Genomic DNA, 63,306 nt, shown 5'->3' with positions numbered 1-63,306 from the left:
TTTTTGCAGGGTCAGAAAAAGTGACCAGTTGTTCTTTATGGCGGAGATCTTTACGATGTGGTTGGAGCTGTTGGGAGACCACCAATTGTCCTTTCACATGTTACTGGAGGTACAGAAACTCTGAAGTATACTGGATAAAGATTATCCTGTGTTGACATAGTTACTCAATATAATATTTACATGTAGTGATACTGTATAGTGATGTTTTAAAGCTGTCCATTACTTTATGCAGGAAGCCTGATGGCAGGTCAAATTTGAGGTAGGTAAAGAAATATATAGCCATTGCATAACATAAGCAATAACTTTTACAGGTTGTAGTATACATTTACAATCACATATATGATCAGTTCACATTGAAGCATGTCAGATCTCTCTGTCCACCTGTCATGGGTTTCTGCAGTGTCACCCTCTCTCACCCTCTCTCTCTCTCTCTCTCTCACCCTCTCTCTCTCTCTCTCTCTCTCTCTCTCTCTCACCCTCTCTCTCTCTCTGTCTCTCTCTCTCTCTCTCTCTCTCTCTCTCTCATGAGGTTCAAAGGAGTGTTAGTGTTTATTTGTACCAGGAAAAATTCTATACCTTTTCTGTGGGTGGCTCTAGGTGCCTGCTTTTCATTGAATGTCTGGTTATTTCCATCACAGCCTTAGCGCCAGTAAAGCCGGCGGAGACACGAATAAATTAGATCAGGTTGCAAGGCCTCAGATCTCACCATCATTTTGTATTTCATGAGGCCACATCATTTTTTTCTATGTACATCCCACTCCCCCCCAAAAAAATCTGACACCCAAGCAAGGCAGCCTGCTGGAGATGAATTCCACAGTGATGAGGCTAGCCACTGCAAAAGCTCTCTCTCCCCTCTGTCCCCCCCCCCCCCCTAACATTTCTTCTAGTTAGCTCCTATAATTGGAGTCTAGTCACAGAGCTAAACATCCCACGTTGCCATGTTTCTACGTATAGCAGTATGTAACACCCCTTGTGACATCCCTTTTGAACTACGGTCATATTCATCACATTATTGCCCCGTTGGAACAACTATAGAGTACATCACTCCACACACTATACTAGAGTACAGAAATAGGAAAGACTATAGGTAATTAAGTATGAATAATACATTATGGAAATGTTAACCATAAATGCGCATTTTATGTGTGAAAGGTCAATTGGTGGGGTGGAGTGGTAGTGGAGGTGTGTGTGTGTGTGTGGGGGGGGGGGATCTGACTAAGTGGGTAAGCTTGAAGTGGTGTTTACTGGTTTGATATGCTTTAAAAATAGTATATTTTAATTGTCCAAGCAGACTACGCTGAAGACAGGATCAAATATCAACAGATGCCTGGCAAACATTCTTTGAAGAAGCAAATAGGTTTTCCAGGTGATGTGGTGTCTATTACTGCTGCGTAAGAAATGGTGGTTTATTTCTGTATTGCTGTATGTGCATCTATATGTATACATACAAATGTGTTTTAAGCATGTTTCCTTCATCTCAAATGATGAATGTTACCTTGCTTGCCTGCCTTTTGCTTGTTTTTGCTTTGTTTTTTACAAAAAAATAAACATTGGTTGTTGTGCCAGAGACTACAGCTTGGGCAACACAACTTGATGGATGGACTGACTGACAGGTTTTAAGAAGTGACATTAACATTGCTACAAAGTCTGCCACCCATTGGGCAGAATAAATTGTCAGAGATGCATTTTTTAATAAGTGCATTATAAATAAGAAACAGAAATACCTTATTTACATACGTATTCAGACCCATTGATATTTGACTCGAAATTGAGCTCAGGTGCATCCTGTTTCCATTGATCACCCTTGAGATGTTTCTACAACTTGATTGGAGTCCACCTGTGGTAAATTCAATTGATTGGACATGATTTCGAAAGGCACACACGTGTCTATATAAGGTCTGGGGATCTGGGGAAAGGTACCAAAAAATGTCTGCAGCATTGAAGGTCCCCAAGAACACAGTGGTCTCCATCATTCTTAAATAGAAGAAGTTTGAAATCACCAAGACTCTCCCTAGAACTGGCCGCCCAGCCAAACAGGGGAGAAGGGCCTTGGTCAGGTTGGTGACTAAGAACCCAATGGTCACTCGGACAGAGCTCCAGAGAACAAGATTCTCTGGTCTGATGAAACCAAGATTGAACTCTTTGGCCTGAATGCCAAGCGTCACGTCTGGAGGAAACCTGGCACCATGCCTGCGGTGAAGCATGGTGGTGGCAGCATCATGCTGTGGGGATGTTTTTCAGTGGCAGGGTCAGGATAGAGAGAAAGATGAACGGAGCAAAGTACAGAGAGATCCTTGATGAACACCTGTTCCAGAGCGCTCAGGACTTCAGACTGGGGCGAAGGTTCAACTTCCAACAGGACAACAACCCTAAGCACATAGCCAAGACAATGCAAGAGTCTCTGATTATCCTTGAGTGGCCCAGCCAGAGCCCGGACTTGAACCCGATGCAACATCTCTGGAGAGACCTGAAAATAACTGTGCAGCGACACTCCCCATCCAACCTGACAGAGCTCGAAAAGATCTGCAGACAAGAATGAGAGAAACTCCCCAAATTCAGGTGTGCCAAGCTTGTAGCTTCATATCCAAGAAGAGGGTCTAAATACTTATGGAAATGTGATATTTCAGATTGTTATTTTTAATACATTTTCAAAAATGTCTAAAAATCTGTTCTTGCTTTGTAATTATGGGATATTGTGTGTAGATTGCTTAGGAAAAACTATGTAATCCATTTTAGAATAAGGCTGTAATGTAAAAAAAGTGTGGGAAAAGTCAAGGGGTCTGAATACTTTTGGAATGCACTGTATATTATAGAGAGTTATGGTGTGTATAAACAGTGTAACAAAAATGCAATGTACAGTATTATAATGAGCTATGTGAAGAATACAGTATATGAATGCACAGTGTGAAAAACAGTGAAACAATAATTATGCAACTATCATAATCTCTCAGAGACATGTACATAATCTCAAAACGATTTTGACACTGGTGTAAACCTGGACAAAAATAGACCATCATTCAAAGAATGTAAGTTTAACAATCGGGAAATAAGCATCCTGGTAACATCAGTCAGTCATCAGTTAATGATGTTGATTAGGCTACAACACTATTGCTAACATGATTTATCTTTAGCCGACAATGGAGAAAGCAATGGATTTTAAACCTCATTGCCACACCCCTTCTAGTGAGATTAAGCTACTCACTTTTAAATACAGCGATTAATTAGAATCTAAGTGCATTATAACGTAGTAGATAACTCGCATTTACATCCGTCGTGAAAGAGAGGTGAGAGAGAGAGAAAGAGTGCGAGAGAGAGAGAGCAATCGAGCGCAAGAGATGAAAACCAGGATGTATTTTTTTATGTTGTGTATTTCCATAAAATAAATCCAATTAAACAGATAAAGTACATGCTGATATGCATAAGGCATGCTGGGTAATAATATTGTGCTTAATACCCAAAGTGAATTACATTATCATCTGTAGGCCTACCCGGGTGCAATTAAAACTTTTTGCCCCTTTTATTTTATTTTTTTACAGGCCACAGTGCCCTGCCCACCCACAATCCAAAACCTCCGACAACCAGTTTATGGGAGGGACCAGCCTTTCAACATTTAACCACTGCGCAGCAAGAGGCCAAGACGCGCTATGAGTAAGAGGGCTTTTTAAACCTGGAATTACTTGAGGCTACATTGAGCTACGTATGGGGAACAATATTTTCTCTTGAAATAAACATCCAAATGGCAATAGTTAGGACCTAATAGTGTTCCCACTGGACTTGTATGATGGATCTCGGCGACTCTTTTGGTTGCATACCTTTTGGATACTCTAAGGAAGACCTTCCCACTTCAACACACCTGCTGTAATTGTAGTATAGATAGGCCTACCATTTTCCTCATATGCGTACCATGATTGTGTTTCTCCTGAAAACTTTGAAGAAGGTGTTTCACATCTGAAAGTTGGTGTGTGAATGGAATCAAACTCATAAACTAACAAGGGACACAGAGTGGACAGGTCAAGCGGATATCCGAAACCAGGGGACTCTGTTGGATAACTTTGGACCCGTTGGTCTCTTGCTCTCCGTGAAGAAATACATGTGGAATTGGATTACATAACAAGAGAATGTATGGAATAAATCAGCGCTGTATTTACATGTAAGAATATTAACATTTCGAAACGTCCTTATCGAAAATCATTTGATTGTTGGTGATGTTTTATTCATTGTGATTTCATTTCGCAGATCTTTTCATTTCTTCGTGCTGTGGTGCCATGCTCAGGTAAACCCTCTTTCAAAGTCCCGTGCAGATAGTTTAGACAAATTATTATTAATAAGCATTTGATGATAAATATAAAAATGTCTTGATTTGCTTGTTATTTTTAAGTGGGCCGCTTGCCTCTGAATACATTAATTATAGGCCTAATGCAACACAATATGTTGTCCTACAAGAGTTGATATCATGATTGTTTTTTTACCAAATAATTTACAAACCCAGATTTTGTATTTTTTGTATTATGTTATTCAGTCAAGCAGTGGTCTCTTGTTTTAGAAAACATTTCAATTAGAGGTTAGAAGAAAATCCTACAAGTGATTATTTTTTCCCTTTGCATAAAAAGGGGGAGAATCACCCGTCTCCTAATTTTAACCAGTATGTGAGGGAGCAGGGCGCAGTGACGGACCAGTTTAGCCGGCGACAGGTCAGGGTTTACCAACTATACAGCCGGACCAGCGGGAAGCACGTCCAGATACAGGGCAAGAGGGTCACTGCCACTGCTGAGGACGGCAACAATTACGGTAAATTGTTCTCTTCTCATGAGGGCCATGACACTGTTTTCAACCAGTCGGACGCATGCATGCAAGGCTTATTAATCGTTTTTGATGAGGACTGCATTTGCAATGTTCTGTCTGTCTATGAAGAGCTCTGTAGCCTAGGCTAAGCCTACTTTCCCACCTAATTCTGCCTCCACCCTCTGAATAGGTCTGTATGGTAATTTAGCCTACCTACAGTATATCTAAATCTCGTCTGGCGAATCGGGCCAAGTCTTTTGTCCATGTCCAATACACATTCCTGTTGTTAGCCCTAATTAACCAGAGGGAGTAAATCAATGGACCAATAGGACAAATTAAATTGGTATTTGTGTATTCCACCCTGATTACTTTTGTCTTCAAACATGCATAACAACACTTAATTAATCATAGCAATGGCTTGTTAATGTCTCAACCCGAAACCCATAATATCTCACATCATAGGCTGTTAAGATCACCTCTCTTCAGTATATGCCAGTTGTTTTTAGGCCAATTAGGTTAGCTTATTGCAAGCTTCCTACGGTTTTGTATTTTCTTTCCACTTCCATATAAGAATTGTAATATGATATAAGGAGTGTACAAAATATAGTTAATTGACATACTGGATTTATCACACCATTGTTGTATTTTCATATGGATATGTGTGTGGTAGCACGTCTCTTTGTAGAAACTGACACCTTTGGCAGTCGGGTTCGGATCAAAGGTGCAGAGAGTGGACGTTACCTCTGTATGAACGGGAAGGGGAAACTAGTTGGAAAGGTATCATGTCAAATCCACATCACTTTCAAAGTTGAACAAATTCTAGCTTGCTTGTTTCAAAGTTATATGGTCATTGTTATGTAACTGTGATTGTAAATTCTTTAAGTCAAATTTTCTTTCAACAAATAGAAACATAGTTTGAAATAGTGAAACTGCAATAAAAGGGATGTATTTACTAACCAGTGTTTCTCCCTGTCATATGGCAGACATATTTGGCCGACCCCACCGATCACCGACCCTATGCAGGCTAATGAATAGCATTACAAACAAGTGTCATTATAGTGTGTTATAATGACACTTGTTTGTAATGCTATTCATTAGCCTGCATAGGGTCGGTGATGGGGAGACAACCAACATGTATTTCCAACTGTAGCAGATCTACAGTTGCAAGGCATGGGATAAACTCTCCTCATTCCCTTTGGTGGTTGGTCGGAAGTCAACCCTCCACTTCCTGCATGGGAATGGAAATATGTATTCAGTGTTGTCTGCTTGCCATGAGAAGTAAAGGGTTTCATCGCTCCATCTTTTTGGGGTGTTGAAAGATTAGCTTCTGGTTTCATCTAGTGAATAAATAAGTACAGATGAAGGCTGTATTTTTCTGGTGGTAACGGTCCTTTGGACAAATCCAACAATATAGTTATTGTGGTTTAGATGTGTATTTAACATTCACTGTTCATAGTTTATTGTTTTGAAATGGAGGCGGCTGTACTGATATGGTATCGTCATTGTAGTTGTTATGAAACAGTCTGAAAATGTGGATACAATGGATGTGCGCTTGTCTTGTACACATTGTTTGCATTCGTCTGATGGTGATAAAACTCATGTAAACATAACTGTAAACTAGTCGGTTCCGGTGTTTCAGGAGAACATTGAAGTATTCCATTTGGATTGGAGCTTGAGAATCAATAGATAGTAATGTAGTTCAGAGGGACATACTTTAATTGGCCTATCCAGATGTTGTTTTGATCTATATGCCTTCTAGTAGTGGCACTCTGACTTGATGTCTTTCATCTCTCTCATCCTCTCAACAGCTTAATGGAAGAAGCAGGGATTGTATCTTCACAGAGATTGTTCTGGAGAACAATTACACTGCCTTCCAGAATGCCAAGTATGAGGGCTGGTATGTGGCTTTCACTAGGAAAGGTAGACCCATCAAAGCCTCAAAGACGAGGGAGAACCAGAGAGAGGTCCATTTCATCAAGAGGCTACACAAGGGCCCACTACCTTTCCCCAACATGGATAGAATCAAACACTTTGAGTTCATCAGTTTTCCCCCCACCCGTCGCGCAAAACGGAACAGGAAATCACAGGCTGCTGCCTAGTACAGAACAAATTGGACTCATATTATTGAGTAAAAATATGGAACTTTATATTTTTAATACGCGAAGATACTTAAAATGCTCAAAAGTCTAAAGGATTATTGTTGTAAAATGATCCCATGTAAATAATGTAAGAGAGTAAATGAGATTGATGTATATATTTAATATGACTGTGTTTGTGTTTTTTTTTTTTTTTTTATCTTTTGGAGTGGTGATGCGACAGAGAGGAAATAGGTACATTAATAAACATGTTCAACTTGGTTAGCACAACTTAAGCGTGACAAATGCAACATCTTAATGATCTTTAGATCATGTCTCTCAAATGACTACTTTCTTGGTACGTGTGCTGAAATAGATTTCTGAGTTCACAAAAACTCTTCAGAAATGTACAGGAACTAGTAATGTTCTTATTTTGCAGATCAATGTGCACAACAGGTGCATCCATTTTTATCCAGTATAAAAATCAATAGTCAAGTGGCATACCATTCTAACAAACGGCTATGCAAAGACAATATTAATTTCTCAGGCTCAAATCTTCAATTTATTTACTGATATGTAGCCTAGCTACTTTACTTTTGGTCATGAATATGAATTCATTGCTTACTATCAAAGTGAGACATGCACTTATACTTACTCAATTCCATGATATTAATTATGTTGCCTTAACCCTATATTTCAAAAGAGCAACAACACCAATCAAACCCATAACACCATTCATGTTCTGTGTAGGATGAATTTGTTATGCAAAAACAAATAACAAAGCATCAAATTATTCCAAATTATTAATCACATGGATTTACGGTACTGTTATGACAGATCAAAAATGATATTGCACTAACCCCTTTACCAAGGAATAGGCCAGTAATATTGAGATTATCGCTTGTAATAAAGTTGGCAAGGAAGTACGACATGGGTATTAACATTAATTTTCCTTAATAGCAAGACATGTGGTCATGTTTATGTAATATAAATGAGATCTATTTTCAACCTGATGACAGATCATTTTTTAGGAAAACCATTTGTCAATGTAGGCCTAATGAAAGCCACTATCTGAATGGCCCCACTGGAGAGTTGCTGATCCATCCACCCCCCACATCTGTCTTTTATTTCAATCACCGCCAAAAGTCAGATAAGAGCACATGATTAAACACGGACCACATTGATATACCCTGCTAATGCTATTATAGGGACAGAATACATTTGATCCCCATCCTTTGGTAATAGTTCTCAAATAAAATAGCCTGTTGGCACATGCAAATGTAGCTCAATTGAACAAGTATCCTAATTACAGTGTCCCTCGTAATTAGTGGTCTATAATGTCAGTTTTGTTATTTTGGGGGGGTAACCTGCAAATACTGAGATGTTTAAATTGGAGTAACGGTTCACTCTAGTGGTTATCATTGTATACTGCAACGGTAATTGTCCCATTGGGTTTATCGAGAGTCATTTTCTGATTGATTCAGGTGCTTTTGGTAGGATAAGCCAAAGCTTCCGGTATATAATAACTCTATATCAGCCCAGTGGGGCAATTGCCGTTTTCAATTACCGTTATAATGGGGTCAATTACCGCTTCGCCGCTTCCTCTCTGCACATGCCCCAATAAAGCCATTTTGGATAAACTGACCCTGGACCTGCAGTCAGACCTAAAGGAAAAGCTACCACTGTGTGTCAAACGGAAATGGAATTTAAAGAGTGCCTCAATTTTCCCCGGAGCAGAACATTTTACAGCACCATGGATCAGGTGGTATGTCAGCTGATCTGAACAGGAAGAGATCCAAGTTCAGTGAGCGGTGGCAGTCATAGCGTTATTTCTCAATAAGTATTATAGTTCTCACCCCAAGACACATCATACTATTTGAGAAAAACGTAACTGCTACTCAATAGCAAATCCATTCATAATGTTTGCCCCTGACGACGAGGATGGAGATTTTCTGTCACCTACTGGAGGGTGAGTAAATTTCCTTTCTTTTTTTGGACAGATTGCTAGCAAGAATTAGAAGAAATTGCCATGCCAATCGTTTCTCGTTTCAGCTTGTTTCATTGTTATTGATACAATGTCTTGTTTTGAGGTTTGTTGACTGATTTCCTGTCAATGTTAATATGGCCAAAAATTCTCTAGCTAACTAACCAACAACTATAATGATCTATTAGAGCGACAACAAGTGGTCATTGTCCAAATATATTTATGTTTTCAATAAACATTGGAGACAAAATACAGGTTACATGTTGTCAACCATCTAAGCCAACCTCTGTTTTCCTCGTGGTTGCGCGCTGGTATTTTTTTTTGCTCAAAAACCAACCCTTCTATTTACTTGAGCAAGTCGGGTGCATAGATGCTGTAAAGAAGTCAATGGAACGCAGACATTTACCAGATTGGCGCACATTCAACAAATCTGGTCAAACAAAGTGGATATTCGTCAAATCCGTAATGATTGACGTATTGTAAGAGGCCCATAATGTTGTTACTTAAGCAAGCATTATTCTCTGATTTTCACCTCAAATTAGTGTTTAATACACATATAAACAATGGTCTAAATGTAGGTTAATTTTATTGGGGGGCAATGAGGAGTCTCGGGATCTTTCCCCCATGCGTTTTCATGTCAATTCCATTGTTTTGGTCGAGTTCGATTGACCCTCTTTACCGCATCTATGCCTTGCAAAATAATTATCGATGGGAAGGGTGACTTGACCTCGTCTGACTCCTCGCGCATCCTCAGTCAGAGCCTTGTGTGAGAGTCTTTGTCCTCCACCTCTTACCCAGAGACGCAGTACTGCACGGAATTTGCAGGTACAGTATGAGGTGCCTCATGCAACTGATTCAGTTGCAGGTCACTCTAGTTGCTAGATCCTACGCTTTGGGTCGTTTGTGATTTCCCCCTTTTGGCTGCGAGCCCAGTTTTTAGTTGCTGGATTAATCGGCCTGCTATGTCTGCTCTGAAGTAGATGACTAAAAATCACTTGTACAATGCAGGCTAACTGCCAACTACGGCCTATGTGTTTTGCTCTCTAATATTTCCTGGCTAGTAGGGCAATAGTTCCCTCAGCTAATATGATTTGGCGGAATGAATCTTGTCTGGGCCAGAAGCAGTGAAGGAGGGGGGGAGGCGAGCATTGTGGCTCCTAATTCCTCTCACATGCTGCTAGTTAGGGCCAGTAGGGCGAGGGCTGCCTGCTCCTTCAGCTCAGCACACTCTGGACTGCAGACTGAGCCGGAACTCCACAGCTCTTCCAGTGATATGGTGTCAGATCTGCCATGGATGTGTGACCGCTTTGGGGAGCAAGACATTGAGGAAAGGAGTGGAGGGCATCACTGAGGGTGGGAACACTGAAACACAGTGTGTTGGGTGGCCCGTGCCTGCCTTACACATGTAGGCGAAAGGGGCTACCCTTCACCACCAGTCGTAAGCAACAGACAGGCTTCGAGGTGTCCACCATGTCTTCTCCTCTAAGGGATAATGACTACCTGTGGAGGGAGATCCAAGGGTCAGTATTGCCCTGCTCTGGAGGGAAGAGTTAAAGTAAAACCTGATGTTTTGTCTTGATGATGACCGCATAAGCCTAATTTGCCACTGGTGGTCTGTCTGTAGCAGTTGAGGAAGGTTATGGGGTGTCTTATTATTTGAATTTGGTTGCCTGGTTCTAATAGCGACTGGGAAAATGTTCTTGTGGTCATTCTATTTACGCTTCAGTTATGGCAACGTGACATTGTTAGAGATGTTTCAATTTCGTGATATAGGCTATTCTAGTGTGTAGTCGTAGTAAGAGCTGCTGTGATAAAATGACCTACACTAATGGTATTGTGTTTTCGTCATCTTGCATTCAACAACCTGTTAAATGTGGGAATTGGCTACTTGGCTTAACGTTAACAAGTCATTGTGGTGTTAACTACGGAATGCTGACTTGTTGGAGGCAGTTAGACTGAGGGTATCTGAATCCCAATACGTCAGAGGAAAGGGCTCATAAGAGCAGCTTTTCTCTATTGTTTGGGCATGGGTCTTGATATACAGTGTGCGGTTGCTGTGTCAACTGGGCATGGGTCTTGATATACAGTGTGCGGTTGCTGTGTCAACTGGGCATGGGTCTTGATATACAGTGTGCGGTTGCTGTGTCAACTGGGCATGGGTCTTTTGTTCTCTGCTGAATATACATTTTGTGTTCGGTGAAATCAGAAACAGTGAGCCAGGAAATGATTAACCATGAAACAGGACAGCTGCTCAATTAACACTAGACCTTTTAGCTTTTCATTCAATGAGATGTTTTTGTCTTGATGTCTTTTGCTAAAATATTTGTGAACTTAGGAGGGGGGTTTAGTAGACCTAGCTCATTACACCAATAGGCCGATCGCAGATAATAGGCTTACAGAAATAACCTAAATATCACTTCCTCTGTGTTATTTCAGCGCAAAGCTGGCATCACTTTTTGGACTGGACCAAGCAGCAAGTCATGGGAATGAATCTTTTCAATATACAGCCCCTAAACAGCCCAGGAAGACCTCAAATCCAGGTAAAAAAAACAGAGCTTAACCGACGCAAGGGAATGTGACCAAAGTTTGGCTAATGCTCAGGTGAACCTGAGATGTGTTTACCACATGTTTGTTTTATTTCCAGGTCCTCCTGCCCAGAAACCTGCGTTCCCTCCGTGTGCTCCTGCAGTACTATTGGCTACAGCTATCCATGCTTTCAAATAGTGAGTATCGTTAAACTGTACAAATGACTAGAAATACCCCCCGTGGATCCTGTGACATCATTAGACCCATTCATTGGTTTTGACTTAATCCACAACTGACGGTGCGTCTTTCTGTTTAGTCTTAACGGGCAGTATCATAAACAAGGAAAGCTGGGAGCTGCAGTCCTGGGTAACCAAACAACAAAAGAGGTGAGACCAGAGTTGTGCTTTTATTGGAAACAGTCCATTTTCCTAAGATTTCTATCGCTTTGAAAATGCTTATCATCATACAAGTTTGCTACCATTGATCTACAAGTTCCCTGTCTGTTTTCTCGTAGTACAAACTCTTGCTTTACATCAGTCAGCAGAAACAAGTGACTGCGGCCAAGATTCATGTGGGCTTCGTCTTTACGGTGAGTTTAAAACAAACAAAAAACATTGTCAGAGGAAGCTGAGCAAGTGAAAAATGCCAAGTAAGCTTCTCTAAAAGAATCTCGCTCTCTCCCGTTGTCTCCTGCAGGTTCAGCCCAACAACTACTGCACTTTTTATGATGACCAGCGCCAGAACTGGTCCCTGATGTTTGACACAGAGAAGGCTGCTGTTGACTTTTGTAAAGAGGTGATGGACAGCTGAGCTTAGGTCATGTTTAATTGCTTTGTGCAGAATTTATTTTAATGTAGACTGGTATAAAAGTGATTTAATTTGGCTGCTTCTTTAATTTAGGTGTGTTTGGCAAAAGTGAACAGCGCCCCCTCCTTAGATATGGTGGTGGTGCAGGACCTGACACTAGGGGAGGGGCAGGGAGTTGAGACTGGAGACTCCTTGGAGGTGACATACACAGGCTGGCTCCTACAGAACCATGCCGTCGGACAGGTAAGATATGGCTGTGTGTGTTGTGCCGTTAGAGATTAGTGCTTCGCACATTGCTGTGTGTCCTCTTTGCCCTGGGAGAGCTAGTGGTACAGTAGTGTTCTTGTAATGTTCAACTATTGTTTCAGGTGTTTGACTCCAACCTGAACAAAGACAAGCTGCTCCGACTGAAACTTGGCGCTGGAAAAGTGATTAAGGTGATTAATTGATGTACAATTGGTGAATAATGTGGGTCGTATAGGCACAGCTAACACTTCTGTTCTAAATAAGAATAGTAGGGGCATTCCATACCAGACATGCATGGGGAATGCACAGCTTCCTCTGTCCTCTCTGATTGCTAGGGCTGGGAGGAGGGCATGGTGGGTATGAGGAAGTCAGGCCGGCGTCTCATGGTGATCCCCCCCAGTCTGGGCTATGGCTCCCAGGGAGTAGCCAACCGCATCCCAGCAGACAGCACACTCATCTTTGAGGCAGAGCTACGACGGGTAGGACCTCCAGCATCTCGCAAATGGGACTGTCCAGTAACTCTAAGCCAAAATGTAATATTTAATGAATGTCTTTGTATCATCATGCCCTTCTGTTGTGTCCCCAGGTGAAGTTGGCAAAAGACAGTGGGTCTGACCGTGCCAGTGCTGGGTCTCGGGACTCTGCTGCCTCTTCACCTGTCCCCTGTGTGGAGAAACTGGGTCCCTACCTGCCGGCAGGGACCACTCTGCTCCGTGCTACAAGCCCCGGGAGACCAGGGTAAAAGCATAGGCTCATCTAAACACAATCACAACCAGCTCTTTTCTGTCTTTGTTCCTCTTTCGATTGTTTTCCCCATCTCTTTTTCAGGGAACCACCACTTCGGGCAAAGTCGAATTCCATCAGTGAACAGTTGACAGTGAGTGCTTTCTCTCTCTCATCTGAGTCACAATAGACTTTTATATAAAACAGGCACAGCTAGGGCTCTGGCGATCATAATATTTTGTCAGATGGTTATTGTCATGCAAAAGACTGCCGGTCTCACGGTAATTGACTGTAAATTAACAAACACATTTAGCATCTCCAGTTAGATCCAAAAATCTCAAATTTGGACTCATCAGACCTAAGGACAGATTTCCACCGGTCTAATGTCCATTGCTTGTGTTTCTTAGGCCAAGCAAGTTTATTAGTGGTTTCTTTGCAGCAATTTTACCATGAAGGCCTGATTCACACAGTCTCTCTGAACAGTTGATGTTGAGATGTGCCTATTACTTGAACTCTGACGCATTTATTTGGGCTGAAATTTCTGAGGCTGGTAACTCTAATGAACTTCTGCAGCAGAGGTAACTCTGGGTCTTCCTTTCCTGTGGCAGTCCACATGTGAGCCAGTTTCATCATAGCGCTTGATGGTTTTTGTGACTGCACTTTCCGGATTGACTTAACTTCATGTCTTAAAGTAATGATGGACTGTCGTTTCTCTTTACTTATTAGAGCTGTTCTCGCCATAATATGGCCTTGGTCTTTTACTAAATAGGGCTTTTACTAAATAGGGCTATCTTCTGTATACCAGCCCTACCTTGTCACAACACAACTGATTGGATCAAACACATTAAGAAGGAAAGAAATTCCACAAATGAACTTCTGACAAGGCACACCTGTTAATTGAAATGCATTCCAGGTGAATTCCTCATGAAGCTGGTTGAGAGAATGCCAAGTGTGTGCAAAGCTGCCATCAAGGCAAAGGGTGGCTACTTTGAAGAATCTCAAATAATATAAAATATATTTAAATTGTTTAACACAATTTTTTTGGTTACTACATGATTCCATGTGTAATTTCATAGTTTTGATGTCTTCACTATTATTCTACAATGTAGAAAATAGTACAAATACTTTTGACTGGTACTGTGTTTGAGTATGTATATAGAGATTTGTTTTTAAAATGGATATCTCCTAGATTTAGGATTGACACTTTAAAACCTTGTGTTATAATTTTTATTTTATTTTAAGTATACTATAAATAATTATACCTAAAGGGGTCCCTCAATTAATTATCATATTACTAGGCTATTCAAAATCAAATACAAATGCACTCATTGGAGGATAACTGTAAGCCACCCTGCACAATCGGTGAACCAACAGCATTGCCTAGGGCCATACATTCTCTCCCATAATCATGGATAGACATTTTGGAGAGTAGCATAAGGTAACCACTCCATCCAGTATGCATAATGATACAGTACACCGATTATGATTTTTCAACGCCGATACCGATTAATCAGACTTTTTTTATTTTATTTTTGTAATAATGACAATTACAACAATACTGAATGAACACTTATTTTTATTTAATATAAAACATCAATAAAAATCTATTTAGCCTCAAATAAATAATGAAACATGTTCAATTTGGTTTAAATAATGCAAACACAATGTGTTGGAGAAGTAAAAGTGCAATATGTGCCATGTAAAAAAGCTAATGTTTGAGTTCCTTGCTCAGAACATATGAAAGTTGGTTGTTCCTTTTAACATGAGTCTTCAATATTCCAAGGTATTTTGTATTTCATATACCTTTGACTATTGGATGTTCTTATAGGCACTATAACACCTTATACCACCCACCACTGCGACTTATATGCTCTAGTCGGTCGGCTGGCCCTCACTACATATTCGTCGCCAGACCCATTGGCTCCAGGTCATCTACAAGTCCATGCTAGGTAAAGCTCCGCCTTATCTCAGCTCACTGGTCACGATGGCAACACCCATCCGTAGCACGCGCTCCAGCAGGTGTATCTCACTGATCATCCCTAAAGCCAACACCTCATTTGGCCGCCTTTCGTTCCAGTACTCTGCTGCCTGTGACTGGAACGAATTGCAAAAATCGCTGAAGTTGGAGACTTTTATCTCCCTCACCAACTTCAAACATCAGCTATCTGAGCAGCTAACCGATCGCTGCAGCTGTACATAGTCTATTGGTAAATAGCCCACCCTTTTTCACCTACCTCATCCCCATACTGTTTTTATTTATTTACTTTTCTGCTCTTTTGCACACCAATATCTCTACCTGTACATGACCATCTGATCATTCATCACTCCAGTGTTAATCTGCAAAATTGTAATTATTTGCCTACCTCCTCATGCCTTTTGCACACATTGTATATAGACTCCCCCTTTGGTTTCTACTGTGTTATTGACTTGTTAATTGTTTACTCCATGTGTAACTCTATGTTGTCTGCTCACACTGCTATGCTTTATCTTGGCCAGGTCGCAGTTGCAAATGAGAACTTGTTCTCAACTAGCCTACCTGGTTAAATAAAGGTGAAATAAATAAAAAAAATTAAAAAAAATACTGCCAGTGTAATAGTATAGCTTCCGTCCCTCTCCTCGCTCCTACCTGGGCTCGAACCAGGAACACATCGACAACAGCCACACTCGAAGCAGCGTTGCCCATCGCTCCACAAAAGCCGCGGCCCTTGCAGAGCAAGTTAACCCACTGTTCCTAGACCGTCATTGAAAATAAGAATGTGTTCTTAACTGACATGCCTAGTTAAATAATGGTATATAACTTGAAATCGGCCCTAATTAATCGACCATTCCGATTAATCGGTCGACCTCTAGTCCACACTCCAAAGACGATTACTTGAATTTGTTTAATTTTGGTGTATAGGCTACCAATTACAGTATGTACCAAAGACATTTAAATCAGTTTTGTTTCATGTTTTTCTGCCATGCATAATATGTGGTAGTCTATGTATTATAACGGCAAAATCATTATTTTAATTCAGTTTTTTGGGGGGGGCTTGGACTCCTATGCATAAACTCTAATATTTATATGGGTGTTTTGAATGAATTATCACCTTAGCAAGCGCTGTCTGTTTCCTTGTTAGACTTTGAAACAATATCCACAACAAACATGTTTTACACTGTTTCAACCTGCTGTTGAACTTCTTTCTTCAAACTGATCAATCACAGTGAGGTTTAAAATCATAATACTTTTTTGATAGGTTTTTGATGTGATTTTTTGATTGTATTTTCAATGACGTCAGAGTGGTTAGAGGAACAATAGAGCCCTGAGTACCAGGTCATTAGGACCTGATGGAGGGACAATAGAGCCCTGAGTACCAGGCCATTGGTGACCTGTTGGCGGGAAAATAGAGCCCTGAGTACCAGGTCATTAGTGACCTGTTGGAGGGACAATAGAGCCAAGAGATTGCTGTGACTCAACGGTCACGTGTAATTTTACTGTGGTCTTTACTCACGACAGCTGGTGTGGCAGTAATACTGTCACCGCAACAGCCCTAGGCACAGCTGACCTGATAAAGTATAACCTATTCCTTCATCTTCCCGTTGCTCCAGAATCCAGACGCCACCAAAGCCAAGCTGATATCTCGCATGGCCAAGATGGGTCAGCCTATGTTGCCCTTCATGGCAGGGCCCTCCTCCCAGCCAGACTCCAGCGACTCAGAAATGGAGGTGAGATGAAGGGTGTATTTTCATATAGCTGCACCTACAGTATAGTAGCTGAGATAAGTATTCGAGAGAATCGCTGTCTTCCTCCAGGACCCCAGAGTGAAGGAGCGTCCTGCTGCTCCTTCTCCTGTACAGATCTCCACTGCCCCCCAAGCTCCAGTGCAAGGTGAGCTCTCCCACAACCTCTTCTGGAGCCATCACTCTCCATGTTTAGCTGACCAATAGATTGGTCTTAAAAAACGGTGATATTGACCTATGTCTTGAATTGTTAGACTGAGATCTGCTGTAAAACTTCCTTTTCAGGGTGTCTGTTTGTTGATGCCCTGGAGGCTGCCTTTGGATGACATTTCTCAGTTTGTACATTCATTTTTTTTTCTTAAGTGCTTTCTCACCCTCACGGGGCATCGCCCTCTGCCTTGATGCCTGTTGCTATGACAGCTGCTGCTCCGCAGCCTGTGATGTCAGGCTCCGCCCATGCCTTTCAGGTGAGAATGACCCATGTCATCTTCATCGTTCAACTGTCACAAATGTAACTAATTTCCATGCTATTTTGTATTGACTTTAAGGCTCACCGCCCTTTCTAATGAAGCTCTCCTCATTCTCTGTTGTCATTAAATCAGTCTGTTATGTTCTTTCATAGCCTTACGCCTACCCACAGTCCTCTATGTCTCCCTCTCAACTTCAACCAATGGGCCAGATGTACCCCACCCAGGCAGTACCATACATGGGAGGCACTGGCGAGGTCACTTCCTTCCTTATGGCTGAAGCTCGGCAGCATAACTCTGAGATCCGATTGGCTGTTGGCAAAGTGGCAGATAAAGTGGACCAGTTGGCTTCAAAGGTCAGCAGTAATATGAAGGGTATTTCTCTGGTGTTATCAGACATCAGTTTTTCACTTCTCATCGATCCTCATGTTTTGACAGGTTGACGACCTTCAGAGGCAAGGAGGCCACTCATTGGCTGTGCCCAGTGTCACTATGGAAACCGCCATGATTATGCACAACATCCAAAGAATCATTCAGGTATAGTCCGGGGGTGGGGGGGATTTTAAGCTTTCGGAATTATTTTTATTTATTTATATATATATATTATTTATTGATCATTAAATGTGTAACTGTCTTTATAGGAAAATGAATCTTTAAAGAAGGACGTGTACGAGAAGAGCTCACGTATAGAGGAGCAGAACCGCAAGATCGGGGAGCTCATCAACCAGAACCAGAGGTAAGACCGACATTGATCTGCTGTAGGAGGCAGACATTAATCTGCTGAATTTCCCTGTTGTCGTCCAGGTACATGGAGCAGAGTAACCTGCTGATGGAGCAGAGGAATGACACCCTAAAGTCCTCAAGTGAACACAACCAGGCCCGGACGCTGCAGGCTGAGCAGGACAAGGTAGATCACCAACCCTACGTCTGTATATACTGTTATCACCCTGCAAGGATCAACAAACGTTCCCTTATACTCTCCCAGCCAGTGGCAGTATGAGGTGTGATTATTTAAACCCATAGCGATGGCTCTAGGAATTCTTCTCATGACAAAAGGGTTTATTACAGTATCTAACATGTCTGTGGGGATTTCAGTGGCCTTTACTTTGGTGTGTCTGGGGACTAACAGAATCTCACCTCCATCCACTGCTCCTGGCTGTTTGTCCTGCGGTGTTAGTCTCAGGACCTTTTAGTAGTGACCGTTCACTCTTTCCAGCATGCTCTGCCTCTGCCTCAGGACCTGGGCTTGGGCCAGGTGAGCCTGTTTGCTCACTCGCTACCTCCCTCCACTCGTCATCCCCCTTTTCGCTAACTTTTCATTTATTTCATTTTTATTCAACCCTTCCCTCATTATCAGTCATCTTAATCTTCTTCCCACAGGGTCATGCTGTTAGAGTCCATGTTAACTCTGTCTCTCACTCATCATCATGTCTGGCCAATCACCACCACTGTCAATTCACTCTATGGCTGTGTCCCAAAAATGTCACCTTTCGTTCATGACCACTGTGAAAAAATGGCTAGAAACGGACAGTTCCCACCATGTTGCTTTGGTTCCAGTCAGATTAGTGATCATAAAGGAAAGAAGATGAGGAAAATAAGCAAATTTGAGGTTATTGGGACACCAGCCTGTCACTGGGCTGTGTATTGTATAGACAGACAACACTTGTGACGATCAGTGCTTGTCTCTATCCCTCAGGTACGTCTGACAGAGGAGCTGGCCACGTGCACATCACGGGTGTCCCAGCTGCAGCAGGAGGCCACGTCTCACCAGCAGAGGGCTGCAGAGCTGCAGAACAAACTGACCTCTGCCCTGCAGGACGGCGACACACACTGCACACGCATCTCCTCCTTAGAGACCCAACTGGAAGGTATACACTACTGTTACACAATGTGTTTTATTTAGAGAGGTTAGACAGGTGTCAGCAAGAGTGTGTTCATCTTGATGTAGGAAGTGAGGTTAGACAGGTGTCAGCAAGAGTGTGTTCATCTTGGTGTAGGAAGTGTCACTGAAGGTGTGTGTGTGTGTGTGTAGAGCTGAAGGAGACTGCAGAGAGAGGCCAGGCTCAGTACCGCACAGAGAAGCAGAAATGCAAAGGGATGGCTCTCCGGGTGAACAACATGGAGGAGGAGCTGCAGGACCTGAAGGCTGACAAAGATGGTATGGAACGAGTGAGTACGGCACACAGTAAATGTTCTTGTTGGTTTATCTTTTAGATTTGGGCACCAATGCTTACGTCAGTGTGAGTGGGCCTCCTCTCAGACGTGCATGGTAGAAATTGCCCAGAGGCAAAGATCTAGGATCAGCGTACAGATCTCAGTTCAGCTCTCTTCACTCCTAAACCTTGACCAGAGTTGAAGGGCCTAAAACTGACGTTAGATCGGTGTCTAAGGGTATCATCATCCTTCTTCTCAGATGGTGTCGGACAGGAAGAGGAAGTGGCAGGCAGAGAGGCAGCGGTGTGATGAGGAGATGGAGGAGCTGAGGAGGAGCAGCCAGCAGGACATGGAAAGTCTGAGGACACAGCTCCGCAAGGCCAGGACCAGCACTGGCCAGGCATCCTCAGAACAGGTATTGTACAGTGTTTCCCCTATATTAATCAGCAGCGGCGGGCTACACTATTAAATCGTGGCCGCCACTCCCAAAAATATGATGTACATTTTTATGTGTATGTATATATATATATATATATATATATATATTTATTTATTATTATTTTTGGGGGGATGGTAAAACATTTTCAGTTTAAAGTTAAACAACTAAAACCAGATATAAAGTACGTAGAAAAGATAATGGATCTATATATTTTAAGATCATCTTTGAGAACTAACAGCCACCAGAGTAAAAACTAGACCTTAACTAGGTTTCTATCTAATTTGCGACAGATTTTCATGTGAATATTCTAAAATCTGCATTTTCCCACGTTTTCCCATGTTTCCATCAAAATGACTTTTTGCGGATAAAAGGCTGTGTGACGACGTAGTGCACATAAAACGTTAAATTCCCATGTACCGAATTAAAAATACAAGTTAAATGGGTTTCCATCACATTTTCAACTCTACCGATGAGTTTGTCACAAAAACTGTTGCGTTATATTGCTGGTCTTGGCATGTGCCCTCTAGCCTAACCAACAGCTCACAGATACATTGCGGGTAGGCTACCTACATTATGAGATTATTATGGATATGAGCAATAGTATTTGTCAAACGGAAGCTAAGCATCGATCGTCATGTCACCAGAATAACACCCTCAATATTTAATGGAAGGGAGCATCAAGCTCATCACCGTGCACGTTCACCACACTGAAGTTCATCAGAACTTATTTCATCTGTAGCCTAATAAACTGCAGGCTTTCCCGGGTCGTAGTGGGAGGACCACACAATATATCATGTGACTTCCAAGTTTATGATGGTTATGATATCAATATTTGCGCATTAAGGAGTTTCCACCGCCATTTCTAGCACAATACATTTTACAGATACAAAAAGATCCCGCCATGTAGAACGAACAAATTGTCAGCATTTCTAAAATTGTACCGACGTTTCATGTTCCAATCACCCCGGTCATTCTTTTTTTTCATGCCTCAGGTAATTTATCTACATGAAATGGTTGGATGGAAATGCTCTTACACACGGAGAATCTACAATTCCAAGAATGTCATGGCACGGGGCCCCTATTGATTTCATTCTAATGTTTGAGTCACTTAGATAGCCATGGCTTGTGCCGTGTTCTTATACTAACTGTGTAGAATTGCAGAACATTTGCTTGAAAGTAATTGTTCAGTTTTTCCAGATTCCTATGAAATATGACCCATAATTACTTACAATAGGAGCGAAAAAGTTAACAGAATATGAACTTTTTAAAGAGATTTGCACTGGTCAATTATTTTAAAACTGCACATTTTCTCTCAGCATTTTCCTCATTGCAGGAAATTAGCTTTTTAACTGGCATTTTTAAAATTTTATTTTCAGCTCCATCACAACACTCCCACCCCCCCTACACTAACTTGGCCACCGCTGCTGAAAAAAATCCTAGGGTAAACACTGGTGTATATGTATCGTCTATCGGGAGGGAGTGATAAATATTTACACAGCTAAATCTCCTTTTGGATACGTTTTTAGTCTATGAAGAGTCATTTTGTGTGTGTGCCTGACTGCGTGTGCGTGTCTATTTTTTCGGGTGTGTATTCCAGCTAGCCCAACTGCAAGCAGAGCTGGAGGAGGACTGGAAGAGGAAGTGTGAGCAGGCGTTGGCCTCGGCCAAGGAGCAGCAGGGGCGTGAGATGGCCGAACTGGCAGAGCAAAGAGACATACTGGAGCAGAGACTGACCCAGCTACAGGAAAAGGTCAACAGCCTAACCCATATTCTACCGTACACAACTTTCTCTCTCACGACGCCACTTTGGACTCCTGAGCTCATACATCGTTTTATGTGTGGCTAAGGGGGATTTGTTACTGTTCTACAACAATGGGAACGACATAAGTACAAGGCTGTGAAATGACTTATTCTGTAGCTTAATCTGTGAGAGTAGTGGTGCGGAACCCTAACGGGCTCTCTTTCATTCGAACAGTTTTCAGCTCTGAAGCAGTCCAGGGGCTCAGAGGAGCAGTGCTTGTTGCAGCAGCAGGGACAGGATGAAGAGCAGCAGGTCCTACAAGAAAAGGTATTGATCTGGTTATGTGTTAGCTGCTAATGCTATTTCTAACTCTCTCCATAATGTTATGAAGTCTTCTTTCTCTCGCTCTCTCAGTATTCAGGCCTGGAGGAGCAGTGGTCAGCTGTGAGACAGAAGCTGGAGGGGCGAGTGGCTGAGCTGGAAAGGAGGCTGGCAGAGCAAGGGGGCCAAGCGGACAGTGCAGGACAGGACACTGCAGGGGAGGTGAGGGTGACACAGAGCCATGTTTTCTTTCAGACAGCTGTGTCTTTCTTACCTGGAAAATTGGGCAGTAGATATTTGGTTTAAACCAAAACTTGGAACATACAGTTCAGGGCTGTAGTTCTATTTTATAAAAATGTATGTCAGTCTGAACTTAAAGGTCAATAAAAGAAATACATTTCAATAAATGATCATCTCGAAGTGTTCTGGCTACATGATGAACACAGGCTAGTATTCTTTTTCAGAACGGGAGTTTGACATTGCCCAATTTATTTTCAAATCCTTGGGGAGAAGTGTATAATGTGACAAGGTGAAAGCTGTACTTTGTTATGCATTGAAAAATGTGTGTTTTGTTCACACATACTTCGTGTTTTATATGCCCATACGGGCTGCGCACCAATTGGTGTACGACACAAAAATCAATCAATCAATCAATCAAACTGTATTTCATGTTTTGACCCTGGCCATGTTTTCCTGGCAGGTGAAGCGTGTAATGAATGGAGTGTTTCACTCTCTGAGGGGGGAGTTTGACCTACACGAGACTTACACAGGCAGCACTGTGCTCGGCGTAATCGTCAACACCATAAAGGTACAGCATCTCTTCAGGACAATGACCAAAACGGTTGTCTCAATAACGTGTTATTCACAATGAAGATGGACTGAAAAGGATGTGGGTGAATTAATGTTGGTCTTTGTCCCTTTACAGAGTGTTACCTTGCAACTGCTCAATGGTACCGAGAGACGTTCATCCCATCTGAGGGAAGAAGAAGAGGAGGTTGACAGTGATGTGAGGCATAGAGAGGAGAGACCAGCTCAGGATGCTCATGTGAATGGGAAGGAAGAAGCGGAGGAGCAGAGGACCGAGCCTGAGCAGCTTAGTGAGTCCTCTGTGCAGAGGGAGGGAGACCCCAGAGATGTGCAGGAGAGGGCTCACCTTGAGGCAGTACCAGAGACGAAGAAACCGACTCGAGTGGAGCCAGAGGCAGACATCGACACGGATCCAGAGCACCAACCACTCTCAACCCAGCCACAACCACCATCTCCCCAACCACAGGGAGAGATCACCACAGAGGCTTCTGAACCCACTGGCATAAACCTTGAGGAGAATCTGCCCTCTGAGATAGGACAGAAAACTCAGTCCGAAGGTGGCATAAGTAGCCCGGAGGTGAAGAAAGTGAGTAGGACTATTGAGGGTCCCCTGGGTGAACTGAAAAGAACTAGCTCCAAAGCCACAGGTCCTCAAACACAGCTTCCACCTCCACCAAGCCCCCTGTATGATAGTCCTGGGAAAGTAACAAGGTGAGTTCTATAGAGAGACCAGTGAACTAAAATTAAACTTCGATAAGGCTCCGTTATACCCAACCATGTTCATAATTAGTCCCTTACTAATATGCATGCATTCCTGCATCTATCTATCCCCCCCCCTTCTATGTCCATTCTCACTCGTGTGTTTTACTATTCTCTCAGTCTGACTGAGGGAGTAGGAGAGGAAAATGGGAAGGAGACATTTTTCCTGAGCACAGCCCCAACCAAACCCCCACCCACGGAGGAGGAGGAGGATGATGAGCTGGTGAGGAAGGATCTCTAGGGCCACACCAGTTCTCTCAGATGTCTACACACTGCTTCTGTTCCCCCTGTTTGTCAGTGGAGCCTGTGTTTATCTGTTTTGTGGCTTACTCTGTGAATAGAACAGCAGGTAACACAAAGATGGTTTCGGGATCGAATTCAGTGGCATTCTTAACTGTTAAGTCTATGACAGGAACTTGTTCTGAATTACTTCATTTATTTCTGAACAGTGTTTTGTGGTCAGCAGATAATTACTGAACACAACTCACATTTGATATGTTTTCTCAGAGCTTGAAGGGGCAACCTCCCCCAGCCCCTCTGTTTGGCGATGAAGAGGATGAAGATGATGATCTTGACTGGCTGGGATGAGCAACAACTGAAGTGATGAAAGTCTTGTGAGTCTTAAAGTCCAGATGGAGGGACAGGCCCTCTAGAGATATCATTTCCACTGTCCTAAAAGGGACTACATGGAAGGGACGCGGTGAACTCGTCTCTGTACATGGAAGGGACGTGGTGAACTCTGTCTCTGTCTCAGATAAGGCAACTCAAGTGAGTGAGAAGGATGTGCTGTCTGACTGCTCTGAACACTGTGGTTAGAGACCTGTGCTGTTGATCTTTTGGTCGGACCTGACTGCTGCTGCCTGGAAACCACCTTTAATCAATTAAGTATTGACTAAAGGTAGTTTCCACCAGAACCCCCCCCCCCCCCCCCCTCCCCAGAAATCAATCGATCTGTTAGTCCTGTAATTTGTTGACTTCATTAGGCCTTAAATTAACATAATTTTGGTCTCTAGCTGATGATTTAGCTTGTTTTGTCTGTTTTCAAGGGTTTCAAGGCGGTCATGTATTATGTGCTAAATGATAAGAGGGCTTGCTTCTTCAAGAACTTCTAACTTTTACACATTTTTGCTAACCGATATGCATTCCAGAAAATAAAATGCATCGAGTACGTGGACATCTATTGTTTCCTTTCCAACTTGACCTTTTCTTGTCTTTCTGGATCATTTTGGTGATGACATCCAGAATCAAACCAACAACTTGCTAAATTGAATACTGATACTTGCAATTAAAACATTTATAAAAACACATTGACAAAAAACTGGATCAGAATTTGGTGTTGATAGACATTTAAATAACACCATATCATCAAGAAGAATGCCCAAGATGAGTAATGTCATGAGTATGGAGAGCCTTGCATGGCAACCTCCGAGACAGGATGGGGGTGGGTGTAAAAACCACTGACCAGCAGCTGGAGAAGAACTAGTCTCTCGCCGTTGCTTGGTAACGCAAGTTCTGAAAGGTAGCTATTGGGTACAAAGTTGTTTAGCTAGCTCTTACATAGATTTTTCTTAGCCTATTCCATTTACTTCCCATGCCCTCCCATGAGGTACGTATGCGTTGCACTGGGATGTTTTTTTTGCTCCATAAATATCAGCAGAGTTACTGTAGAAGTGGCTGGCCTAGATAGCTACTGTAAGCTTCTCTGGATGTTTTGAAAGTGAAGTTGCTCTAAAAGACGAATTTTGCCACAGATGCCTTTCAAACTCTTCCCTCCAGCCAGTCACAAGCCCACCAGAGGGAGCACAACAAAAGGTTGGAGAGGTGAGCCAGAACAGAGTTATAGCCTAATACAATTCAATATAGTAAGTATATTGCCATTGGCCATCCAGTATACTGCAACAGAAAACACTCCCAAAAATTGAGTCCTACATTTTAGTTGAATATGTTTAAAAGTTTGACCAATAGATTTGCATAAGGGTCTACATTGCAGCAATTACAACTCTCATTCTTTGCAGTGCAGATCTCCACTTTCCAGGGTTCAACTCTGTTGACCATAGTCCTAGTGACAAGCAACACAAGGGAGTCAAGGTTGGTCAGTTACACTAGCAGATAGTAAGCCTAATGTCAGATGCAAGACTTGTTGACTTTGTCTTACACCCTTTGAAAACCAAAGTTGTATTTTTTTTGTAGACTATTCTTTTCGATGGTGAGTAATGTTGATTGTAGTAGAGCTGATGCTGTGTAATGTCTGCTGTGGCTGTTATTGCAGCTCAGCCCAGATCAATCTTTTGGCCAGCTGCTCCAGTGCATCATGGGGCTCTGGCTCCCTATTGATGTGGATCCCCAACACATCCTTCAGAGCCACGCCCAAAATAGGTCACATGATTTATTGGATTTGATGTGGATTTTATCTTTATTTTTCGTCATATCAGTCACTTTATGTTATAGCCCTAGACCTTAGATTGTATTGTTTGCTTACCACGTAACCTTCTTTTTAGGCATTAAACTTGGCAGATATGCAGATTTTGGTGTCAAATTGCCTTTTTGTACACATGCCTAAACTGTCAAGGAGCTCATTTGCCTTCTGTCCTGAAAAACCTCAAGTGGTGAGTACCATATATTCACTGGTTTCATAAATTGTATGTGGCAGGTTATTTATCTTTGTATTACATTATTGTCAATGAAAACACATTGTTTACCAGTTACATTTACTCATCTATATTGTGTGTTCTAGAACAGAAAGAAGTCCAAGAATGTGTAGAAGAGGGTGCTGTTCCAGCTGACTCCATTGACGTCACAGCTGAGAAGTGAGCATGGGTTGGGCTCCCTAGTGGCACAGCAAGCTGTCCACCCAAAAGATCTTGTCCTGGCCAAGCCTTACACTGACCCCCAGAGGGAGGAGGAGGATGCTGGTAGACCGCAGGCCCAGAACCAGGAGCTCCTGTAATTGTAGGCTAGCCCAGAGGCCCAGACCCAGGCTCAAACATGCCCACGCCCCCCCCTCAGCACCCAGGGTCCCCAGTGCTTACCTCTTCAGGAACAAGCCTCTGGTGTTCCACAGTGTTAGGGAGAGGGTGCTGAGGTGACACACCCAGCAGGATCGCTCAACATACAAACTGGACAGCAAGGTCACACATACTGTCATAGTACTGCCCCATGGCATTCTTTTGTATCTCAAAGTATGGCTGACCTATGATCTGACTGGTCATTTAAAAGGGGTGTCTCCATTGCTCTCTGAGTGAAATGGAATGCGTGGAGTACATGTAACTAACAGGCGTGAAACCTGCTGCTGCCTCTCCGTTCTTATTCATCAGGCTTGTTGAGAGATGGGAAAAACCCTGATTTGGCTCCACATGTCTAGCAATGCGTGAGTGTCACGGGAGAGTGAAACTGGGCATTGGTTCTGAAGATGCGGGCCCTGATAGCTCCTATTACAGTGAGCTTTTCTGCCTAGTTTTATAACTGTTTATTTGATGTTTTCCAACATCTCATGTAGAGAGTGGTCAGTGGTCACGTACTTCCTTGATTATCCATGCTTTAGGAAGAATGCAAGATTTATTTTTTTACAGCTGTTCATAAACAAATGAATTACAGAATGTCAACTTAACTGAATGTTTTCAAAATATACTGTCTAGGATGTATGCCTCTTGTGGACAACACTTGTCTATCGTAATGTCCTGTTGGTAGGTGTGTAACGAGGAGAGGAACTGCTATTTCATAGGATTTAGTTTAGTCAATGAAAATAAACAAATATTTGTAGTGTCGCACTTGAATAAGGTAATTCTGGCAACCCATGTTTTGTTTGAGAATAATATAAGTTTGTTTCCTTTTCTTCTGTCTTCATAGCTCTTACTCTAGACTGGAGGGGATGGCATTGACTGGAATAGGTCTGTCTTCATAGCTCTTACTCTAGACTGGAGGGGATGGCATTGACTGGAATAGGTCTGTCTTCATAGCTCTTACTCTAGACTGGAGGGGATGGCAATGACTGGAATAGGTCTGTCTTCTCAGACTATCTGTGGAGAAAGCACAACCTTCCGCCCAACTGTGACAGAGAAAAGCCATCGCCCCCCCCCCCCCCCCCCCCCCGTGGCGGGACAATGGTGGTGGTCCACTGGCCTCCAAGTCCAAGTGCCATCTCTCATTGGTGCCAAGCACTTCCTTCAGGTTCTGTAGCAGCTCCAACCTCAGCTGTCTCAACCCTTTGCAACCAAGTAAGTGTCTGACTCTTCACCTCTCAAATCTAGCCAACACACTCAGCATGAACCAATCAAAGTTTATCCTTGCATTTTTAACTCATTTCACATGTACTCTAAGCACCATCGTGCCTTTACAATTCCATGATTTTCCTTCAGGACACAGCTTCGACAGATGTGGTCAGTATATCATGTGGCAGACCAGGGGGTTGGGTCAAAACGTTTACACAGATCAGACATGGACAGAGTAGGATTAGCTCAGTTTCAAAGGTGTTTATTAAAATTGCTGTATCCTTGTGGGGATACGCCCCCCCCCCCCCCCCAGCTCTGTCGGGGAGGGGACTGTCATCAGTGCAACGTATGTCTCCCTTCCCGATAGGGCATCTGCGTTTACATGCTTCGCCCCTGACCTGTGCACAACAGAAAAACAGAAGCGTTGAAGGGACAAGAACCACCTGGTGACCCGATCGTTTGTTTCCCTTCCCCTGGCCATCCAGACCAGGGGAGCATGGTCCGTGACCAGGGTGAAGTGGGTACCTAACAGGTAATACTTGATTGTCTAGCGCCCACTGTCTTCTCCCGGGATGAGGCTGCCAACGGTATCTGCCAATATCCTTTGGTCATGTCAAGGGTGCTGATGTACCGGGCCTTTCCCAATCGGTCGATGAGCTCGTCCACCCTCGGCATGGGGTAGGCGTCGAACAAGCTTATGTCGTTTACACCCCGGAAATCATTACAGAAGCGGAGGCTACCGTCTGGTTTGGGCACCAACATGATGGGGCTGCACCATGCACTGTGGGACTCTTCAATGACTCCCATCCTAAGCATAGTGTCCACTTCCTGTTTCTCTGCCTTCCTTCGGGCCTCCGGAATCCTATATGGCCTCTTTCGTACCGTTTCCCCGGGCCGGGTACGGATGTGGTGTTCAATGAGGGTTTTACGGCCCGGCTTCTCAGAGTATACCGCCGTGTTCCGATCGATGAGCTCCCTGAGCTCTTGCTTCTGGCCCGGGTCGAGGTCCTCATTGCTCAGAACCACCACTGGTACCGTTGGCGTCCTGGGTCCCGACCATAACACGGCCAAGGCTGTCCTCCCGTGCCACTTCAACAGGTTCACATGGTCATCTGTTGGCTTCCGTCTCCCCGGATGATGTACGTGGCAATTGACAGGTCCCAGCTTCTCGATCACCTCGTATGGCCCGTGCCATGTTGCCAGGAATTTACTTTCGGCCGTGGGGATTAAGACCAACACCCTGTCTCCAACCTGGAATTCTTAGGGCTGGGCTCCCCGATTGTAGACCTGGGCTTGGGTGCATTGGGCCTTCTCCTAATGTTCCCTCACGACTGGCCATATGGCTGTTATCCGCTCCCTTATCGTCTCCACATGCTCTACCACGCTGCATAAGGGGGTCGGGATACCAGGTGGCGTAGTCTACTATTACCAGGATGTACCGGTGTCCTCATGCTGTTTTTACCAGGGGTCCCACTATGTCCATGGCGATGCGTTCAAAGGGAACCCCGATGATCGGTAGGGGGACCACTGGGTTTCAGAAGTAGGCCTTTGACACTCTGGGCAGCTGCGACGGTCTTCCTTACCCCGGGCCAGTGGAACCGGGCGGTGATCCATTCCCTGTTCTTCTCCATTCCCAGGTGCACCCCCAAAAGGTGGGTGTGGGCCAGCTGAAGAACGGTTCCCACGTACCGTCGGGGCAGCAACAATACCTCTCGAAGTTCCCCCTGTTGGTGCGACACCTGAAACAAAAGGTTATTCTTGATTTGGAAATGGGGGTATCTCCAGTCAGTCACTGGTACTGCACCCACCCTCATCTGGCAGCTCCCTTGTGGCATCACAATGTTGGCCCATACGGTTGGATACCGCTTTTGTGTCCTCGGGGAACACAGGAAATGGACATCTCCCTACCACGTTCAGTCTCCAGGTTCAGCAGGCTCGAGCTTCTGTGTTATGTCCATCAACCTTCACCGGGACCATGGGTGCAGTTGATTCGTGGTGTGCCCAACAGGAGTTGACGTAGTTCACTGCGTGACGCACCTTGCCTCTGGGGCTTGCTAGCATTGACTCCTCGAGCCAGGCAATGTGCCCCCGGGCTCCAAACTCAAAACACCTCCTTTGGTCTCATCTACCTGGGGTCGTCGGTGGCGGGTCGGCCCTACCCCAGCCGTCTCTCCAGGGGTTTGCTGTCCTTTGGCCCTGCCGACTGTTTGTTCGGGGTACACAGCAGTGGGGCTGTCCTTCCGACTCCTCGAACGGGTCGCCGACTCAGCAGGGCCTGAGTGTTCTGATGCATATCCACTGCTTCCAGGAGGCTCTCCAAGGTCTGGGGTGCGCATAAACTTGCTGCCCTCTTCATGTCGTGGGGTAGTGCCTGTAGGAAGCGATCCAGGACCACTTTGTCTAGGATGGAGAGGGTGGATACGTCGGTTAAGATCCATCCCCTGGTGACGCACAGTAGGTCGCTCATCTGTGGTGAGGGGGATGCGTCGGCTACAAACCTCCAGTTGTGGAAGAGTTGAGCCCGATGGGCCAGGCTGTACCCGTAGCAGCTGAGTATCTCCTGTTTGATTCCATCGTAGTTAGCCGCCTGTTCATCGTTCAGGTCCCAATATGCCTTTTGGTCATTCCCAGAGAGGAACGGGGCCAGCAGACTGGCCCACTTCTGTCTTGGCCGTTCTTCCCGTAGTGCCGTCCGTTCAAGCGTACAGAGGTAGGTTTCGATGTAGTCTTCTGTTCTTGATTTAAAAACTGGTTTGGATGTGATTCAGTAGACGCTCCCCCTTGTAGCTTCCTGATTTCCTCAATGAGGTGGCCGTTTTGTAGCCGCTGTTCCTCCTGCATTCGTTCCTGAACTGCCTGTTGGGCCCGGATGAACTGAGCTACCAACTCGTCCATGCTGATGCTGTGTAAACGTCAACCATGATCTGACCACGTTATCAGAATGCCCGCATTCTCCACCACTTGTGGCAGACCAGGGGGTTGGGTCAAAACGTTAACACAGATCAGACACGGACAGAGTAGGATTAGTTCAGTTTCAAGGGTGTTTATTAAAATAATAGTTCCAAAGAAAATAATAGGTCTCCCCCATGAGACCCTCTCCGGGTTGCCGTCTTCTGGGCTCCGGGTCTTGCTGGATCCTGTGGGGATCAAAAACTGAACTCACTCCTGTTACCTCTGGAACTGTCCCCAACTATACGGGAGTCCTTTCTTCCACCAGTATCTTTCCTGTGTGCTGCCCCTCTGGCAGCTTTATGGGACTTGTACAGCTGGTGAGCAATCAGCCCCAATTAATTCTGGCCGGAGAGCCCATCGAGACCTGGCACGTCCAGCAGATGGAGCCGTCGCCTCTTGATGTATACTCCGTCTGTCACCAGGCCTCGACAAGTCTCCCCCTGGTGGCTGACCTGCTGTACGCCACAATCAATACAGTATAGGATGTTTGTTTTTGTTATTGTATCATTCATCTGCTACTTTTTGAAATGTATTTGTACATCAGAAGTGTTAATATATGCATTTTATTCTCATCTTATTTTCCTGATCTCTGTGATTCCACAGACTGTCAAGGAGAGGATGATACATTTGGACTATGCTCAGGGAGAGATGCTGGAGGAGGTCAAGGAGGAACTCTGTGGACAATGGCCACAGGCCCTCAGGGTCCCAGCCATCCTCTAGCGTCAACTCTGATACAAATGGATATAGTCAACCTTTTAAAAGGAAGAAAGACACTGAAAGTTCCAGGACTAAGACCCAGAAGTAAAAACACTCATCAGGCCTGTGAACATGAAATCTTTCATCCAGAGCTGCCCTTATATTTTAGATAAATAATAATATTTCTGTCTGCTTGCTTTTTCTTTCTGTCAAAGTGTAGCCTAACATGGTAACAACAATATATGTTACATCATTTCTACATGCCTAATCCTTATTCAACAATCAACTATCTCATGATTCAGTATTTGATTATTTAACCAGTCAGCTTCATGGCAGCCTTGGGGATCAGGATTCTAGGTGCACCTCACCACAGGGTGGTGGTGCGGTCTGCCTAATGAATCACAGGAAGGCCATCAAGGACCTCAACCACCTGAGCCACGGCCTGTTAATCCCACTACTGTAGTCAATGAACAGCTGAGCGGTAGTCAATGAACAGCATTCTCACATAGGTGTTCCTTTTGTCTAGGTGGGAAAGGGCAGTGTGGATTGCGATTGAGATTCCATCTGTGGATCTGTTGGGGCAGTATGCAAATTCTAGTGGGTCAAGGGTTTCTGGGATAATGGTGTTGATGTGAGCCATCACAAGCCTTTCAAATCACTTCATGGCTACCGACGTGAGTGCTACGGGGCGGTAATCATTTATGCAAGTTACCTTTGCTTTCTTGGGCACAGGGGCTAGGGGGGGTCTGCTTGAAACATGTAGGTGTTACAGACATGGTCAGGGAGAGGTTGAAAATGTCAGTGAAGACACTTGCCAGTTGGTCCGCGCATTCTCTGAGTACACGTCTTGTTCACATCGCCCTCGGAGAGCGTTATCACACAGTCGTCCAGAACAGCTGGTGTCCTCATGCATTCTTCAGTGTTGCTTGCCTCGAAGCGAGCATAAAAGACATTTAACCCATCTTGTAGGCTCGCGTCACTGGGCAGCTCGTGGCTGGGCTTCCCTTTTTATAGTCCATAATAGTTTGAAAGCTTTGCAACATCCTTCGAGCGTCAGAGCCGGTGTAGTAGAATTCAATCTTAGTCCTGTATTGAAGCTTTGCCTATTTGATGGTTCGTCTGAGGGCATAGTCGGATTTCTTATAAGTGTGTGGATTAGTGTCCCGCTCTTTGAAAGCAGCAGCTCTAGCCTTTAGCTCGGTGCGGATGTTGCCTGTATTCTACAGGTAATGGCGGACTGAACGTAGTTATGTTGGACACCTCAAGATAAAACTGTGTAGTATTCAATATCGGCAAGTTAGACTAAATATTAGCACTACTCAATCGACTAATGTTACGGAAACAAGCAACACCCAAACATGACGGAGAGTAAGACTGAACCGATTTCAAAACGAAAACGTGACTCTTCTACAGACACAGACGATTTAATATTTTCACCACCGGGAATGGTAAAGCTCGAAACTGATCTGTTAAAATCAATAAATGACAAACTGGGTATACTTGAACTAGTCAGGACATAAAATAGTTGAAGGCAAGCCTCGATGAGTGATGAAAAAGCTGCGACATTGGAGAAGGAAACAAACAAAGTAAAAGTGACAGTCAATAAGATTTAAAACCGAAGTGAATGAACTTAAAAAGGAGAACATTGTTCTGAGAGAAGCCTTACGTGACATACAGACTAGATCCATGAGGGAGAATCTGGTACTTACAGGTATCCAAGAGAAAGAAGGAGAAGTTCCTGAATCCTTAGTTAGAGAGTTCCTACTCACATCGCTTCAGATTCCACGCAAAGCTATTGACAAAATCCAACTCGAACGTGTTCGGACGCAGAGGTGTGAGCGCCCAATCGTTGCCAAATTGCTTCATTTAAAGATAAAATAATGGTTAAAAGCCTGGGACTTGATGGGACCAAAATTGCCATGAATGACCAGTTCCCAAAGGAAATTGCAGAACGGCATAAAGTTCTATATCCACTTTTCAAGGAAAATAGATTAAAAGGGAAACGAGGAGCTCTCTTCGTCGATAAACTATATATTGATAACTAGTTGTTCAGAGACACAAACACTACTCCATAGCTATTTTAAAAATTACAAGTTCTTTTAGACGAGGAAAATAATGAAACGATTCTAGCCCAGTTATGGATTGTAATAATACAATAAAAAATATTAGCTTTTCTATACATCTTCAAATATAACCAATTGGAACACAAAAGCACTAATTCAACATGGTGAAGATAAAAATTCAGTAAACAGAAGGCAAGGTATTTGTGGATGGTGTGGTGTGTTTTTAAAAAAAAAAGTGGCGTTGAGTGGGAGGAAATGGTTGCATATCCCAGAACCAATGTATTGCTGTGAGCGGGGGTGTGCGAGAGCTTTCAATGTTGTTCAGATGATGGATATACTGAATTATGTATTTATCATGGGGAACTACATTTAAAAAAAAAAATGTATATCTAATTGATTTATTTATGATCCTATATTGATGGAACGGTCTACAACCCTATACCTTAGACACCCACCTGAAGGACCCAGATACTAAGGAGAAGTCCCTAACTGTTTTATGGCCCTGCTGTAAGCGGTCTGTATGCAGCCAAAATGCGGTCAGAGCCCTTCTAGAGCTGCACCGCCCCCTCAAGATTCTGAGGCTGCCTGGCAGGGTTCGTCCTGCCAAGCCCCCTAAAGGGAGAGCATTCTATCAAGGAAATTCTCAAAGGTACTAATGAGAACCTTGACGACCTTGTACCTAGCCGGTGGGGTGCCCCCACCCAGGCAGTGGCAGTGCTGGCAACACTAGCTGCAGTAACCCATGGGGAGGGGGTCACACTCAGACATTCAGAGAGGGGATATATTATTGTGGCACAAAATCAAAAGTCTGACTGCATGGAGATGCTTTGGAATATGCTCAATACGGGGGACTGTGTTGTGGGTGTTTCAGGGAAAAGGTGTACATTTGACCTCTATCTAGGATGTGACAATGGTTCATAAAATATCTCAATTTAAAAAAAAAATCACATTTTTTGCACGGTCCTGCAGGCCTTCTCATACAGCTGCAACTGTATATGCATTTGAAAAATAAAGACCTTAAGTTGGGCTCTGGGATGGTGCAACTGTTGAGAATGTGAGCCTATGGTTGTGTGGGGGAAAAGGGTTGATGTAGGGTTGTGTATGTGCGTATCCCACAACTGTTGCGAAGGAGTAAAAGATGTTAGTGACAATATAGGATGATTCACAATAATTGTTTGCTAATATAATAATTGCTTGCAATAATGTCATTTTGGTAATGGTGAGACGTAAGAAATCCTTTGCATAAATTGCCTACATTACTACAAATGTAATAGCTAATTATGGAAATTAAGAAACATAATTTTAAAAATATTTTTTTTTGCTATATGTAATACAAATGGAGGTGAGGGCAATGGAAATGCATTTTGCGATTGATCTACTTATGTTCTGTAAATGGCACTGTGTGCTCTTTTCGAAGGATGGATCCCTGTCTTTTCAGGGCTATGGGATACGGGGGGTCGGGGGTGGTCTGCCGGGCATTGGGATGACAACCCAACTCGGGATGGAGGGCTTTTAGCTGGTGGAATAGGGGGGACCAATTGGAGGTTTACTTGGTAGGAATGCAAATATCATGGTACATCTCTCTAGACACTCAATCATCATGTTACTTTTTTAATGGTATGTTTAAACACATATATTTTGATAAATAGAATTGAAGGTTATTATGGTAAGTGGTGAAATAAGTATAGCCATTTACAACTGTAATGGCTTAGCAGATAATAAGAAAAGATTATCAGTATTTACCTGGCTAAAAGAGGAATATAATATCTATTGTTTACAGGAAACTCATTCAACCATTTTAGATGAAGTTTTGTGGAAAAAGGACTGGGTGCGTGAAATATATTTATCCCGCGGACAAAGACATTCAAAAGGGGTGATGGTTTTAATTAACAGTCATTTTGATCCAAATGTGCAAATTGTCCAAACAGATCGTCAAGGTAGATGGATTATTTTAAATATGTTATTGGACAATAAACATGGCTTATTGATCTATACATTCCAAATAATGGTGATCCAAGCTTCTTTGAAAATATGTATTAACTCTACAAGCAACACTATACCCTATTATTAGGGTGGGAGATTTTAATACTGTCTTAAATACCTCTATGGACCGGAAAGGAAATCACAGTACAAACTATCACCCTCAGGCACTTAAGGAAATCATGAATGTCATGGATATGTTGGAATTAGTGGATATATGGAGACTTAAATACCCTGACCTAGTGAGCTATACATGGCGTAGGCTTAATCAAGCTAGTCATCTTGACTACTTTCTTATGCCATTTCTCTCTGGCCCCAAAAGTTTAAAAAGTGTTCATAGGGGACATAATGCGGTCGGATCATCACATAATTGGCATATATATTACTCGTACAGAATTTCCACGTGGGCGAGGTTATTGGAAATTGAATCAAAGCCTACTAGATGATACATTCAAATTTGTCAGTTCTAAATGATTCTGTCCTTGTTACGAATGATGGAGTCACGCATGATTCACCGAATTATATTTTGAAAGAGGAAGTAAAGTACTTTATGAATATGTTTTCGTTTGTTTCCTCCACTGACTGAAACTAATTGTATGGATTTTTTTCCTAATAATAATAATAATAATAATAATGTAAAATTAACATCTGTACAGAAAGACTCATCTGAAGGCCAAATTACAGAGGAGGAACTTCTTAATGCAATTAAAGCCTTTATGGCTGGGAAAACTCTTCAGGTCTGGATGGGATACCAGTGGAAGTATACACAACTTTTTTTGATATACTCAGAGGACCATTATTAGCATGTTTTAACCACTCCTATATAAATGGTAGATTATCAGACACGCAACAAGTGGGTCTGATATCATTATTATTGAAACAGGACCCAAGTGGTGTATATATAAAGATCCAGTCCATTAAAAAAATTGGAGACCTCTTGTGTTGTGATGCAAAATGCTTGGCGCATAGAATTTAAAAAGTATTGTCAGAGATTATTCATCCTAATCACACAGTTTTTTTTACATGGACAAAACATTGGAGATAATATAAGAGAAGTACTGGAAACAATATAATACTATGAAATATTGGGGACACCAGGCCTGGTTTTCATAGCTGATTTTGAAAAGGCTTTTGATAAAGTACGACTGGAGTTTTTATATAAATGCCTTGAATATTTCAATTTTGGGGAATCTCTTTATAAAATGGGTTAAAGTTATGTATAGTAACCCTAGGTGTAAAATAGTAAATAATGGCTACATCTCAAATCTACATCTAGAAGAGTAAAACAAGGTTGTCTACTATCGGCATATCTATTTATTATTTCCATTGAAATGTTAGCTGTTAATTTGATCAAACAATATTAAGGGATTAGAAATCCGTGGATTAAAAACTAAGTTGTCATTGTACCCTGATGATTCATGTTTTCTTTTAAAACCACAATTATAATCTCTCCACGGCCTCATAGAGGATCTAGATACTTTTGCTATCCTCTCTGGATTAAATCCAAATTATGATAAGTGAAATATTACGTATTGGATCACCAAAAAATTATAATTTTACATTACCGTGTAGTTTACCAATTAAATGGTCTGACAGATGTGGACATATTATGTATACAAATCCCAAAAGAAAGAAATGATCTCACTCCAATACATTTTTATAGAAAGTTAGCAAAAATAGATCAGATCTTGCTACCATGAAAAGGAAAATACCTGTCTATTTGTGGAAAAATCACCCTGATTAACTCTTTAGTTATATCCCAGTTTACCTATTTGCTTATGGTTTTGCCTACACTAGTGATCTGCTTTTTAAATTATATGAACAAAAAAAGATTCATTTTTATTTGGAATGGTAAGCCAGACAAAATGTAAAAGTGCCTATTTATATAACGAATATGAATTTGGAGGACAGAAAATATTAAAGCATTAGACCTCTCACTAAAGGCATCAGTCATACAAAAATTATACTTAAATCCACACTGTTTTTCTAGTAAATTGGTAGGAATGGCTCTTCCTATGTTCAAGAATTGCCTTTATTCAGATTACACCTGCTCACTTTCGATTGATTGAAAAGGAAATCATCTCCAATATTGAATTTTTTTTTAAACAAGCTTTAGAAAGTTGGTTGCAATATCAGTTTAATCCACCTGAAAAGACCGAACAAATAATACAACATATATGGTTAAACCAAATATACTAATTGATTAAAAAAAAAAGATTTTTAAAAGGAAAAAAAAGGTATAATTGTAGTGAATGATATCATAAATAGGACTGGTGGAGTTATGTCACACATGCAGCTAACACAGACATATGGAAATGTCTGCTCTACCCAAAATTACAACCAACTAATTGCAGCATTACCACAAAAATGGAAGAGGCAAGTAGAAGGGGAAAAAAGTATGTCGGCCCTGTATTAAAGAACCTAAATGGTTACAGTGTGATAAATAAAAACATATACCAATTTCATTTACGGACCAACAAACTGACAGCTGTGCCATTTTATAAATTGCAAACTAGTTGGGAAGAGATTTTCGATGTACCCATTCCATGGCACATGCTTCATGAATTGATACACAAAACAGCGCTGGATTCAAAACCTTGAATTTTTCAGTTTAAATTACTATACATTATTCTTGCAACCAATAGAATGTTATATATATGGGGGATACAATCTTCCCAGCTCTGCAGATTTTGCTGTGAGGAGGCAGAGTCATTTGATAATTTTATTATGGTATTGTCCATTATGTAGCTCGTTTTTCGTCACAGGTCCAGGAATGGCTGAAGAATTGCAACATTTGCCTAGAACTAACGGTGCAGATAGCAATACTGTGTGATTTGAAAAGCCATAGTCAATCCATCAATAATATTATAATTATTTTAGTGAACATTTTTATTTTTTATTTACAATCTGTAGAAGCTATGAGAATAGAAAGGTTCAGTACTTTTGTCAAGCATCACAGCACAGTTGAAAAATATATGGCAAATAGAAATCCAAAATGGATGGTGTTGTGAGACAGATGGGAGGGGTTGAATGGAGATGAAGGATGGGACTAATAACAAGATAACCAATGTAAAACATACGGGGTCTGTAAAATGTTTTGTGAAATAGCACAGTTACAAATATAAATCAAACTGGATGGACATCAGAAATAGAGGAAGGACTAAAAACAAACAAAATATAACTATTGTAAAATAGATAGTCTGTAAAATGTGTGTAAGATGTATAAACTGAAGGTAGAGGCCTAAGTGTTATTGATTATTAGTTTACTCCAATTGGGGGAAGGGTGGGAGGGTTTGCGGGGAATAATAAAGGTATATTCTAAAAAAAAAGTATGTCTATATAGTTATGTATGCATTTGTATATGGATATACACTGCTCAAAAAAATTAAAGGGAACACTAAAATAACACATACTTTTTTTCTTTACATAGTTGAATGTGCTGACAACAAAATCACACAAATTTATCAACCCATGGAGGTCTGGATTTGGAGTCACACTCAAAATTGAAGTGGAAAACCACACTACAGGCTGATCCAACTTTGATGTAATGTCCTTAAAACAAGTCAAAATGAGGCTCAGTAGTGTGTGTGGCCTCCACGTGCCTGTATGACCTCCCTACAATGCCTGGGCATGCTCCTGATGAGGTGGCGGATGGTCTCTTGAGGGATCTCCTCCCAGACCTGGACTAAAGCATCCGCCAACTCCTGGACAGTTTGTGGTGCAACGTGGCGTTGGTGGATGGAGCGAGACATGATGTCCCAGATGTGCTCAATTGGATTCAGGTCTGGGGAACTGGCGGGCCAGTCCATAGCATCAATGCCTTCCTCTTGCAGGAACTGCTGACACACTCCAGTCACATGAGGTCTAGCATTGTCTTGCATTAGGAGGAACCCAGGGCCAACCGCACCAGCATATGGTCTCACAAGGGGTCTGAGGATCTCATCTTGGTACCAAATGGCAGTCAGGCTACCTCTGGCGAGCACATGGAGGGCTGTGCGGCCCCGCAAAGAAATGCCACCCCACACCATGACTGACCCACCGCCAAACCGGCAATGCTGGAGGATGTTGCAGGCAGCAGAACGTTCTCCACGGTGTCTCCAGACTGTCACGTTTGTCACGTGCTCAGTGTGAACCTGCTTTCATCTGTGAAGAGCACAGGGCGCCAGTGGCGAATTTGCCAATCTTGGTGTTCTCTGGCAAATGCCAAACGCCCTGCACGGTGTTGGGCTGTAAGCCTAACCCCTACCTGTGGACGTCGGGCCCTCATACCACCCTCATGGAGTCTGTTTCTGACCGTTTGAGCAGACACATGCACATTTGGGGCCTGCTGGAGGTCATTTTGCAGGGCTCTGGCAGTGCTCCTCCTGCTCCCCCTTGCACAAAGGCGGAGGTAGCGGTCCTGCTGCTGGGTTGTTGCCCTCCTACGGCCTCCTCCACGTCTCCTGATGTACTGGTCTGTCTCCTGGTAGCGCCTCCATGCTCTGGACACTACGCTGACAGACACAGCAAACCTTCTTGCCACAGCTCGCATTGATGTGCCATCCTGGATGAGCTGCACTACCTGAGCCACTTGTGTGGGTTGTAGACTCCGTCTCATGCTACCACCAGAGTGAAAGCACTGCCAGCATTCAAAAGTGACCAAAACATCAGCCAGGAAGCATAGGAACTGAGAAGTGGTCTGTGGTCACCACCTGCAGAACCACTCCTTTATTGGGGGTGTCTTGCTAATTGCCTATAATTTCCACCTGTTGTCTATTCCATTTGCACAACAGCATGTGAAATGTATTGTCAATCAGTGTTGCTTCCTAAGTGGACAGTTTGATTTCACAGAAGTGTGATTGACTTGGAGTTACATTGTTGTTTAAGTGTTCCCTTTTATTTTTTTGAGCAGTGTATATATTCACCCTCCAAATTATATGGAGGATTGGAAATGATGCAGACAATTCCGTTGATGGAAGCAACAATCTTTCCGCAATAGTAAGCTGATCCACCCCTTAAAAAAAAGAAAAGTATGTGTATGCGACTAATAATATTTGATTTGGAGTCCACCTTCGTGGTTATGAGAGGGGAAACTGTAGTTATTCAGGATTTGTCACAATTTGGTTCCGTTTTGATCAACAGTGGGCCACATGTTTTGTGACCTCTGTCAGTCTATCCAGCGGCCCAAATACAGTGCATTTGGAAAGTATTCGGGCCCCTTGACTTTTTCCACATTTTGTTACCTTACAGCCTTTATTCTAAAATTGATTCGATTGTTTTTTTCCTTCATCAATCTAAACAAAATACCCCATAATAACAAAGCAAAAATGTTTTTTTTATTTTTTAAATGTTTGCTATATATAACATTTACATAAGTATTCAGAACCTTTACTCAGTACTTTGTTTGGCAGCGATTACAGCCTAGGGTTTTCTTGGGTATGTTGCTACAAGCTTAGCACACCTGTATTTGGGGAGTTTCTCCCATTCTCCTCTGCAGATCCTCTCAAGCTCTGTCAGGTTAGATGGGGAGCGTTGCTGCACAACTATTTTCAGGTCTCTCAAGAGATGCTCAATCGGGTTCAAGTCTGGGCTCTGGCTGGGCCACTCAAGGACATTCAGAGACTTGTCCCAAAGCCACTTCTGTGTTGTCTTGGCAGTGTGCTTAGGGTTGTTGTTCTGTTGGTAGGTGAACCTTTGCCTAAGTCTGAGGTCCTGAGCGCTCTGGAGCAGGTTTTCATCAAGGAACTCTCTGTACTTTGCTCTGTTCATCTTTCCCTCGATCTTGATTAGTGTCCCTGCTGCTGAAAAACATCCCCACAGAATGATGCTGCCACCACCATGCTTCACTGTAGGGATGGTGCCAGGTTTCCTCCAGACGTGACGCTTGGCATTCAGGCCAAATAGTTCAATCTTGGTTTCATCAGACCAGAGAATCTTGTTTTCTCATGGTCTTGAGAGTCCTTTAGGTGCCTTTTGGCAAATTCCAAGTGGGCTGTCATGTGCCTTTTACTGAAGAGTGGCTTCCATCTGGCCACTCTACCATAAAGGCCTGATTGATAGAGTGCTGCAGAGATGGTTGTCCTTCTGGAAGGTTCTCTCATCTCCACAGAGGAACTCTGGAGCTCTGTCAGAGTGACCATTGGGTTGTTGCACCCGAGTTCTATTTCTAGTCTCACAGCAAAGGGTCTGAATACTTAGGTAAATAAGGTATTTCTGTTTTTTTTTTTTTTACCTGGTTTCACTTTGTCATTATGGGGTATTGTGTGTGTGTGTGTGTGTGTGTGTGTGTGTGTGTATATATATGTATTATTATTTAATACATTTTAGAATAAGCTAGGCTGGAACAAAATGTGGAAACAGTCAAGGGATCTGAATACTTTCCAAAGGCGCTGTACATTGGCAATGACAACTGAAAGAAGTGGGCCTGGGGTTGGAACACATCACAAGGCTAGGACTATTGTTCAGTCATTTTGTTTATGGAATAGTTGATGGTGCCCCCTAGACTCAAACTCTCCAGCTGTGCTCATTTCCGCTCCTTGTCCTTGGTTTAATTATGACAGCAGCAGCAGTCAGTCAGTGGTTGGTAATGTAGGAGAGGGTGTTAAGACCAGTGTTGGGTTCAGGAGGTTAGGCTAGCTCTCCTACCGCTAGTGGAGCAGATGCCCAGGAGAGGTTTCCTGCTGCTCTGCCCAGTGCTCCTATGAAGCCCTCACATTAACAGTACTTATTAAGTTCTGACTCTTACTATAACAAAGCTGAGTTCAGGAAAGAACTGACTGAACCGAACCTGTCTGATGCCAGCTTTTCCTTACTTCTCTGTGTATAAGTAAAGGTTTTTAAAACAAATACTACTACATGAAGTTACAGCATGTCTTCAACAGGTTCCTCTCTTACTGCCTTACCCCAGAGAATCTCCTATCAAGGAAAGGCCTCTTTCTGTTGCTTATACACTGTTGTTTAGATTAGATTTATTTATATTTTTATGAAACTGGTATTTCATAACGTAAAGTTCCTGTATGATTTTATTCATGAGACCTCACCAGAGTATAAAGAAGCCTTAGATTAGGAATGAAGTTGAATGTCAGAGCAAACAAACTGGCCTCATTTTAGGTGGCATAACACTGCATAATGTGTTAGTGGGTATTAGTACCTGCTGCAAGCTTCTGAATAAACTGATGATCTAGCTACTAAGGAAATGAATGCCTAATGCTCTGAACTGTGGTAGTTGAGTGTGAATATCCAGTAGGTCTGCCTCCCTTACCTGGACATACTTGGCTGTTTCATCATAAGCTCTAGATTTCTTGTAGATCAAGTGTATGGTGGGCTACACTTTATTGGCTTGAATTTAGCCTAGTGGCCCAGTCAGTCACATTATGTGTTTGTGTCACCCTCCCTGTTGGATAATCCTGAAACTCTGTTTACAGCTTTCTGTGATAACATTTCCCCCTCTGAATCACAGGCACTACTGTATAATGGTGCCACACAGCCCTCCCCCTCATAACCCCCCACTAACAGGATACACTAAAGTCTCTTTGCAATGCAAGTTTGTATATATTTTGTGTACTTGGTTTAATACACCATTCATTTTAGTGGTAGAATGGCGCCGCAATGGATAGCTGCAGTTTTACGGGCTTCTGTCCAATTTTGCGCTGATTTGTAACTGGACATCAGCGATCACTAACCTCGATTTGGAAGATTTCTACTTCAACGAGTCGGCGGTGGAGGACATACTGCTCACCCCAGAACCAGGCCCTAATCCCTGAGACTCGGAAAAGGAAGAGAAGACCTAAGAGAGGCTGATGTGCATGCACCCTGATGAAACTACTTTGGCGAATAAATAATCCGCCACTACCCTCCGTTCTATTGGTGAACGTACAATCACTGGAGAACAAATTGGACGAGCTCTGTTCGAGATTATCCTATCAACAGGACCTGAAGAACTGTAATATCCTATGTTTCTCTGAGTCGTGGCTTGGACATGGACAATATACATCGAGCTGGTTTTTCTATGCATTGGCAGGGTTGAACGGCAGCCTCGGGTAAGCTCAAGGGGGAGGTGTTTGTCTTTGTTCACAACAACTGCTACGCAATCTCTAATATTAAGGAAGTCTCAAGGTTCTTCTCGCCTGTGATAGAATACTTCCTGATAAGCTGTAGACCCCTCAAATTCAACTATGGACCTCCAAAGCCAGTTCCAAATATGTTTTAATTGTTCCCCTCTAATCAGGGACTGAATTAGACCTGGGACACCAGGTGTGTACAGTTCATTATTAGGTTGGACAGAACCAGCAGGCTCCGGACCTCGTATGGTAAGAGTTGAATACCCCTGCTGTAGACCATACTATTTACTGAGAGTTTTCGTAGCTGTCTATTTAACACCACAAACCGATGCTGGCAGTAAGGACTCACGCAACGAGCAAACAAGAAAATGCTCATCCAGAGGTGCCGCACCTAGTGGCCAGTGATTTTAATTCAGGGAAACTGAAATCTGTTTTTCCTAATACCAGCATGTCACCTGTGCAACTAGAGGAGACAAAACTCTAAATCACTTTTACGCCACACACAGATTCGTATACAAAGTTCAACTTCGCCCTCCATTTGGCCAATCTGACCATAACATTATCCTCCTGATTTCTGCTTACAAGTGGAAATCAGGAGTGACACGCTCAATACGGAAGTGGTCCGATGAAGTAGATGATAAGCTACAGGACTGTTTCACTAGCACAGACTGGAATGTGTTCCGGGATTTATCCGATGGCATTGAAGAGTTTACCACATCAGTCACCTTCTTCATTAATAAGTGCATTGACAACGTCATCCCCACAGTGACCGTACGGGCATATCCCAACCAGAAGCCATAGATTACAGCATGCACACTGAGCTAAAGGCTAGAGCTGCCGCTTTCAAGGAGCGGGACACTAATCCGGACGCTTACATCAAACAGGCAAAGCGTCAATACAGGACTAAGATAGAATCCTACTACGCCGGCTCTGATGCTCATCGGATGTGGCAGGGCTGGCAAACTATTGTGGATTACAAAGAGAAACCCAGCCACGTGCTGTCCAGTGAACCGAACCTACCAGACGAGCGAAATACCTTCCATGCTCATTTCGAAGCAAGCCACACTGAACCATGCATGAGAGCACCAGCTGTTCCGGACGACTGTGTGATCACACTCTCTGTAGCTGATGTAAGACCTTTAAACAGCTTAACATTCACAAGGTCAGACAGACAGATTGCCAGGACACGTACTCAGAGCATGCGCTGACATTTTCAACCTCTCCCTGACCCACTCTTTAATACCTACATGTTTCCATCAGACCACCATAGTCCCTGGGCCTAAGAACACTAAGGTAACCTGCCTAAATGACTATTGGCCCTTAGCACTCACATCTGTAGCCATGTAATGCTTTGAAAGGCTGGTCATGGCTCACATCAACACCATCATCCCAGATACCCTGGACCCACTCCAATTCGCATACCTCCCCAACAGATCCACAGATGATGCAATTTATTTTGCACTCCACACTGCCCTCTCCCACCTGAACAAGAGCAACACCTATGTGAGAACAATGTTTATTGACTACAGTTCACTGTTCCAGACCATAGTGCTCTCCAAGCTCATCACTAAGCTATGGACCCTGAGAGTGAACATCTCCCTCTGCAACTGGATCCTGGACATCCTGACACGCCGCCCCTAGGTGGTGAGGGTAGGCAACAACACATCCGCCACACTGACCCTCAACACGGGCTCCCCTCAGCACTGCGTACTTTGTCCCCTCCTGTACTCCCTGTTCACCCATGACTGCGTGGCTGCGCACGACACCATCATTACGTTTGCTGACGACACGACGGTGGTTGGTCTGATCACCGACGATGAGACAGACTACAGGGAGGAGGTAAGGCACCTGGCATTGTGGTGCCAGGACAACCTCTCCCTCAACGTCAGCAAGACGAAGGAGTTGATTGTGGACTACAGGAAACAGAGGGCCGAGCACGCCCCCATTCACATCGACTGGGCTGTAGCAGAGCGGGTCGATAGCTTCCTGTTCCTCACTGTCCACATCACTAAGGATCTATCATGGTCCACACACAAACACAGTCGTGAAGAAACACAGTCTTCCCCCTCAGAATATGTTGCATGGTCCCTCAGATCCTCATAGTTCTACAGCTGCACCATTGAGATCATCTTGACTGGCTGCATCACCACTTGATATGGCAACTGCTTGGCATCCGACCGCAAGGCGCTACAGAGGGTAGTGCGTACTTTACTTATGTAGATAAGGTATTTCTGTTTAAAAAAACATCAATTTGCCATTATGCAGGTGGGGAGAGGGTAGTCATTATGGGGTATTGTGTGTAGATTGCTGAGGAAATGTTTTTATTGAATCCATTTTGGAATAAGGCTATAACGTAACAAAATGTGGAAAAGGTTGAGGGGTCTGAATACTATTCGAAGGCACTTTTATATAGCCAATTATTGTTACTCAATGTGTATTTGTTATTACTTTTCTAATATGTCTATCTGCATTTTTGGGGAGTGCTCATAAGTCAGCATTTCACTGTTAGTCTACACTTGTTGTTTACAAAGCATGTGATGAATAACATTTTATTTTATTTGACTTAATAGGCAGTGTGCAGCTTAAGAAACCTCCGTAGCTATGGTTGCTGAGGCCCAACTGTTTGTCTGATTTTAATTTGAGCTTTGAATTCTGAGAAGTATTTTGTGAATGTTCGTAATCTAATCGCCACAGTTGATTAGGTAGGCTACAGTAAAAGAGAGGATTCATTTTGAAATGGACTGTATAGGTGGTCTGGATTCAGACATTATTACAGTAAATGGATTATAATCAATCCCTTGTCACAGTCTAGTAGTCTTGTCCTGGGATTCTATTTCATTTTCTATGCATTGCGTTTGTAAGGTCCCTGGCTGTCATGCAAGTACTCCACAACTCATAACCTTGTAGGTGGGTGTGCTTCACAATAACAGGTGACTCCGCAGTAGTTTCGGCTTACAGCATGGGCCGACTGATTACACTGGGCATGCATACCTCTCTTCTCTTAGAGAAGGGGGGGGGGGGTGGTGGTGGTGTCTCTCTCTCTGTATCTGACTGTAGCATACCTGCTCATTTCAGTCAGCCACACAATGGACAGGTTAGTGCTGTGGAGAGCTCTGCCCATGGGGTCTCTGGCTGCTTTCATCACTCCTATTAGGCTGGGTGAAGGAATGCACAGACTACAGGTTCCCTCTGCGCTCCTGCTTGGGCAGCCGCCAGGTTAAATGAGACCCATTTGTGTCTTAATGGGTGCAGGACAGCCACACCTGCATTAGGCTAGCACAGGTCTACTTATCAGGCTCTTCTCTGGGGCCTCATGGAGGAGCGTGCATTTACATTTTAGTCATTTAGCAGATGCTCTTATCTAGAGTGACTTACAGGAGCAATTAGGGTTAAGTGCCTTGCTCAAGGGCACATTGACAGATTTTTCACCCAGTAGGCTTGGGGATTTGAACGAGTGACCTTTGGTTACTGTCCCAATGCTCTTAACCACTAGGCTACCTGCTCTACTGGAGGGAAGATTCAAATAAAAATGTATTTGTCACGTACACATGGTTAGCAGATGTTAATGCGAGTGTAGCGAATTGTTTGTGCTTCTAGTTCCGACAATGCAGTAATAACCAACGAGTAATCTAACCTAACAATTTCACAACTACCTTATACACACAAGTGTAAAGGGATGACGAATATGTACATAAAGATATATGAATGAGTGATGGTACAGAACAGCATAGGCAAGATGCAGTAGATGGTGTCGAGTACAGTATATACATATGAGATGAGTAATGTAGGGTATGTAAACATTATATTAAGTGGCATTGTTTAAAGTGGCTAGTGATACATTTTTTACATACATTTTCCATTATTAAAGTGGCTGGAGTTGAGTCAGTATGTTGGCAGCAGCCACTCAATGTTAGTGGTGGCTGTTTAACAGTCTGATGGCCTCAAGATTGAAAAATAGTTTCTGTCTCTCGGTCCCTGCTTTGATGCACCTGTACTGACCTCACCTTCTGGATGATAGTGGGGTGAACAGGCAGTGGCTCGGGTGGTTGTTGTCCTTGATGATCTTTATGGTCTTCCTGTGACATCGGGTGGTGTAGGTGTCCTGGAGGGCAGGTAGTTTGCCCCGGTGATGCGTTGTGCAGACCTCACTACCCTCTGGAGAGCCTTACGGTTGTGGGCGGAGCAGTTGCCGTACCAGGCGGTGATACAGCCCGACAGGATGCTCTCGATTGTGCATCTGTAAAGGTTTCTGTGCTTTTGGTGACAAGCCAAATTTCTTCAGCCTCCTGAGGTTGAAGAGGCGCTGCGGCACCTTCATCACCACGCTGTCTGTGTGGGTGGACCAATTAAGTTTGTCCGTGATGTGTACGCCAAGGAACTTAACTTACTACCCTCTCCACTACTGTCCCGTCGATATGGATAGGGGGGGTGCTCCCTCTGCTGTTTCCTGAAGTCTACGATCATCACCTTTGTTTTGTTGACATTGAGTGTGAGGTTATTTTCCTGACACCACATTCCGAGGGCCCTCACCTCCTCCCTGTAGGCCATCTCGTCGTTGTTGGTAATCAAGCCTACCACTGTAGTGTCGTCTGCAAACTTGATGATTAAGTTGGAGGCATGCGTGGCCACGCAGTCGTGGGTGAACAGGGAGTACAGGAGAGGGCTCAGAACGCACCCTTGTGGGGCCCCAGTGTTGAGGATCAGCGGGGTGGAGATGTTGTTACCTACCCTCACCACCTGGGGGTGGCCCGTCAGGAAGTCCAGTACCCAGTTGCACAGGGTGGGGTTGAGACCCAGGGTCTTGAGCTTGATGACGAGTTTGGAGGGTACAATGGTGTTAAATGCTGAGGTGTAGTCGATGAACAGCATTCTCACATAGGTATTCCTCTTGTCCAGATGGGTTAGGGCAGTGTGGTTGCGATTGCATCATCTGTGGACCTATTGGGGCGGTAAGCAAATTGAAGTGGGTCTAGGGAGTCAGGTAGGGTGGAGGTGATATGGTCCTTGACTAGTCTCTCAAAGCACTTCATGATGACGGAAGTGAGTGCTACGGGGCGGTAGTCGTTTAGCTCAGTTTCCTTAGCTTTCCTGGGAACAGGAACAATGGTGGTCTTCTTGAAGCATGTGGGGACAGCAGACTGGGATAAGGATAGATTGAATATGTCTGTAAACACACCAGCCAGGTGGTCTGCGCATGCTCTGAGGATGCGGCTGGGGATGCCGTCTGGGCCTGCAGCCCTGCGAGGGTTAACACGTTTAAATGTTTTACTCAGTCGGCTGCAGTGAAGGAGAGTCTGCAGGTTTTGTTAGCGGGCTGTGTCAGTGGCACTTTATTGTTCTTAAAGCGAGCAAAGAAGTTGTTTAGTCTGTCTGGGAGCAAGAAATCCTGGTCCGCAACGGGGCTGGTTTTCTTTTTGTAATCCGCGATTGACTGTAGACCCTGCCACATATCTCTTGTGTCTGAGCCGTTGAATTGCAACTCTACCCTGTCTCTATACTGACGCTTAGCTTGTTTGATTGCCTTGCAGAAGGAATAGCTACACTGTTTGTATTCGGTCATGTTTCCGGTCACCTTGCCCTGGTTAAAAGCAGTGGTTCGTGCTTTGTTTCACGCGAATGCTGCCATCAATCCACGGTTTCTGGTTTGGGAATGTTATAATAGTTGCTGTGGGTACGACATCGCAGATGCACTTGCTAATAAACTCGCTCACCGAATCAGCGTATTCGTCAATGTTGTTGTTTGACGCAATGCGATCCATGTGATCGAAGCAATCTTGAAGCGTGGAATCAGATTGGTCAGACCAGCGTTGAACAGACCTGAGCGCGGGAGCTTCCAGTTTTAGTCTCTGTCTATAGGCAGGGAGCAACAAAAGGGAGTCGTGGTCAGCTTTTCCGAAAGGAGGACAGGGGAGGGCCTTATATGCGTCGCGGAAGTTAGAATAACAATGATCTAGGTTTTTACCAGCCCTGGTAGCACAATCGATATGCTGATAGAATTTAGGGAGTCTTGTTTTCAGATTAGCCTTGTTAAAATCCCCAGCTACAATGAATGCAGCCTCAGGATATGTGGTTTCCAGTTTACATAGACAAATAAAGTTTGTTCAGGGCTATCAATGTGTCTCCTTGGGAGGGAATATATGCGGCTGTGATTATAACCGAAGAGAATTCTCTTGGTAGATAATGCGGTCGACATTTGATTGTGAGGAATTCTAAGTCAGGTGAACAGAAGGACTTGAGTTCCTGTATGCTGTTATGATCACATCATGTCTCGTTAATCATAAGGCATACCCCCCCGCCCCTCTTCTTACCAGAAAGATGCTTGTTTCTGTCTGCGAGATGCGTGAAGAAACCAGGTTGCTGTACCGACCCCGATAGATAGCGTGTCTCGAGTGAGCCATGGTTCTGTGAAGCAAAGAACGTTAGTCTCTTACGTCTCTCTGGAATGCTACCCTTGCTCGGATTTCATCAACCTTGTTGTCAAGATACTGGACATTGGCGAGTAGTTTGCTCGGGAGCGGTGGGGTGTCTCCGGAGCCTGACCAGAAGACCGCATCATCTGCCACTTCTACGGCGTCGTTGTTTTGGAGCCGAGCCGTCTTCCGCCAGTCATGAGGACCCATACGCCACAAGGTCGGGGCCCATGACATCATCCTTTTCACAGCTGTCTTGCGCAACTGCCTTAAAGGAATGTGTGAAGTGCAACATATTTATTTGTTGTGTAATTAGTATTCTCTCTCCTAGATGTACATTTATGGGCATTTGGCAAACAAGCAGGCACTTTTGGAAGGGACGCTTTTAAGGGTTACTTATGATTGAGTGTGTGAGTGTACCAGCCAAGGTTTTTAGGACACTAGTATGAGGAATCCAGTGGCCTGACCTATAGAGGTTGTATCACGGGCTGGGTTAGGGTGCACCACTGACACACAGCTGATTCCACACATGTATATGTTTACCCAAATACATGTGAGGCTGCTCCCACTGTCATATACTGTTACTCAGAACGCAAATCACATATTTTGTCAGATTATTTTTTTAAATGGACTTTTAGTGAAGGGAATAGCTACAGTAAACCAGTCTGATGGAGTTGACTTCAATACAATTGTCTGTTTGCTATTATATGATATGGAACACACACACACACACACACACACAGTTACACTGCTTTACGTGTTCAGGGCAGATCTGTTTAGATTAGAACAACTCTTCCTGAGAGTTGTGCAGATAGACTTCCTGTTTACCCACTTCTTCACCAGTGATGGAGTGTTCCATCAACACTGACCTTTCTTGGCACTATGCAGGGTACTTACTGGCATCAGAGTTGCCAACAATATCAATATGTCCACAGACCATTATCTTCAGACTGTGAGTAGACCAGACCTAAAGCCGCTGTAAAAGCCTCCAAAGGAGAGAAGCTGCTAATTGCAGCCATACAATAGGGACGGTGCAGATCAGGGTGCAGTCATACGAGTGAATCTTCAGATCGTGGGTGGTTTGTATGATAACTGAGGTGTAGGTTGAGACTAGGTTGAGTAGATGGCATGGCTCCTGACCCCCCCCCCCCCCCCTGTTTTTGGAAATGTTTGTCTGGCTGACAAACAATCGCTGGCTGGGGGCCAGGTGGGGATGCTGCCAAACAGGCCCCCCTCCCCCCTTTCGTCAGTGTCCCATGCACCACGGCCAGCACACACATCCTGTCTTTGTGGGTCAGGAATGCCAGGAATCCAGACTTCTGCCCTAATCCTCCCACCCCTCCTTCCCCTACAAGGTGTTTTTTTTTTCTCTCTCTCTCTCTCTCTCTCTCTCTCTCTCTCACACTCACTCACTCACTCACTCACTCACTCACATTCCCAGAATGGTTTCAGCCCAGTGGCCTGGGTGTCGGTGTGGCTCTCTTCTCTCTGTCTCTCTCTCCATTCCTCCTCTCTCTACAGTGCTCCTCCATCCCCACATCAGTGGCAGGCAGGTAGCAACACCTGCTCTCCGTGGTTCCCCCTGCTCCCACTGATCTTAACACACACACAGATTCCTGCTGCCTCCACATATCCATGGCGGTTTTTCGTTTTGTTTCATTCCTCGCAATTGTTGAATTTCTGAAGCGTTTTTTGTATTCAAAGAAATACACGTGTTATTCTAAACCGTTATTATTTATATCCTATTTGATGCTTTTTAGGATTTGCCTTCGTAGATGGTGTGTTGTCGTTGTGGTTTTGTGAAGGTGAACTGGGTTAAGTGAGGACAGGTCTGACAAATAGAGCAAGGATCCACAGAAACAGGTCCTATGTATGTTCTTTGCCTTCTCCTGTGGTGTGAGAGACTATATATTCACACTCACTCCTTTCTCTCGCTTTGCAGGTTTTCAGTGGCCTCATCAAATGTGGTAAATTATGTTTCCTGTGTTTCATAACAGAGAGAGCCAAGGCCTAATGCAGGGCCTTCCTGCCCTCGAGCAAAACACTTTTTATAGTCCTCTGGGATGACAATGGCGACGTTTAGTTTTTCCTCCCGAACATGGGAACCTGTAGAAGATACTTTTTTTTGTCCTTGAATGTGGCCATTAGGAAAGAAATGGAGGGAACCACAGGATACATGTCCTGGCCTGGGCAGTGTGTTTCAGTGGGGTTTCTGGGGCCAGCCCGGCCAGGTAATAAATGTTTGAAGAGTTGTACGCACAGATTTTCTCAGCTATCTGCATAACCACTTCCCGCCAGAGCGGGATTCCCCACTCATTTTTCCCATGACACCTGCACTTGTTTTTCTGTTTCCAGTATCGGTCTTCGCTTAGGTGATCCTCATTGTCAAACACTGCTCATATGCAGGAATGGAGCTACAGTGTCACTCCACAGTATGGGAATCCCAAAGCTCTGCAGACCTGGGTTCAAATAGCGTTTGTGTTCATTCAAATACTTTAGCTGCACTTGATTGAGCTTGCCTGGCACAATGGGACTGATAGAATAGTCCCGAAGGTGAAAACCCCACCCATCTGGCAATTCAGGCAGGGTTAATCAAATGTTCAACCTATTTGAAAGAAATCAAATACTATTTGAAGTTACTCCACACTTAGCTTTGCTTATTGTGAATTTACCAGCAATTAGCTATTCCTGTAGTTTATCAATAGCATTAGGGACATATAAGTAGTAAGATGTCAGTGCACTGAAGTGCCTACAGTACTGTGTTCATATATAACCATGCTTTCTCATTATAGCAATGTAGCAACGGTGCAATTTCTTTCTCTCCTACTCCACTCACTGAATCCCTCTCCATACACTTTCCCTTACTCCTTAAGAGGAGAGCTGATGTCACGGGGAGGGGGCTGGTCTGCCTGTGTCTATAAGTACAGGCACCACAGAGGGAATCTCGCTCTATATGAAGGGAAGCTAACCCTAGCTGAGCTGAGCTGACACTGTAGGAGAGCAAAGAAACCCCAAACTAGTGTAGCTTTTAGTGCGCTCGCACAGAACCATGGATCGGTTCAGATGAATGAATAGGTAAACTGACAGATCAACAGACTTCTGGACTCACGTGCAGGCTCTGGACAGTATATCGTCACAGCCACCAGGTTTCTATTCTCCATCTAACGACCTCTGATTGTAATTTTGGGAAGTACGCTTTCAGGATGCTTTCTCTGGTTAGTTTGAGAAGGACTGTTTCTACCCTGTTCGTTCTCCTCTCCAGTGCTGCTGTCATGGTGAGTTTCATAGATGCATACTTACCTGCCTGCCATCTTTAAAAAAAAAAAAATTATTCTCTTTCTCTCTATTTTGCATTATTTTATTTACGATGCGTTTCTGCTTTTCAAAAAATATTATTTTACCAAAATAATTGAACTTTTTGGGGGTATTTTGTTACAATGAAGAAAGACACTCCAGTAAGAGAGTATACTACAGTACTACAAGTCATAGTAAAGACGAGGTTGCACCTCTACCCTACTGCTGCTGTGCAGACCCCAAAACATCTGTAACACTGACACTGCTCTCTTTCTCAGGTGGAGAGTGACTGTCCTGCCCAGTGCTCTTGTGGCCCATCACCCCCATTGTGCCCAGTGGGCGTTAGCTGGGTGACAGACGCCTGTGGCTGCTGTAAGGTGTGTGCCAGGCAGTTCAACCAGGACTGCAGCCCCAGCCAGCCCTGTGACCACATCAAGGGCCTGCACTGCCACCTGGGGGCTGGGGGAAACCCAGAGAGAGGCCTGTGCCGAGGTAAGGACCAGGAGTACCCCTAACATCCGCAGGAGAGAGGTGGTTGGGCCAATATGGGAGTATGCAGAAGTATGGGTGTTGCAGCTGGGTATGGGGATTTCAGAATTATAGTAAATTATAGTAAAAATGTGATCATTCAAGTAGATAAATGCTCAGCATCATTGTAACACTGCCATAGTGGTATAAAGTCCACTGTGCTGATTCTGTGTCTGCCTAGCGGAGGCCAAAGGCCAGTCCTGCGAGTTCAGTGGGCGTGTCTACCAGCATGGAGAGGACTTCCAGCCCAGCTGCCAGCACCAGTGCAGCTGCATGGATGGGGTGGTGGGCTGCATGCCACTCTGCCCCCACCAGGTGTCCCTGCCCGACTGGCGCTGCTCCCAGCCAAGGCTGGCACGGCCCTTGGGCCGCTGCTGTGCGGAGTGGGTCTGTGACGACAACAACCACATCAGTGAGGACCCAGAGGAACCTTCACAGGTAGCCCTGCCCAACCCACAACCCCTCCCAAACCACATCAACAACCAGCTCCAGGAACAGCCACGCTATCAGGCCAGCACTGGAGTCACCTTTAGAGGTACAGTAAACAACCTGTCCCAATGTCTCACTCTCCACAGTCTCTATCCAGGCATAATCCTATCTTGGTCATAATCTGAACCTTGCATGTTTCTCTTAATTGTAACCCTGTATGTTTCTCTTAATTGTAACCCTGTATGTTTCTCTTAATTGTAACCCTGTATGTTTCTCTTAATTGTAACCCTGTATGTTTCTCTTAATTGTAACCCTGTATGTTTCTCTTAATTGTAACACTGTATGTTTCTCTTAATTGTAACACTGTATGTTTCTCATGATTCCCTGTCCTCTCCTTTCAGAGGTGGTGCCCCTCCCCAGGTCCCAGGTGTTGCTAAGCGCCAGATGCTTCCCACAGACCACTGATTGGACGGAATGTTCCACTACCTGTGGGATGGGCATCTCCAGTCGGGTGACCAATAACAACGCTGACTGCCAGCTTGTCAGAGAGACACGACTGTGTCAAGTCCGCCAATGTGACCTGCGACTTACCCCAGCAATCAAGGTACAATGAGACTCCTCTCAATGTCTGATATGTTTGTGGGAAATTATGAAGCATACAAGTAGAGCACATAGAACATATTAATATTTCATTTTTGATGATGAGAACCTTTGCAATATGACTATTTATTATGGTTTATGTAGCTCAGTTGTCTAACTGTGTTTGTTAACTCTGTGTTTGTTGACTGTCCAGAGGGGAAAGAAGTGCCAGCGTTCAGTGCGCCCTCAGGAGCCAATCAGCATCAACTTTGCTGGCTGCTACACAGCACGGCACTATCGACCTCGCAGCTGCGGCTCCTGTGTGGACAGACGATGCTGCACCCCTTCACTGACCCGCACCGTCCGCCTGCGCTTCCACTGTCCCGACGGAGAGGGCTTCACACGCAACGTCATGTGGATCCAGCGCTGCAGCTGCAAGAAGAGCTGTCACATTCACGGCTCCCCCTCAAGGCCCTCTGTCAGCCTACACAATGACATCCACACCTTCAGGCACTGAGTCAGGATTAGGAGGATGCCCAACCCCAGCCTCGACACACTGGATAGGGCTAGGGCATGCTAGTCTCTCCCCATCTTCCATACGCCCTCTGCCCACGGATAACCCTGCCTTTCATCCCCTTCCTGGACATCAGTGTGGCTGGCAGCCTCTCCCCGCCTGCACCAGTACAAGACTATGGGAGTGAGAGCTAGGTGGCCGCTCCCCACATCCAGGCAGAACTATTGCTTGCACTTTAAGCTTCCTGACACATTGCCCCCAGTTATCCAACATGAGAGATGGGTAGCTATTTGGTGCAACTCTGTGGCTAGGTCCAGTTCCCCTTCCCTGCTGATGACCCAGCCACTGAACTGTTCCGGTGGAGGAAGGGACAGCACTGAGCACAACAGACTATAGATGTCCTGATGTCACTTTCTTGATGTCATGTTGGACTTATGGGTGAAATATGTAAATGAATCCTCTGCTTTTCACCCTTTTATTATTCATTATTTTGTATTTGTTAACATTGTCAAGTCCCTCCTATATAGCCACAGTGGGGGGAAAAAAGAAAGGAACGTGTATGCATGTATATGAGGGACATATTACTTTTTGTCATAATGTGTAAATTAGTGAGGCCAGTGAATGTGTCAGGATGTGATGAGCGATGACCATGGGCAATCCCATACATTAATGTATGATGAAGTGTTTTGTCTGATACATTGATGGTCGAATGAGGACAGGACGTCACCAATGATTGTACCTGTATGTTGCATGTTTGTGTGTGTGTGTGAGAGAGAATGAAAGGGTGAGAAAACAGAGTGTTTACATATGTGTGTTTGTCATATTACAGAGTATAGTGTACAGACTTCACTCTTTGTTGAGTGGCAATTTATACAGATCACCTCATTTTCCGGGGTGTGTTTTTATTGCCTCATAGTATGGAGACTTTCTTATACTGGAGGGAAGATTTTACTATATGTATTTAAGATTTATATATTGTTTGAATTCTAATCAATAATTCTCTGATACATCAAATAAAACCTTAAACACGTGCTCTGTCTTGTGCTTCTCTGAGAGGTGCATCAGGTGGATGGTGATTTAGATGACAGCATAGGGTGGTTGGTCTGGAATGCTGCTGTAAGGAGGGCAAACGAGTCTCTCCTGAGTTGGGGCAAGACTCACAGAATGGGGTACAGTGCATTCAGAAAGTATTCAGACCCAGAATTTTGTTACGTTACAGCCTTACTCTAAAATGTATTACATTCTTTTTTTCCCTCATCAATCTACACACAATACCCCATAACGACAATTAAAAAACTTTACTAAGTACTTTGAGGTGCTTTTGTCAGCGATTACAGCCTGGAGTCTTCTTGGATATGACACTACAAGCTTGGTACACCTGAATTTGGGGAGTCGGCAGATCCTCTCAAGCTCTGAGGTTGGATGGGGAGTTTCGCTTCACAGCTATTTTTCAGGTCGGGTTCAAGTCTGGGCTCTGGCTTGGCCACTCAAGGACATTGAGACTTGTCCCAAAGCCACTCCTGCGTGGTATTGACTGTGTGCTTAGGGTTGTTGTCCTGTTGGAAGGTGAACCTTCTCCCCAGTCTGGAGCAGGTTTTCATCAAAGATCTCTCTGTACTTTGCTCCTTTCATCTTTCCCTCGATCCTTCTCCCGTGATTGCTCAGTTTAGGAAGAGTTTTGCTGGTTCCAAACTACTTCTACTTACTGTGTTCTTGGGGACCTTCAATGCTGCAGACATTTTTGGTACCCTTCCCTAGATCTGTGCCTCAACAATTCCTTCAACATCATGGCTTGGTTTTGCTCTGACATGCACTGTCAACTGTGGGAGCTTTTATATAAACAGGTGTGCCTTTCCAAATCATGTCCAATCAATTGAATTTACCACAGGTGGACTCCAATCAAGTTATAGAAACATCTCAAGGATGAGCAATGGAAACAGGATCCACCTGAGCTCAATTACGAGTCTCATAGCAAAGGGTCTGAATACTTATGTTAAGGTATTTATGTTTTTGCAAACATTTCTAAAAACCGGTTTGTGTCATTATGGGGTATTGTGTGTAGATTAACATATTGGAAGGGGTCTGAATACTTTCCGAATGCACTGTAAGTCTGGCACTTACCTTTATGAAGTACCTTAGGGCTAGGAGTACATAACTCCAAAGAGGGGTGCAGTGCTGAAAGCCAGCCTGTTGTTTTGGTGTTAGGGCCGGGGGGGGAAGAGGCAAGTTGGGTCTCAGTGAGGCCGCGGCCAGTGCTCTAGCCAGGTTTATGTTCCCTCATATCCTTCAACATAATGTACAGGCTGGTCTCTGGGTCACAAACATCACAGCAGCCTCCCAAATTCCACACCCTGTCCTCCTCCCCATCTCCTATGTCTCCCCCTGTCTAGATAGACAGACAGATAGATAGATATCCCACCCTGACCTCCTCCCCTGTCTATCCCACCTCTCTTTACAGACCTGTCTGTCTGGCTTAGTGTGCTAGTTGTCTAAATGGCGACTGAGGTTATCACAGCATGGGCCTACTGTTTAATGTATTTAGTACCTCTCAATGTATCGCCTATCCACATCCTCAATGTAATCCGCTTAGAAATGTAGGTTTGGACACATCAAGCATACAGTACAGGGTTGGAGCAGGGCCGGCCCTAGCCACTAAAGCGACCACTTGGGGCCCCGCAGTTATTAGGGTGTCCCTGACCAAGATTTTAGGGGTCTCAACTTACTGTTGAGAGTTAAAACAGTATAATTTACAAGGTGCACTTTCGAAATTTGGTTGTGCATCATAAATGTTTCTTCTGTTATGTCATTCACCGACAGTCACTCAATTAGCCCATGTCAGCTGACATTTTTCAAATTGGTAAATTAGTCTAGCCAGCTATCTAAACGAATTACCGACTGGGCACACAGGGTACGTGCTTAGGTGCCCTGACCTCCAGGGGGCCCCCATTGATTATCTTAGTCAAAATACAGAAATACAGCTGGTATGATGCATTTTGCATCATATGATGCTGCTTTTGCTTCATATGATGCTGCTTTTGCTTCATATGATGCTGCTTTTGCTTCATATGATACAAAATGCATCATTCCGACTGTACTTCTGTATTTTGAAATGTATATATCTTGAAAGCTTGATTGCTGACATGCAAAACATTTTGGGACAATATGATAGTCCTAAAAAATACAAAAAAATAGATTTGGGTGGAATTTTCCTTTAACACGGCATAAGTCATGGCAAAATGTGTAGATTTGCAGGAGATTTGCTTCAAAACTGCAAATATTTCTCCAGCCTGTGGCAAAATGTGTAATATTGCCCCCAAAAGGCCAGGGCAGGCCTTAGGTTAGAGTTAAGACTGGGAATATGGCTGCAATTCGTTTTTTATAGGCCTATGCAACCTCCTTGCATTTTGTTCACTGGTCCAATGACAGACAAAAATCGACAGAGCACACATGGCATTCCATCATCGCCATAGAGACGGCAGTACTATCTGCCATTGTCGTCACTAAAGACATAACTCCTATTGGCTGTATCCCACCTGACTGTACAACGTTTCCTCGAAGCCTATGGTCTGTAGTGTTTGTATAGTAGGGCTATTTGGTGTTGTAAATTTAGGGAAAGACTATCATCCTCAGACTTATTCTACACTAAAGCATGTGTCCCAGGACAACGTTTGACAAAACGTCTGTCAAAGAGGTGCTCTTGTATTTCAGTGAAAGCCATGGCAATATGAGGACTGGGGAGGAGGTTATAGGAGGTTGTGTGAAAGAACAACTTAGTGTCCGGTCCACATTAAACAAAAGCTTTGTGATGTACCGTAGTTGACTTACACTGAAACATGTGAAAGCAGAGCATCCGGTGAAAGGAGAGTTACTCATGAAGGCGGTGAGTGTATGCAATTCTCTCCCCTGTGAAAGTGATTATTTTGGCTGTAGCCTCCTGCTGCGGTGGAGTTTACATTGGCCTGGGCACCAGACTGGAAGGTGTTGTCCAGCCTCACAGTGAAATGTGAGTTTCAGCATGGCTGTGACATAGGAAAAGGAAATATGTCAGAAATCAACAGGGCCTCTGGGAAGTGGCGGTGGGGGCCTGGGTGGAAGGTTTACTAGAGCAGAAGACACTCCAAAAAAACAACCGTAGCATCCTATGCAGAAGACAACTTTTGTATAAGCAACAGTTACAAACACCTTTTTCTGAGCAAAACATTTTCTCTGAGAGGAATGTCACTCTCTAAACATGAGTCAGTTTTAATCAAAAAGTAACTGTTCCAGCAATTCAGTACTGCAGCCTGGGACAATTGTTGTGTGTTTAAAACACAATGTATAACTTGTCCAGCCATATAACTGTAAAGGATGTCTATACATCGCTGCATTTAAAGGCATATTTACATCTCGAACACTCCGGTGCACAAGTCCGAAAACGTACCGTTTCTGGAAATTGGTGGCAAGTGTCCAGCCTTGTACGGCCCTGCACACGTCCCGTATATCTCCAATAACAGACCACTTTTGTGCACGGACGTGTATACGTCCGGAAACGGTTCAGTAAATCCCCTGAAACGACCACACACGTCCACCCATGGACCAGGACACATTCTGAAATCCCAGCGCACGTTTGACATCAGTTGCATTACATCTCAGTCCATGTCCCACAACATCTCTGCCATAAATGTCAGTAAATGACCGTGCCCTTGTTCAAGGCTGCGCATGCATAATTTGCAATAAAATGCAAATTAATTACTTAAAAATCATAAAATGTGATTTTCTGGATTTTTGTTTTATATTCCATCTCTTACAGTTGAAGTGTACATATGATAAAAATTACAGACCTCTACATGCTTTGTAAGTAGGAAAACCTGCAAAATCGGCAGTGTATCAAATACTTGTTCTCCCCACTGTATATCACTCTGACCTTGATGGAAGATCCCCCAAACAATGTTTGATATTTTGTGAAATTACTGAGATTATTGGTATTATTAGACTATTGTGAAAACACTAGTTGAATTCCATCCACCTTGTTGAAATTGGCTCCACATGCCTTTGGCTCCGTACACTGGGTGTATCACAAACATCTACGCAAAAGTCATTATAATCAACGAGATATGCCACAAGTTATGCATGTGGTACTGGCAGTGCACAGAGTTACAGCATACCTAGCTCATGATTACTGCTATTTTCTGTAGAACAGTCTTGGCAGATCTGATACAGAGGCAATTAGAGTTTCAATAATGTACCGCAATTGGTGATTATTGGAACTAGGTTGGATATAAGCAGCCACTTTAGACCAGGTGGGTGGAATTCAACGTCTGCTTTCATTCTACTCATCTGGCACAAGAACCTGCAATGGATATAAGCACAAGGTTAAATGTATGTTGTTTTGGTGGCCAGGACACCGGCGCATGACATTGCTATTGTATGTAAAAAGGGCATCTGAGAGTTTCACTCTGTCTCCTGTATAAACCAGTGGCGGTCGTTGCCATTTAAGATGAGGGAGGACGATTATTTTTTTTAATGAGGGCGGCCTTTATTTCTATTACAGCATAGTGTCATTTATATTCCATTCACCCAGTTCAATGTAACAGCGATAGGTTTAGGCTACTACATGATACTCATGTGTTTTTTTGTTGTTGCTACAACCTAGCCTATAAATTAAAGTTTACAATGTAGGTGCACACAGGTCAAAAGTAAGATGTGTGACAGACAGACTGACACATTCAATACCACCTTGCACACAGTTGCGAGTTGCTATTGGACAAATTCAGGTATGTTTATCCCCGTTTCGTTCTGTTTGCTTCCATTTAAAGAAATGTTTTTTCAACAGAATCGGTGGAATGAATAAACCCCTGATCACACGAAAAAAGTTCACTTTCATAGCCACATACAAACAGCTCGTTGTATTCCTTCTCGTATCTACATCCTCTTCTCACTTTTTCCCTTTTCTTGTGGACTTCAATGCACAACACATCAGCTGCCTGTGAACAGGCAAAAAAACAAAAATTTATTCAATTCATAACCTCTACACACAGACTACATTGTTGTCACCATATTAGCAATAAATTAGTAAAACTAAAAGCTTGCCTTGGAAGAGCTCCGGTGTTGGACAGTCATAGTCAGCTAGCTAACATAGCATCCCTCAGTTTCAGCCACGTGTTTGAGTAGGCTAAACTAGCTAGCTGAAAGTCAAAAAATATAGCTACCTCTCTCTCTCTCTCTTGCTCCTCTTCCATTTTTGAAGAAATTAATTTGTTCAAAACTGTTCAGCTATTGTTTTTCTCTTTGAGTCACCTACTCACCACATTTTATGCATTGCAGTGCTAGCTAGCTGTAGCTTATGATTTCTGTACTAGACTAATTCTCTGATCATTTGATTGGGTGGACAGCATGTCAGTTCATGCTGCAAGAGCTCTGATAGTTTGGAGGATTTCCTCCAGAAGTTGTCAAAATTCCTAATTACTGTGTAAGTCTATGGAAGGGGGTGAGATCCATGAGCCTCCTAGGTTTTGCAATAAAGAAAATGTACGCAGAGGAGGACGGAAGCTAGAGGCCCTATGGCTACACCATGGTGCTACCCTAGAGTGCTGTTGAGGCTAATGTCTTTTAATCAATTATTTGGTGACGTGAATATATGTTGTATAGTTTTATCTAAAAATGATAACTTTTAAATGTTTCACTATTTAAAAAAAAAAAGAAATTCACTGAGGAAGATGGTTGTCCCCTTCTTCCTCTGAGGAGCCTCCACTGGTGTAAACACGACCTTGTCTCACTAGATGTGTATGTAGCTATGACACGCATGCATTGTATGGGCAACAACAGTACATCTCATTCACACTATTTATACAGTGCTAATTGTACAACCACATTATAGAAGATGCCTGTGTATTGCATGTAACAAAAACCCATGAACAGCTAGCTAACATTAGCGGTTAGCAATTAGCATGCGACCATTAGATACAATTTTAGTGAAAGGTTAACTTGTAAAACACATATCATTTGTGTGGTGTATATATACACATGTAAATAAACTTACTTTGAGCCATCCTTTGTAAAAAATAAAATTAAAAAATAATTTGAGATGCCATACCAGTGAAAAGTTTGGACACGTCTACTCATTCAAGGGTTCTTCTTTATTTTTACTATTTTCTACATTGTAGAATAAGACTGAAGACATCAAAACTATTAAATAGCACATTTGGAATCATGTAGTAACCAAAAAAATGTTAAACAAATCAAAATATATTTTATATTTGAGATTCTTCAATGTAGCCACACTTTGCCTTGATGACAGCTTTGCACACACTTGGCATTCTCTCAACCAGCTTCACGAGGTACCCACCTGGAATGCATTTCAATTGACAGGTGTGCCTTGTTAAAAGTTCATTTGTGTAATTTCTTTCCTTCTTAATGCGTTTGAGCCTATCAGTTGTGTTGTGACAAGGTAGGGTGGTCTACAGAAGATAGCCCTATTTGGTAAAAGACCAAGTCCATATTATTGCAAGAACAGCTCAAATAGCAAAGAGAAATTACAGTCCATCATTACTTTAAGAAATGAAGGTCAGTCAATCTGGAAAATGTCAAGAACTTTGAAAGTTTCTTCAAGTGCAGTCGCAAAAATCATCAAGCGCTATGATGAAACTGGCTCTTATGAGGACCGCCACAGGAAAGGAAGACCCATAGTTACTAGCCTCAGAAATTGCGGCCCAAATAAATGCTTCACAGAGTTCAAGTAACAGACACATCTCAAGATCAACTGTTCAGAGGAGACTGCGTGATTCAGGGCTTCACGGTCTAATTGCTGCAAAGAAACCACGTCTAAATGACACCAAGAAGAAGAAGAGACTTGCTTGGGCTAAGAAACACGAGCAATGGACATTAGACCGGTGGAAATTTGTCCTTTGGTCTGACATTTTTGGTTTCAACAGGTGTGTCTTTGTGAGACAAAGAGTAGGTCAACGGATGATCTCTGCATGTATGGTTCTCACCGTGACGCTTGGAGGAGGAGGTGTAATGGTGCTTTGCTGGTGACATTGTCAGTGATTTATTTGGAATTCAAGGCACACAACCAGCATTGCTAC

General features: G+C 43.5%; 3 protein-coding genes across 10 annotated transcripts; all 3 read left to right on the top strand.

Moving 5' to 3' along the window:
• The first annotated feature begins 3,551 nt into the window (after window positions 1–3,551).
• LOC109895750 (fibroblast growth factor 17) lies at window positions 3,552–7,040 on the top strand. 2 transcript variants are annotated; one of them, XM_031830247.1, is made up of 5 exons: window positions 3,552–4,150; window positions 4,237–4,273; window positions 4,611–4,788; window positions 5,453–5,559; window positions 6,591–7,040. In XM_031830247.1, exons 1-5 carry the CDS (start codon window positions 4,119–4,121, stop codon window positions 6,879–6,881), a joined length of 645 nt encoding a protein of 214 aa, XP_031686107.1. In that variant the 5' UTR covers window positions 3,552–4,118; the 3' UTR covers window positions 6,882–7,040. The 2 variants fall into 2 exon arrangements, with proteins under 2 accessions (XP_031686107.1, XP_031686108.1); XM_031830248.1 differs by having other exon boundaries at window positions 3,553–4,150; window positions 4,644–4,788.
• A 1,441-nt stretch (window positions 7,041–8,481) lies between these two features.
• On the top strand, window positions 8,482–31,664 carry LOC109895742 (FK506-binding protein 15). Of its 7 annotated transcripts, XM_031830245.1 has the most exons (33): window positions 8,482–8,826; window positions 11,278–11,381; window positions 11,486–11,564; window positions 11,684–11,753; window positions 11,882–11,956; window positions 12,064–12,162; window positions 12,268–12,417; window positions 12,543–12,611; window positions 12,756–12,899; window positions 13,007–13,158; window positions 13,249–13,297; window positions 16,732–16,848; window positions 16,936–17,011; window positions 17,227–17,330; window positions 17,486–17,686; window positions 17,769–17,867; window positions 17,972–18,066; window positions 18,135–18,237; window positions 19,027–19,198; window positions 19,363–19,499; window positions 19,744–19,899; window positions 21,521–21,673; window positions 21,899–21,991; window positions 22,079–22,207; window positions 22,686–22,793; window positions 22,911–23,503; window positions 23,672–23,774; window positions 24,059–25,372; window positions 25,567–25,639; window positions 25,821–26,157; window positions 26,286–26,358; window positions 27,398–27,765; window positions 31,315–31,664. In XM_031830245.1, exons 1-28 carry the CDS (start codon window positions 8,777–8,779, stop codon window positions 24,137–24,139), a joined length of 3,561 nt encoding a protein of 1,186 aa, XP_031686105.1. In that variant the 5' UTR covers window positions 8,482–8,776; the 3' UTR covers window positions 24,140–25,372; window positions 25,567–25,639; window positions 25,821–26,157; window positions 26,286–26,358; window positions 27,398–27,765; window positions 31,315–31,664. The 7 variants fall into 7 exon arrangements, with proteins under 7 accessions (XP_031686105.1, XP_031686103.1, XP_031686104.1 ...); XM_031830243.1 differs by having other exon boundaries at window positions 25,567–26,157; XM_031830244.1 differs by having other exon boundaries at window positions 24,059–25,639.
• A 21,171-nt stretch (window positions 31,665–52,835) lies between these two features.
• On the top strand, window positions 52,836–56,274 carry LOC109895749 (CCN family member 1-like). The gene is made up of 5 exons (XM_020489707.2): window positions 52,836–53,174; window positions 53,472–53,685; window positions 53,903–54,256; window positions 54,552–54,754; window positions 54,944–56,274. The coding sequence occupies exons 1-5, from the start codon at window positions 53,103–53,105 to the stop codon at window positions 55,244–55,246; spliced, it is 1,146 nt and encodes a 381-aa protein (XP_020345296.1). The 5' UTR covers window positions 52,836–53,102; the 3' UTR covers window positions 55,247–56,274.
• The last annotated feature ends 7,032 nt before the right edge of the window (window positions 56,275–63,306 follow it).

Source organism: Oncorhynchus kisutch, linkage group LG8, assembly GCF_002021735.2.
Source record: "Oncorhynchus kisutch isolate 150728-3 linkage group LG8, Okis_V2, whole genome shotgun sequence".
Taxonomy (NCBI): domain Eukaryota; kingdom Metazoa; phylum Chordata; class Actinopteri; order Salmoniformes; family Salmonidae; genus Oncorhynchus; species Oncorhynchus kisutch.
The sequence above is the reverse complement of the archived record's forward strand: the minus strand, read 5'-3'. Positions and strand labels throughout refer to the sequence as shown.

Excerpts from the sequence above, each read along its gene's own strand:
- LOC109895750 (XM_031830247.1), top strand. The coding sequence starts at position 4,119 with ATGTATGGAATAAATCAGCGCTGTATTTACAT. Across the intron at positions 4,151-4,236 it reads AATCAGCGCTGTATTTACAT|ATCTTTTCATTTCTTCGTGC; the intron begins GTAAGAATATTA and ends TTCATTTCGCAG. Across the intron at positions 4,274-4,610 it reads TGCTGTGGTGCCATGCTCAG|GGGGAGAATCACCCGTCTCC; the intron begins GTAAACCCTCTT and ends TTGCATAAAAAG.
- LOC109895742 (XM_031830245.1), top strand. The coding sequence starts at position 8,777 with ATGTTTGCCCCTGACGACGAGGATGGAGATTTTCTGTCACCTACTGGA. Across the intron at positions 12,163-12,267 it reads CTGTTGACTTTTGTAAAGAG|GTGTGTTTGGCAAAAGTGAA; the intron begins GTGATGGACAGC and ends TCTTTAATTTAG. Across the intron at positions 17,012-17,226 it reads CCCCCAAGCTCCAGTGCAAG|TGCTTTCTCACCCTCACGGG; the intron begins GTGAGCTCTCCC and ends TTTTTTCTTAAG.
- LOC109895749 (XM_020489707.2), top strand. The coding sequence starts at position 53,103 with ATGCTTTCTCTGGTTAGTTTGAGAAGGACTGTTTCTACCCTGTTCGTT. Across the intron at positions 53,175-53,471 it reads TCTCCAGTGCTGCTGTCATG|GTGGAGAGTGACTGTCCTGC; the intron begins GTGAGTTTCATA and ends TCTCTTTCTCAG. Across the intron at positions 54,755-54,943 it reads GACTTACCCCAGCAATCAAG|AGGGGAAAGAAGTGCCAGCG; the intron begins GTACAATGAGAC and ends TTGACTGTCCAG.